At 36.4% G+C, this 72,089-nt stretch overlaps 1 long non-coding RNA gene and 1 pseudogene across 1 annotated transcript; both read left to right on the plus strand.

The window, feature by feature from the left end:
• Nucleotides 1–1,590: 1,590 nt before the first annotated feature.
• LOC144366405 (uncharacterized) lies at nucleotides 1,591–54,432 on the plus strand. The gene is made up of 2 exons (XR_013425511.1): nucleotides 1,591–1,687; nucleotides 54,169–54,432. It is a non-coding gene; the product is annotated as an uncharacterized LOC144366405 (long non-coding RNA).
• LOC101978097 (MORN repeat-containing protein 4 pseudogene) lies at nucleotides 14,147–14,589 on the plus strand (annotated as a pseudogene).
• Nucleotides 54,433–72,089: the final 17,657 nt, after the last annotated feature.

Here is a 72,089-nt window from a genome sequence, read left to right on the forward strand (position 1 = left end):
GAACTTGTTGCTCATCTGTATTTGCTTTTCATGTTCTACATTTTAGTCATTCTAATAAATGCATAGTAGTATCTCATTGTAGTTTTAATTTGCATTTCCTGATCACACACATAGAACTTCATTTTGTATGCTTACATGCCATCTGTTTATCTTCATTGATGAAGAATCTACTGAGGCCTTTGGCCCATTTTGTAAATTAGATTATTTGGCTTTCTATTGTTGACCAAAAAAAGTGTTCTTTGTGTATTTTGGATAATGGTTCTTTTCAGATAGGATCTCTTGAAAATATTTTCTCCCAGCTTATGTCTCATCTTTTCATTCTTTTGATTGCCTATTTTCTATTGGGATTTTTTATTGTGCTAAAAATCATATAGCATTAAAATTATCACCTGAACTATTTTTTTCCTTTTTAATTTTAATTTGTTATATATGATAGCAGAATTCATTATAATTCATATTACACATATAGAGCACAATTTTTCATATCTCTGGTTATACACAAAGTAAAATCACACCATCTGTGTCTTCATACAGGTGATGATGTCCATCTCATTTCACCATTTTTACTACTCCCATATCCCTCCTTTCCCCTTCCTCCTCTTTGCCCTATCTAGAGTAAACTTGAACTATTTTTAAGTGCCCACTTTAGTCTGTTAAGAATGTATACACTATTCTGTAATAGATTTCTAGAAATTTTTCATCTTGCAACATTAAAACTCTAATTCTGTGATCTGGCCTAACTTTTCTGATTACATATTTGAAAATACCAATATGAACTTCACCATTATGCATACCCACAAGGTGCTAATTTACATATATACATATACACACACAGATATAAATATGTAAATAGCAGAAAGATCAGCAGAGGGAAAAAGAGAAAGGAAGATGGAGAGAAGGAAAAGGGGAAGTACTGTGGACTAAATTAGAAAAATTATATTCTGTTTTTATAATTATGATGAACTGATCCTAATTGTATATATAAATAAAGATAACTAATAAAATTAATTAATTTAAAAACTCTAATTCTGCCTTTTCTTCCCTCTAGCCCTTGCTAAACATCTTTAGTCTTTCTGATCCTGTAATTTGACTAGTTTATTTTAGGTTAGTTTTGGTATCAGGGATAGAACCTAAGGGAACTTAATCACTGAGCCACATTCCCAGCCCTTTTTAAAATGTTTTAGATTTTAAGACAGGTTCTCACTAGGTTGCTTACAGCCTTTCTAAGTTGCTGACGCTGGCTTTAAACCTGAGATACCCCTGCCTCAGCCTCCTAAGATAATAGGATTACAGGTGTGTGCTACCATGCCTGGCTTGACTATTTTCCTATTATATTTACTTATTTAAATGGGGAAATAAAAATTGTATACATTTTTTATCTTCAAGATGATCTTTTGAAATATGTATACATTGTGAAATGACTAAATTGAACTAATTAACACATCTACTAATTCACGCTACTATTTTTTTGTGGGGAAAACACTTAAAATTCACTCAGTAATTCTCAAGAACAAAGGGTTGGGATTAACTATAGTCACTATGTATACAATAGATGTCTTGATCTTATTTCTCCAATTCAATTATAATTTCAGATCCTTTGACCAACATCTGTTCGACTCTCCACCCCACGTGGAAATCACCATTCTATTCTCTGCTTCAGTGAGTTCAACTTGCCTAGATTCCACATGTAAGTAAGATCATGTAGTATTGGTCCTTCTGTGCGTGGCTTATTTCACTTATCAAAATGTCCTCCAGGTTCATTCGCATTCCTGCCAATGACAAAATTCCTTTTACTGTAAGCTGAATAATTTTCCATTGTGTGGATATACCACAATTTCTTCATCCATTCCTCTGTTGATGGACACTGAAGTTGATTGCATATCTTGGCTAGAGTAAGCAATGCTGCAGTGAACATGGTAGTGTGAGTATCTTTTCGAGACACTGATTTCATTTAATTTGGGTAGGACTCAGTAGAGGGATTACGAGATCCTATGGTTAGATCTATTTTTAGTTTCTTAAGGAAGCTTCATACTCTTTTTTTCCCCCTAATGGCTGTTCTGAATGACCTTCCACCAACAGTGTTCAGGTGTTCTCCTTTCTCCTCCTTCACCAACACTTAGCACATGTCTTTTGATTAACAGTCATTCTCACAGGTGTAGAAAACATCTATCTCATTGTGGTTTTAATTAGTTTCCCTGATAAGTAGTAATGTTGAACCATTTTTTTTTCATGGTGATAATTTAAGTTCTTTTTGGAGAAATATCTCTTCAGCACTTTTCCCTGTTTTTTAATCAGGCTCTTTACTCTCATGCTATTGAGTTGAGCTTCACATATGTTTTAGATACTAACTGCTTATCAGATATATGGTTTGCAGATATTTTTTTGCATTCTGCAGATTATCTTGTCACTTTTTTGACTTTTCTCTTGTCCATGAAGAAGGTTTTCAGTTTGATGTAATCTCATATGTTTATTTTGGCTTTTGTTACCTGTTCCTCTAGAATCATATCTAAAAAATGATTGCCCAGCTCAATATTCTGGGGCTTTTTCTTAATATTGTTCTAGTACTTTTATAATTTCAAGTCATATAGTTTAGTCTTTAATCCATTTTTTAGTTGCTTTTTGTATATGGGTGAGAGAAGGGTCTAATTTCATTCTGAATGTGGCTGTACAGTTTCCCCAACATCATTTATGGAAGCAGTTATAAGTGTTCTTGACATCTTTGTCAAAAATTAACTGACAATAAAAAAATCAAGTAACAGTAAATGGGTGGACATATTTATAAGCTCTTTATTCTGTTCCATTGGTCTATGTATCTGTTTTTAGGCAAGTATCATGCTGTTTTTGTTGATATAGCTTTGTCATATATTTTGAAGTCATGTGGTAAGATGTCTCTAGGTTTGTTCTTTTTTCTCAAAATCACTTTGACTATTTCAGGTCTTTTGTGTTTTGATGTGAATCTTTGGATATTTTTTCTATATCTGAGAAAAAATATTATTAAAATTTTGATAGAAATTGCATTAAATCTATAATTTACTTTTGTTACTTTACATTGCAAAAACTATTATTTTTTCCAATCTATATACATAGAATATCTTTCAAATTATTTGTGTCTTCTAATTTTTTTTCATCAGCATTTTATAGCTTCCCTTGTACATATTTTTCAGTTCTTTGGTTAAATGTATATCTATGTGGTTTGTTATGGTTTAGATGTGGTGTCTCCCAAATGCTAACATGTTAACAATGCAAGGAGGTTTGTAGGAGACATAATCGGCTTATAGCCTTAACCTAATTGTGTAATCAATCCCTTAGGGGATTAACTGAGTGGTAACCGGTGGCAGGTGGGGTATGGCTAGAGGAAGTGGTTAACTGGGGACATGACTTTGGGGTATATATTTGTATCTGGCAAGTGGAGTCTTTCTCTGCTTCTTGATCAACATGTGAGCTGTTTCCCTCTGCCACACTCTTCTGCCATGGTGTTCATCCTCACCTTGAGCCCCAAGGAGTAAAGTCTGCTGTCTATGGATTGAGATCTCTGAAACTGTGAGCCCCCAAATAAATCTTTCCCCTGCTACAGTTGTTCCACCTGAGTCTTTCAATCACATCAGTGAAAAAGCTGACTAAAAACATTGTAGTTTTGAAGTTGTTATAACATGATTTTTTTTTGTTTGGGATACTTTGTTTCCAGGCTATAAAAACACTAGTAGTCTTTGTTAATTTTGCATCTTGCAATTATTGAATTTTTAAATTATTTCTAATTTGGTTTTGGTGAAATTTTTAGGGTTTTCCATATAGAAGATAAGGTTACCTGCAGATAGGAACAACTTACATTTTCCTTTCCAGTTTGGATGCTTATTTCTCTCATTTGATTTATTGTTTTAGATAAGGATTCCAGTAGTATAACTAATAAATGTAGCAAGAGTAGGGATCGCTGTCTGTTGTCATAATCTTAGAGGAAAAGCTTTGAACTCTACACAGTTGATTATGTTAGCTGTGTTTTTCATACATACCCTGTGTTGTGTTGAGGCACATTTTTTCATACTTAATACTTAATGGGTTGAGAGTTGTTATTACAAAAAGATACAGATGTCGTCAAATTCTCTTTCTGCATCTGTTGAGATAATCATATTGTTTTTGTTAATGTGGTGTATTACACTTACGGTTTATTCATATTGAAACATCTTTGCTTCTTGGGATATATCTTACTTTAACAAAATGAACAATTCCTTTGAATTTTTTTTAAAAATTTGAATCCAATCTGTTAATATTTTTTGAGGATTTTCACATCTATGTTCATCATGGATATTGGCAGATATTGTTGTTTCCTCATCTAGCTTTATTTTCAGAGTAACATTGATCTTATAAAATGAGTTTGGAATTATTTTCTCCCCTTCAATTTTTTTGGAATAGCTTGAGAAACTTTGTTATTTGTTTTTTAAGTGTTTGGTGGAAGACAGCAGTGAAGCCATCAGTTCTTGAGATTTTCTTTAATGAGAAGTTTTTTTTTTTCTTTTTTCATTGTTGAGTCAGTGTTTTTAATTGTAATTGGTTTTGTCAGATTTTTTTTCTCTTTATTATTGAGGCTTGGTAGACTATATATATCTAGGAATTTATACATTTTTCTTCAGTTATCCACCTTAGGGGGGAATTGCTCATCATAGTCTCTTATGATCCTTTCCTTTTTTGTAAATTTTGTAAAATTCTTCCTCTTTCTTTTCCAATTTTATTTTAGAGGTTTTTCTTTGTTTTTCTCAGTCTGATGAAAGGGTATTCAATTTCATTTATCATTTTAGAGAACCAAATCAGATTTGTTATTTCTTTTCTATTGTTTTTTATTTATTATTATTATTATTAGGCTCTAGTTTATTTATCTCTACTCTGATCTCTATTATTTCCTTCCTTTTACTGGTTTGGGGTTTTGTTTGTTCTCATTTTTTTAGTTGATTTGTAATATGAGTTTTTGAGATTTTTTTTTAAATTAGTTATTTATTACATGAACCTCCATCCTAGAATTGATTTGGCCATATCCCGCATGTTTTGGAACATTATGTGTCCATTTTTGTTTGTCTTGGTGTATTTTTTTAATTACTATTTTAATTTATTTTTGTTACCTTGGTTTTTCATAAGCATTGTTGCTTGACTTCCATGTGTATTCAGCCTTTCCTGAACTCTTCCTTTTAATTGATTTCTAGTTTCATGCTGTTATGGTTTAGTTATGAAGTATCACCAAAAATTCCTGTGTGAGAAAAATGTAAGAATAGTCATAGATGAAATGATTAGATTATGAGAGTTGTCAACTAATCGGTGGATTAATCCACTGATATGGATTAATTGGGTGGTAACCATAGGCAGGTGGGATGTGAATGGCAGAAGTTGGTCACTGGAGGTGTGCTTTTGGGGTGTATGTCTTCTCCATGGTGAGCAGAGTTCTCTTAGCTTCCTGGTTGCCACTCTCTGGGCTGCTTTCCTCTGACACATCCTTCTGCTGTGATGTTCTTCCCCACTGCATGTCCAGAGTTAGGGAGTCAGATGGCCATGGGTTGAGACCCCTGAAACAATGAGACAAAATGAACTTTCCTTCCTTTAAGTCGTCCTTGTTTGGTCTTTTGGTCACACTGATACAAAGCTGACTAAATTAAAAGTAATACCAAGAAGCAGGGTCATTGCTGTGACTAACTTGAACACGTGATTCAAAAGCAAAAGCCTTTGGAACTAGTTTGTAGAGTAAGAAATTTTGAAAAGTTCACAGATATAAGCTGGAAAATCTCTAGAAAGTTGCAAGCAGAATTTAACGGGAAATTCTAGTGTGAATTTAGAAGACCAGAATGCCAATAGGACTGTGTACCATAAAGACTGGATTTATGACAGGAGGACTCTATTGAAAATTGACCATTCATGTTACAGTCTGGTAAAGAATCTGTCTACATTTTTCCCAAGTTCTGAGAATTTCTGAGAGACTGAATTTAAAAGTGATGGACTAATTAAACTGGTGAAGGAAATTTCAAGGCAGAACAACATTCAGGCAGTGGTATGGAAACTTTTAAGAAAAGTTAACTGTAATAATCAGGGGTAGAAAGCAAAAGAAAAAAAAAGATCTGAGAAGGTTGTAGTTTGGCCAGAACAGTGTGAGTAAAACTGGGACTAAGTGTGTCAGTGTGTTATGCTTGTTAAACTGAGGATAGCCACTAAAGAACTGCTAATTACTTTAGCCAGAAACAATAAAAATTACAGTTTGAGGGCATCTCAAGAATTGGCAAGACCATACACATCTCAGGTTTAAGGGTGTAGAAGTAAAAAAATCATTTGAGAAGAAACCATGCATGTATCCTACATGCACAGAAAGGCCTAGGAAGTTTTTTTCATCATGTTTATCCAATTAGGCACTCAGAGGCTGCATAGTCATGATCCCAGGAGGCTTGGACTAATTGGGTGGTAACCATATTAGCTACTGCTTAATATGTCAGTAGACCTTGGTATCAACCATGTGGTACTGCTATGCAGGAGCATATGATGCTGGAGTTTGGAGGTCTTCGAGATTTTCACTGAGATTAATAAGGAAGGCCTGGGAGGCCAAGCAAAGTATAGCATCAGTGGGATCCCTGCAGGCAGATCCCTGGTGAAGGTGATGCATAAAATATGAGAAGAAAATCAAAGCTGTGGTGGAGACCCCTGAGATTAAGAGATGTCAGTAATATGGAGCATTTGTTAGGAAAGCTGAAGGAAGCAAGTGAAGACAAGCCAAACAAGAAACTACATGGCCTGCAAACTGCAAGGCTGTAGAGACAGAGGTCTGCCAACCCTTTGCAAAGAGCATTATGATGTCATATGCTCCAGATGCTGGACTTGGAGCTACAGGACTTATTTCCCTAGCTGGATTTTGCCCTATCCTTTTTCATGCCCCTATTTTTCCCTTGTGGAATGGAAATGTTTACTTTGTATCATTCTATATTTGGTATATTCTCTAAGTGTCAACATAAATGGTGACACTTGAAGAGGCTTGAGGTATGGCTATTGAAGCAGAAAATAAGGACAGAATTCTTTAATCTAAACCCAGCCCAGCTAGCCTCAACTCTCAGTTCTAATCCCAAATCCATCACTTTCAACTTCATCCTCCTCCATGTTTCTCCTGGGGGCACAGCCCTTTTTTGTTAGTGTGTGTGCCAAGTCAGTCTTTGGTTTCACTGATGTCTTTACATTTCCTCAAACTAGACCACATGGATGGTGCAATGCCCCCTAATACTTAGTCTTGAACCCTAGAAGAGTCCATCTTGTATTTTGGTCTTTCTGATGCTTCTCTTGAAAACTTGCTTTTGATATTTACAGGGGAAACCATACAATAGTTTGTCTTGAGTCTCAGATAATATTTTGGACTTGGACTTTGGGGCAATTCTGGAACTCTTAAAACTATGAGGACTGTAGGAAACTAAATTTATTTTGTACTATGACATGGACATGAGTTTTGGGGGAACCAGGAGTGGAATGCTATGATTTTGATATTAGGTATACTTCCAAAGCTCATGTGTGAGACAATGCAAGGATGTTCAGAGATGAATTGAATAGTTTCTGAGAGTTGTAACATAATTGATGTATTAATCCTTTTCATACAAATTAACCGGGTTGTAACTGTAGACAAATAGGGTGTATTTGGAAAAAGTAGGTCACTGGGAATATATATTCTCTTTCTGGTGAGTACAACTCTCTGCTTCCTGGTTGCCATGTCCTGTGCTATTTTCCCTCATTACACATTTCCACCGTGATGTTCTGCCTCATCTTGGGCCCAGAGCTAGGCAGTCAGCTGACCTTGTACTGACCTTTTGAAACCATGAGCCCGAATAATTTTTTTTTTCCCTCAAGTTATTCTTGTTGGGTGTTCTAGTCACAGTGAAGCTTAGCCAACTAAAACACCAACTATTGTGATCACAAAAGATGCTTTACATAATTTAAATCTTCTTATATTTGTTAAGACTTTGTTTTGTAACCTAACATATAATGTCTCCTGAAGAATCTCCGTGTTTGCTTTAGAAAAATTTGTATTTTGTTGCTGTTGGATGAGATGTTCTGTATATACGTTCTTTTCTACTTGATATACAGAACAGTTTATAGCTGATGTTTTCTTATTGGATTTTCCTTTGAACAATCTGCCCATTGCTAAAAATGGGGTACTGAAGTCTCTTGCTATTATTATATTATGGCCTATCTCTTTCTTCAGATCTTTTAATATTTGTTTCATATATTTAGATACTTTAAAGTTGGCTGTATATATTATTTACAATTGTTACATTCTCTTGATGAAGTTGCCCATTCATTTTATAAAGTCTAACTTCCATGAGATACCTATCCCTGTTTTTGTTTCCATTTACATAGAATATATTTTTTCAGAACCTTCACTTTAAATTTATGTGTGTCATTAAAGGTGAAGTGAGTCTCTTATAGGCAACCACCACTCTATATTCTTTGGTTGGAAACTAAGTATGTGGTGTTAGGGATACTGAAGACTAGGTCCCTGAGGTCTAAGGTTTAGGTGCTCCAGCAGACTCAGAAGTGGTATAGAGTTTGGGTCTGTGGGAGAAAGATAAGACCCTGGTTCTGCTTGAGCAGGCCTAGACCTGGGGTCTGCCTGAACTTGGTGCCTCCATGAATGGCTTTGGCTTGAGGCCATGAAGCACTGGAGTCTGTATCTGTGAATGCTGTCCTGGTGCTGGAGGACACAGGTGCCAACCAGGTTTGGGGGAAGGGCTAGAAACTGGTGCTATATGGGCTCACCTGTCTCTGGACTGGTCAGAAATCTGGGGAAGACCTGGAGCCTGAGACCTGAGATTAGCTTAGAGTCTGGCCTAGTGATAATCTGACTGGTGCTACAGGGTGATTTGGTTTTGGCCTTCCTGAAACCTGGGGCCATGAGTGCCAGTCCCATGCTGGGTGTCATCTGAAACTGGTTTATTTGTATTGCCACTCTTCAGAAGCCACTGCAGAACAGTAGACATTTGATGGTCCATCTAAAGACCAAGAATCTTGGCCCATTGATGATCTGTCTATAAGTGGATTTGCTCTTGTTTGAACTGAAGGGAGGGTGTGGTAACATGAGAGAACTCGAGAAAAACTATCAGCAACCATTTTTACTTCAGTATAGTTGGCAAAGTGATTTCCATTGCCCTAGGCAAAACTTGACTGATTGAGACCAATTAGTGTTCAGCTCAATGAACAATTATTTCTCTTGATCTTTGTCTCTTTGCTTATAAATAATGGGACGCTCAAGGGAGCTTAGCTTTGGTCTCATACTGGATTTCTTTCTGCTTCAATCTGAGAGACATTATTGTCAGATTCATGGTTTTAAATTAAAATGTCTAGTACACTGAACTATTTTGTAGCTATCTTTATTCATTTTTTATTTCTTATGCCTATGGATGTTGGGGTATTTGATCTAAGTTTTATGAGAATATATGGATACATATTATTTTTAGATTTGAACTGTGTGTGTGTGAGTGTGTGTGTGTGTGTGTGTGTGTGTGTGTGTGTGTGTGTAGTGGGAGGGGAGTTTCTTTTGTTTTAGACTTTTTTTTGGTCCTGGTCTGTAACGTATGATACTACTACAAGATTGTAAAGTGAATGAAGTCCTAAAACAGTACTCTGCAACCATGTCTGTATCTGAAAGAACTTAGATTAAAAATTGTGGGAGGAAAGTGAAGACATTTTACAATATGGCTTTTTGGATTTTGATCACCTTTAGTGATAAAGAGCACCTGGTTGACTTGATAAGAAGATAGGAAAACACAAAAATGACCATGTTAGAATCTAAGGTATAGAGTTTTTATAGATAGCATTTAATCTCCCTGATAAATTAAAGAATATTTCCAATGAACTTGTATTTATTCTATAAGAAGAAGGTTCTAAGGTGTCCATATGCAGCTTGTTTTTGGTTTTGGTCTGAGAGAAGTTTAGGATTTTCCTTTTGCGTCTGTTACAGACGTAGCTCTGTCCAAGAGGCTGTAAGTGGCTATTATAAGGAGTTGCCCAAGTGGACAGAGAGACCACGGGGCTCAGCAAAGGTGTTTTGCTCCACCAAAGCCTTCCATTGTCATGGACCTCAGCTCAGTCAGTACCTCACCCGTTCTTTCCTTCCCTTCCTCTCTTCTAATGGATGAAGAAATCTTTCTAACACACAAATGACAGAATTAATCATTCACCCCTCTAGGATTCTTTACAGCAACATGGTAATACTTCAATTGTGCTTATTAAATAAGGTGTATCTATTATAGATATTTGTGTATTTTATCTATCCAACACTGGCCTTTGGGTTCCTTCAGAAGGAAATCAATGTTATATTTAACTTTCTATCCATAATGCTTGACGTATGATTTTGAAATAAATGCATCTAATCCATATTATTTAATATAGTATCTCTCCCTAAAATTTTAGTTTGTTTGGAAATGCTAACTTCTTTGAATTGCTACAGTAGTTATTACCCATACCATATATTCTAGGTCTTCTTTGGCAGTATTTTATATTTATCTAAACTGGGTTATCTTTATAATCTTCAGAGGCAATGGATTCTGAAGATGCACAACCCAAGTTGTGCGTCTGCAGTATCGGCCTCTGAGCCATTCACGTTTCCTTGCTCTCTCAAACCATTTTGAACGTTCCTGTGAGGCCCACCTGGAGACCTCAATTATGTAACTGATGAACTCTCATATGCTCTTGTGCACATGTGATGCCATAAATCTTGACAATGGAACTATCTTTGAGTAGTGATCCATTCACCTTTGCAGTTGACTTTAATAGCTATTCTTGCATTTGAGTATTCTCTTAATATATTATCAGTTCACTGAACACCAGGTCCATCTTATTTTGGTGAGTAAGAATAGCTATCTTTGAGCTATTGAAGCTGCCATGTGCCTGCTTCTAGAAATAAGAGACAGAGAAACATTTTAAAGTATTAATGTGTCAATTTCTTCCCAGCTTCTCTCAGCCCACTGCAGTTCTTATACCCTGACACATTTTTCTGTTTCTCCCAGTCAACAGGTATAGGCAAGCACTCACTAGCAAGGAGAAGTCAAACCTGCAGATATGAAACCATGAAACAACCAAGACGTAAGCAAAACTCCTTAGATTAAGCAAGTACAGAGAGATTTAAATTCAAGATGGAGGAGAAGAAGAATCCTGTGGAAATAGAGGGTGAAATTTTGAAACTTTGCCTTTCTGGAGCAAGGACTGTTCCTACAAGAGACTCTTAGACAGATGTGTATTTGTACAAGGCTCTTTCTTATGGCCCTCCATTCAGGTCCAATTGTAACCACCAGTCATCTGAAGTCCTTTTGATACTTATTTTTGTCCCTAAACTGTCTTAGCCCTAACACATCTCCTTTGGACAATCTCCTTTTTTATAGCCAGAAGATTATTAAATGCTTTCTGCTTCCCAATTGGAGTCTCATATTCATTGAGGAGAAATAAATTAAAGGAGCAAAAGGTCTCATCCCTGACCAGCGTGGAAATGAACTGAGACATAGGTAGGCTTTTGTGAGAAATGATTTCTCATACTCAAAACTTGTACAATAGATAGTTTCAGTCCCAGATTTCAGATGAAGAAAAATCGCAACCAGGTATATCTTATTTCTAAGTGTAAGCACTTCTTTCATACCAGATTTTTCACTTTTTAATCTTTCTTTTGCCTTCTTTCTGCCTCTTCTATCTCACCTGTATCCTTTCATCTTTATTTCCTTCTCTTTTCCTTATTTCCTCCCATCTTTGCTTCTCCCCGTCTCGTTTTCAGCTTGTTTTATTACATGATCCTTGGTCATAGTGTGTCCTTTGCTAAGCACTAGAGGCACCAAGTCAGATAAGTCAGAGACACTACCCTAATGGGTGTGCAGCACTTAGAAAGGCTGACTGTGCTTTGGGGCAGGTAGAGTTGCCTTTATTATGTTCTGGAGGGTTTACAGGGATCCAGCAACTGACCCATTCCTCTTCACCATCTCTGAGCAGATGATAGAAAAGGAGGGGACAGATTTTTAAAGCCTTAACAGGGCTATAAAAGTAACAGGATATCATCTAACCCACCTGATACTCATAAGATGAATTTACCTCTATCTATCTATCTATCTACCTATCTATCTATCATCAATCATTTCAGTGTTGTGAATGAAACCCAGAGTCATACATATAAGGCAAGTGTGCACATGCTCTACTGCTGAGCAACCTCCCTAGCCCTGAATTCACTTTTAAAAACACCTAACCACAGCAGAGGTCAAGTAACCACTGGTTCCTTTCAAGTCCATTCTCCATTGGGAACTTTCCCAATGATCCAAGATTAGTGTTGGAAGGATACCTTTTAAATTTTTTTGACAGTATATTTTATCCATAGTGAGGGAAAAAAATCAATTGACTTCTAGATCCAATGGTGTTCAATCACGAATTTTCAGCAAAGAAACCTTACAAATTCAGAAACCAAACAAGTTCTCTGACCTTTTCTAGGAATGCCCTAGGTTCTATAAACTTTCTACCATTTCCACAAAGGGGTTATGACTGATTTGGATATCGATTAAACAGCCATGATACCCCAATGCCAGGAAAAACACAAATTTTTAAGAAATACGCTCCATTCAATTTTTCCTGTATATAAGTCTAGATAAGAAGTCATCACTTCATTAAAAATAGAAGTCGTGTTTTACCCCAGTTGCTGCTAACAGTATGCGGAAGCTATAAAATAATCTACTCACAAATCCTCTAAAACCAAACATTAATCCCTTTTGCTAACAACTAAATAAAACAGTGTCTTTAAAATATTAAAGCATTTTTTGAGCATGCACAATTAACTGATTAAGCTACCAAATGTGTAATTATCCTATTATGAGAAAGGGAGAAAAATTAAGATTAGATACAGCCTTTTCTAGAAAGAGTAATTAAACCATTACATCAAAGAAACCTGAATGACATTTAAATAAAAGAATCAGAGGAGATAGGGAATATTTTATTACAATGTAGGGAGAGAAATGCTTGACATGAACGAATTGTTGAAGGAAAATAAGGACAGGAAAAGGGAAGGGAGACAGATAGGAAAGAGGGTACGAAACATTTATTTGAATATACAGAGGAATATAATTGGAACCCTTGGTAAGGGGTGTTTATTTCCACAAATTTTTTTCCTGGAGAGTAGAATAATATATTATACAATCAAATGACCTCTTGGATGAAATCCTGGAGAGATAGATTGTGGAGAAATAGTTGTTTTAAGAAAAACTGAGAGATAGTAACTGACCTTTTTTTGTTTCCATTTAGGCTATAAGCAAAATTTAAAAAGCGTTCTCAAAGAACTATACTATCCCAGAGAAAGACTTTATGATGCCTTGAACCTCAGCTTGTTGAGAGATGATGAATAATATTGGTGGGATTGTCTTCCAAAAATATTCAGCCAATTCTTCCTCTTCTCTCTGTGTATTCATTCAAAACGTGGCATCAGACACCTGCTGTATGTCCAGCATCTCCTGGGCACTGGCCATAGCAAGAAGATAACCCTCTCCTCTGTCCTAACCTGGCCCCATTTTTTTCTTTATGTAAATTATTTCTTTCACTCCTCTCCTGATTTCTAGTGGGGTCTATGTTATGGTTTTTACAAATTGCTTGATTATTACAGAAAAGGCATTTTATGGTATACCTGCCTTCAGGATTTTATTCAAAACTCTTTTTTAAAAAAAAGGTTTACTTTCTGTTCACACAGTTCTGTCATTCCCTCCAGACGCAACCCCTCACGCTCTGACAGCTAGCTAACCCGGGTGCTGCGCGCTCTCCCGAGTGGTCTAAACTGCAGTGCTGGGCTTGGTACCCTCCCCAGGCAGCCGCCCTTGGGTCAGGACATCAGGATGAAGCCGCGCTCCCCAGCCCAGGTCATCTGCTTGGCTCCTCTGTCCCTACCTGGCTGACCATTCTCTCGCAGCCCCCCTCACCCGTGCTGCCAGCCGACCGGGACTCAGCCTTTCGGGACTACTGTCGCGCCCCAACGCAGGGCTTCGGCGGCAGAGAACTGTGTGAACAGAAGAAGGCTGCGGGGCTGGAGAGCAAACCCAGGGACCTTATACTAGTTTCCCTGGAACAAGATGGGATACCACTCTGGAAGTTTCATGTAGCCTTTCATCTTTTTCTTCTGTAAGCTGTCACCATGACCCTGACAAAAGGTTCTTTCACCTAGTCCAGTGGGGAGGAATATCGTGGCGAGTGGAAGGAGGGCCGCAGGCATGGTTTTGGTCAACTGCTGTTTGCAGATGGTGGCACCTAGCTGGGTCATTTTGAGAATGGGCTCTTTAATGGCTTTGGGGTACTGACCTTTTCAGATGGTTCAAGGTATGAGGGGGAGTTTGCCCAGGGCAAGTTTAATAGCGTTGGAGGAGTCTTCATTCGGCATGATAGCATGACCTTTGAGGGGGAATTTAAAAATAGCAGCATAGATGGTTTTGGCCTGCTGACTTTCCCTGGTGGTTCTCTTAGAATACCCTGCAAGGAAGGTCTATTTGAGAACAATAAGCTGCTGCAGCGGGAGAAGTGTTCCGCAGAGGTTCAGCAGCCCAGAGTGCCTCCAAGTCCACCAGAAATCTTACTGCTTGATGGGGCAGTGGGCACAGTTGGAATAGTGTCAGTAAAGCCCATGACCACCTGAGATGAACAGAATGAACCAGATCTCAGATGAGATGAGGATGATCACGGAGCTGAAGCCTGTGATATGCCCTATCACCTGCCAATCAGCAATTTGATCACAGAAAGTGCTAAGGATTTTGGCCCAAAGACCCCGCAGTGGTTAGCAGTTCTGTCTTCCTGATGCTCATTAGCTAAAGACAGGAGCTGTGTTTTCTTACTTTCCGACATTTCCTGTTCCTGAGACCTGGGGTTGCCCAGTACAGACTGGCTGTGGCCTTCACTCCATTTACTGCCAAGTGGTTCAGAGTCTCCTCATTCTGCCTATGTTTGGGGCACATGATCCTACTCCCCATTTAGGGCCAAGGCTGTGTGCTGCCCTGGCAAAATGAGAAACAAGATAGACAGTACAGTGACCCTGTGAAAGATGGGCCAGAGTTTCTCAGTACATGAGCCATTCATTCAGTGCAGTTTGAATCCTGGCTCCAGGTTCCCACTTTGTCTGATCAGACTAGTCTTTGTGTCTGCTTATTTTCCCTGTGAAGGATCTGGTAAGAGTGTTGTTTTCTTCTTCCTTGACTTTACAAGTCATGTTCCTTACTTGAGTTAGGGCATATAATCCAATCCCCATTTGTGTCTCTCCATCCTTAGTCTATCAGACAGAATCCCTTTGTGGCATAATCAAGAAAGAAACTGATATAATAGTAACCTTGTAAGTTGTATTCGTTACTCACTTCAGGTTAAGGGGCAGACATATCCAGCCTTGAGACCTTCCTAGGGAGTGGACTGAGTGTTGGGGAAGGCCTGCATCAATGCAGTTCTTTCCCTGTAGGTGGTAGATCAGACTCACCTACACCCCCGGGTGGAAGTAGACTCACACCCACCCAGGGACTGCGGTGAACTAAAAGCATTGGCTGTTCCTTGCATTTGGCTTGCTATGACTCTCCCACCAAGAGCCTTGATCTTCAGGCCTTGGTCAGATCTTGGCAGGTGGAATCCCTGTACAGTTCATCATGGGGCCTCCAGCTCCAGTTACTGCAGGACCCAGACACACTCCCAGCTCCCATCCTCACACTGAATCTCCCTCAACAGCAGACTGTGGTGGAAATTATAACTGTGTGCCTCTATTTATTCTGTGAACTATATTGTAGAATCAAGTGTTTGTAGAAATAGACAAATCACCAGATCTGCCTAAAAAAAAAAAAAAGGTTTACCTTGAGTTCTTGTTTTTTTTTTCTAATTATCACAAATCAATTATATGCATTTAATGAGATTCAGTGTGATATTTCCATACACTGAGACAAGCATCCCTTTATCATATTCAACTCTCCTTCTTGCCTCCTGTCCCCACAATCCCCAGCACCCTTTCCAATTCCTAGCAATCACTATTCTATTTTCAGGTCAACTTCTAAAACAATCACCTGTGATTTTAAAGTTCTGTGCCTTTCAGCAACTGGGACAAACTGCCTGATACCTAAAACTTACATTCATTTACAACCTTGGAAGGGTTAGCTCTGGGACTCTGAGTGCTTTGGTTTTTTTTATTTTGTATTTCCCTTCCAGCGAAGTCGCCCTCCTTTTTGACTCTTGGTACACCTGGGACTTACCATAGATTATCTAACAGAATATGTACTTTCAGAGACATTCCAAATGATGTTGGGCTCTGTTCCCAGAGAACTTACTGGAAACCTCAACTTCACAGAAATAGGCCAAGTGTTATGAGCCTCTTTGACTTGTGTGGGAGGGCCCAGGCAGCAGTAACCAAGCAGTCTTCTAGGGAGATGAAGGTCAGGAAAAAAAAAATCCTCACTGATTATTCCAAATATCAACTGAAAAAAAAAGTATCAATCTGTGTTAGAAACCAAGGAGGGGGATATATATCTCATTTCCATTTTGTATCAAAGAAAATTTTCTAATAAAAATCTCAGGGCAAAGAGGAGAAGACATTGGTAGGCTTAGATTATTAATGAAACTCTCCACTCCAGATTCAGGTGGGCCATTTTATGTAATATTGATAGATCTCCAGCATCAGGGTTCCTAGGCATCTCACTGGGCAAAAGGGGAAAAAAAATAGAATTACATTAAATGACAGGACACTTAATCTATCTAAAATCATTGCTCTCTCCCTTAGGTTTCCTGTTTAATACTAAGAACTAAATTAGATTATGGGGTAAGTGATCTGTTTAGGGATGAGCCTTTGATGGTAGTTGCTGGGCTTAGTGATGTAAGTGGAGCTTACTTTTATCGATCCTGGTCACAAACTTGTCCATATTATTTAAAGAGATCTTGAAAATACATTTTTTTCCAATCCTCCCTCCACAATATAAGTCTCTATTCAACTGGAGGATTGCATTTCTTTTCATATTCGATTTCTTTTCTACACTGACCCAAGTTATGGCTCGTCTGTGATGGTGTAGAAAAGCTATATCAATTTTATATGATTGTTATTGCTGCTATAATTTTATGGTACCAGACCTACACAGGCTTGTGAATTTTAAATATTATTTTACTTGAGACACAGTTTGTTTGCATGTCTTTCTAACTTACAATTCCTCAGCCAACACGTTGTTAGGGAGCTACCTAGATTTTTCTGAGACAGGCGGCCCTAGGGAAATTGGGTTGTCAGTGTCAGAACTAAAGTCTGAAGAGCTCCTTATAAAGTCATGTGGTTCGATCAGCTAGTTGGTGAGAATGAACATTTATAATAGGAGAAAGAGGTTTTATGGGAAGGAGGCTCATTATTTCAATTACTATTAGTAGAATCTTTGTAAATACTAAGAATTTAATATTATTAAAATCTATGTAGTGAGTGTTTCTTTTTATCGGGCATCACATTAATCCTCTATGCCGTCATGAGATCTTGTCAATAGATTATCTAACTCCTTCAAATATAATAACAATAATATTAGCCAAGAAGTTGCAATAATAGTATCAATAGTGCCAGACACCATAGGACATTGTTTATTAATAATTTGATCTTCACAATAGCCTAGGGAGATATTATGACAAAGTCTCAGAAAGAAACACTATATTCTCATTCTGTTGTCATATATAACAAATTAGAATAAAAATAAATTTTAAACAATTTAAAAATAAAAATAATTTAAAAAAGAAAAAGAAACAGTATATTCAAATTGGACAAATAACAAGAGTTTATAAGTCAGACCACTTACAAAGGTGTGGACAGCTTAAGAAAAATCAGCAGGTGGTAGTCAAGAAGATAGACCTATCACTGGCTCGTGGGGTCCAAAAATGGAGCAATCATTAGAATCAAGACAGAGTAGCTACAGCAAGGCCCGAGGGCTTCTCAAATAGAATTGTGTCCTTGGAAGAACACATTGGGTAGAAAGCTCTCTATGAGACAGAATGAAAAAAGGTGTATTTATGAACAAATACAGCTGCTATAATCTGGGCTGCTATGACTGAATGTGATGTCTAGGTTTGGTATCAAGACTTTCTATTTTACCCTTCTACCTGCACTTTGGCTGGACAAATTCTGTACCTGGTGGGGTGATCCAAAACCTTCATCCTTAATGTTCAAGTCCTAGTTGGACTTAAGACTCCAGGATCCTATTTACCTGTTGAAAACAGGAAAAAAAAATTTTTTTCTTGCAATACCTTCAGTCGTGCCTAGACAAAGAACATAGATAACATGTTGTTTTCAAAAGAGGCCAAATATTCCTCATTTTGAGATTTTGGTAAAACAAGTGTCCTCTGGGTTCTCCTGGGGTTGAGGTGGTTTGGTAGCTGGGTTAGATACACATATGAGATCCATCCTACCATTGCCATCTCCCTGAATCTTCTGACATTTTTCCCTGTAATTATGACAGAGAATTTCTGAAATTTCAACCTCATCGGCTTTAGAACATTACTGACTTCAATTTTAAGTAGCCAACCAAGTAGACTATTAAATTCCATTCCTAGTGAGGTAAGTGGACCCATACCAACACAATGGACTCCTTATGCAATCGTATTATTTGCCATCACTGATCTAACAGCCTTGGAGTCCTCTCCCATGCATGGTAGCCTCAGTCCCTCCTCCTGATGCCAATTGGAAATGTCCCATAGCTCTTTGGGCAGATACACTTTATCCATCCAGGACAAGTGTCACAGTTCTCTGCCTTGGCTATGCTAGGATTTACCATTCTGTAAAGGTCTTCTCAAATACAAAAACATAAAGTTTATAAAAGAGACAATTTAAAATAAATGTTAGTGAGGGTTTGGAGGAAAAGGTACACTCATACATTGCTGCAAATTGGTTCAACCACTCTGGAAAGAAGTAGGTAAATTCCTCAGAAAACTTGGTATGGAGCCACCATTTGACCCAGACATCCCACTCCTGGGCATATACCCAAAGGACTTAAAGTCAGCATACTATAGTGGTGCAACAGCAACAATATTTATAGCAGCTTAATTCACAATAGTTAAGGTGTCCTTCAACAGATGAATGGATAAAGAAACTGTGATATGTATACACAATGGGATACTACTCAGCCATAAAGATGAATGACATTATGGCATTTGCCAGTAAATGGATGGAACTGCTAAGTGAAATAAGCCAACCCCACCCCCCCCACACACACACCAAACAATCAAAGGCTAAATGTTCTATCTGATATGTGGATGCCAACACACAATAAAGGAGAGGGGAGTAGAATAGAAGTTCATTGGATTGGACAAAGGGGAATGAAGGGAAGGGATGGTAAATGGGATTAGTTAAGATAGTAGAGTGAATTGGACATAACTTTCCTATGTTCATACATGACCAGTGTAACTCCACTTCACGTACAACCACAAGGATGGGATCCTAATTAAAGTAAATTATACTCTCCTTATGTATAATATGTCAAAATACATTCTACTGTCATGTATATCTAAAAAGAATAAAAAATATAAAAAAGAGGCAATTTACAAGGACTGAAGTCTTCTTTTGGTATTCAGTCTGTCTGCCTCTGTCAGGGAGATTTAGGAATGCCAGGCTCTCAGCCTCATCTGGGTTCTGCCCAAAGGCAGCCATCTCATGTCCCAAGCACCCTCCCTGTATCATCAGTATTGCATAAATGACCTGGCAGGTCAAGCACTCGCTTATTATCCAAACTCAGCATTGCTTGCAATCAGGCCCTGGGTTCCTTCATGGACAAACAGCCTAGTGACTACAGGGGAAATGAGGCTACTGCAAAGTTATCTCCAAGGCTTTCTTATTTTTCAGAAGATATGAGCTGGGAAGTGAAAGGCTTCAACTCTCCCGTTTTCTGGGGATTAATCAGTTCTCCAAGGATTTCTGAGGCAGCTCACCAACTCCTAAATGTTTTGATAAATCCCGTCACCACAGAAACTCAGTGCCACAGCCACTTGATCTCTTCATTTCTTGCTTTCCATTCTGGGCTTCATCCCAGCCCTCATTCAGTGATAGCTCAAGTCATTTTCACACAAATTTCATGGAATATTGGTGCCCCATTGACCCACAAGGAAGATATCTACTATCTGTACATTTCAAATAATATTTCCACCCTATCCTCACAATTCCATCTGATGGTCTGCATTCCTCATGCTCTTCCTATTGTGGTAGTTGTGATCTTGGCAGGAAACAAATGAGACATTTACATGGAAGTAATTTAGGAGGTTTGAATAAAAGGACAATTTACAATACTGTGGTCATAGTTGAGAGAAGACAATAGATATGGTCTAGTCTGACCTGTTGTCACCTGTTTCCACCTCTAAGTGGAAAAAGCAAAGGACAGAAGTCGTTACAGAATCCAGAGAGAATGGATAGAGTTATAAGAGAAGAACATTTAACTAGAGTGTTGGGTTGGGTAGAAAGTTGCAGCTAAACCATTGGAAACTGATAGGAAGAGATCCAAAGGGATCAATATACTCACTCCACACTTTCTGCCCATCTCTGCTTCCCATGGGCCACATTCATCCTGTCAGATGGCAGACAACCTGCTGATTCACTTCACAGAGGCCATGTCCAGAACAGAGGGCAGGGTGGGCATGCATGGGGTGTAATGGTGGAGGACAAATAGAAATAGGCAGCCTGGAGACCACAGTGGCTCTTCCCATTGTAAGGTAAGGAAACTAAGATTCTAAGAGAGCAAGAGTCACTGGAGAGGAGCTCACCTGTTGGAATTTCAGCCAGAATGGACTAATTCCATCATTCTTAACCAGGATAGAATCTGCTTCAGAGGGCACATTTTATCATACAAAGCTCTTTCTTTGTAAATAGTCTTTGTTTCCCGTATCATTAAAATGTTCCTGAAATAGAAATTGTTACTATTCTATTTTCAAAAGGAGAAAGCTCGGGTCCGTAGTGTTTAAGCTGTTCCTAAGCCTTAAACTTTGCAGGTGTCTGAGCTACCACAAATTCAAGTCTTGAGCTCTGGACAGCACACCCAGGCCAGTGGATCATGGTGCAAGTTTGCTTCCTTCCTCCTTGCTTGCTTTCCATCCCTCTCTTTTCCCTGCCCCTCTTCTTTCTCTTGTTCCTTTCTTTTTTCAGGTAATCCCCTTTTGCTTTTAATGTGAAGTATTATTAAATCTAATAATAAACCTCTTTTTTATCCATTTTACAAAGCTTGACAAAACTGTAAGATTGCAAAGTTTCTCATTCCATACCTCCTTGCATACTCGTAGCTATCCAGTCGTTCATCTCATCCTGTAAGGTTTGCCATCTCTGAGTGTTTAAGGTAGATTTCCCCTGCTCACAGAACAGGAATAGGAAAGCAGAGAATTTGCTTTGGTGGTTGGGACTAATATTTCAGTGACACCTCTGGGGTATTAGATTTACTGGGCTATAAACAACACTGATTAAAAACACAACAAAATTATTTTTCAACAATTTAGCACTTAACAGAAAAAGAAAATAATTACCAAAATAAGAAAAAAAATGGGACAAATGTTGCTGGAGTACCCACCTAACCTATTTAAAGAATCGTTAAAATGATACCACTGTCTAACACTGTTACCATTTTATTTTTGGTTTACTTTTCCTGCATGGAATTATGCTATCAGAATGATTTTTTTCCTTGTTAGGATATTTTGGAAATCTTATGTAAAAGCAGTAAAAATGACTTAACTTTTTTTTCAGCTATACTGGAGGATTTCTCACCTGAAGGTCTCTTTCTTTTTGAGTCAAAGTCAATACTATTGCTTTCATTGCTATCATATTATGCCAAGAATAGGTTTTCAATTAGAGTGTCAGATGACAATCTGTACTTCAGCACCTGAGCAAATTCTGCACCTTGCTTTGCCTTTGTATTAATTTCTGTGCCCTGGATGTAATGTTCAAGGAGGGATAAAAATATAATTTTAAAAACTGTGTTATAATTAAAGGATCATAAGTGCCTTTATGCATTATCTTTTCCCACTGTAGGATTTAATGATGCATTTAACAGGATTTTTTTTTAGTACCTACTATGTGCTAGCATTATATCACATGCTAAGGATAGAAACTAGGGTGACGGAAGCAAGATGTGGAAAGAGAAAGGGATCAGAAAACATGTTCCAAGATGTAGATCATGGCAGATGATATGGGTATATCCCAGGGCAGTGATGTCTTCTTCTCTCAATAGTTACCTTTCTTGTAAAATTGATTTGGTTGAAAAGGAGAAAGCTGGGGGAAAATCTGGTACAGAGTTGTATACAAATCTGAAAGGGATAACATGCTCTTTCATAACTATCAAAACCTTGAAAACCATTTCTCTTTATTTTGGCCAGGCAAGGCCGGAGCCCATACTACACCCTAAAGCCTCCATCAGTGAGTCTCTAAAGGCATGGTGACCTTCCCCAGCTAGACTTTCAAAGCATCCATTTCCTCATTTACAAAATGGGAGCAATAGTTTCTTCTCATGACAATGCCAGAGTATTCTGTGAGGCAATTTATTTAAAATGCACATCTCAGAGCACTGCACATATTAAAAGCTTAATAAATATTTTCTATTAGAATGATTGTATAATGGTACTAAAGGTTTTTTTTAAGCTTGGCTCAGGGCTATTTGGAAAATGATATATGCAGTTATTTGACATACAGACATATGGGGTCATTTTCTGAGAAAAGATAATCAGCTGTAGTGATGATGGTAATTTAAAGAAAGAATTTCTCTTCTGAGTAATATGCTTGGTCTTATTCCAAGGTATTCTTCCAATGTGTCTTTTTCTTTGATTCCCCCAAATATTAAATTATACTCCATTAGCTAATGAAGTGAATAATGCTACTGATGGGCTTGACATTTTCTGACCACTTGAAAAAATTAACCCTGCTGACTATAAACATCCAGGAAACTGGTGACCTTTCAGCCATTAGCATCATTATGAAGCATAAAAAAGGTAAAGAGAAATGATTTATTCCTTGAATATGAATTGTGGAGTCATTCACGCCCATGAGCACAACACTGGATTTCTAGGAAGGCAGTTTTCTCAGCTGCTGTGTAAGTGCAGAAACCAAAATAAAGATTAACACCCTGCTATCTCGGAAATGCAGGTTTTAATGTGTTTATCAGTATGTTGCAGCTTGATGCTGTGGATGTTATGTGCTCGTAATGATATGATGTTATTGTTATCCCCATTCTGCAGGTGATGAACCTAAGGCTTAGACAAACCCATTGAAGTGGAGGGTTCCTGTTTCCTGCCTTTGAAGATCACAGTGTGAGATTGTGATGTGGACTGAAATCAAGATTGATGCATGCTTATTTCACAAAGTTGTAGAAAATGGCATTGCATGGTTTAAATAGTAGTGATAGGACAATCATGCACCTGTCTCATTGAGGATGTCTTTCTCTCACCTCCAGATACTTTACTGAAAGGTTAACAAATAAGAAAAAGATGACATCATGAACCAGTATACTTTCCCTCCATTGCTAACTATGCTCAAACACAGAGGTCTTCGTTTTGTGCCTTAATAAGATAAACTTGTTCCGACTTCAAGGATACTGCTCTTGCTATTTTTTTTTTTTTCGCTGTTTCCTTCAGTTTTTCACTATTGTCTCTTTCTTGAATGTTGTATTCAGGAATTACCTCCCTGAGGAAGTCTTTGCTACTGTCTCTCTGTCTCTCTCTCTTGAATGTCATTCATTCAGGAATTGCCTCCCTGGGGAAGTCTTTGCTACTGTGTCTCTCTCTCAAAGTCAGCAACTCTGTTCACTCCCACTTTGCATTTTCTGGATAGCATTTTTCACATTTATGTTTGTTTTTATGAATTACCTATATCCTCCACTGGAATGTATAATTAGTGAGGTGGGGAACCCACACTCCTCTTGTTCAATGTTGAATCCCTAGTGCACTGTACAGTAAACCTTACTTTAGTAAAACCTTATTGAATATCCAGATGGATATTGCAATGGGGAAAAAATATTACAAGAGAAGTTGCTTTTAGTGCCTCCATACAAAATAAGATTCTATTATATCCATGGTATCCATGCCTGAGAATCATAGCTTGGACATGCAAATTGTAAAAAGGCAAAACCAGAGGCAGAATTACTTTTTGGTAACAAGGATTGAACTCAAGAGCACTCAACCAGAGTGCCACCTCCCCAGCCCTATTGCGTATTTTATTTAGAGACAGGGTTTTGCCGAGTTGCTTAGCACCTCACCATTGCTGAGGCTGGCTTTGAACTCACAATCTTCCTGCCTCAGCCTCCTAAACCAGTGTGCACCACTGCACCCAGCCAAGAGCCGCATATGAAGCATAAGAAAGGTAAAGAGGCAGAGTTTACTTGATTATTTGAAACTGCCTGGTACTGTCACAGAAAATGAGTTCCACAGTATATAGGGGGAAAAGGCGGGGAGGGGGTTGGCAATAAGAAATTCCAACTTAGAAGCAAAGGGAACTTGACAACAGTAACACGTGTTTTCTGGTTTGAACCTCAAGTATTCCCCCCAAAGTTCATGTGTTGAAGACTTCCTTCCCAGTATAGCAGTGTTTAGAGTTAGGGCCTTTGATTGTGAAGGCTCTGACCTGATAACTGATAGCTAAATAGGCTACTAGAAGGTGGAGGGAAGTCTAGATGGTGAGTCCCAGTTGAAAGAGGTAGGTCATTGGGAGTATGCTCTTGAAGGATATATTTTCTCCTTTTGCCCCCAACACTGTCACTCTGCCTCCTAGTTACTGTGAGGTGAACAGCTTAATTTTTCCTTGTGCTCCTACTATGATGTTCTGTCTTGCCACAGGCCAATAACAATAGAGTCAGTTGACCATAGACTGGAAACTCTGAAACCTTGAACCCAAATAAATATTTCTCTTTAAGTTGAATTTTCTCAGGTATTTTGTCACAGTGACAGAAAGCTGACTAATACGATATGCTACTTTTGTTAGCATGATACCGTGTTATGGGATTACACAAGAGCACATCAAATCCCAAGGCACAACCATTTCTCTTCTTCTTTTAGGTAGTATTTCCATAGTATCATAAGAAGAAAGTGATTCTGATGCTATATTTTGCTCTGAAATATTAGAAATGATGACAACAAAGAAGGCGTGTAAGGCGAGTCTGCTGTTATCTACAAGCAGAAAGGGACACTCTCAGACTATAATGATCATCCATTCTTTTAATATATACAGACATGTGCATCCACATACACTTACTATTATACCTTAACTTTCAGATTTAGCTTATTTAGGAAACACTTTTCTTGACAGAAGGTGAGATATTTTTCTTCTGAGTACAATGGGGCTGTGGGAACAGAAGGGACTATAAGTTTAATTGCAGTTAACATTTAGTAGGATGTTAATTCAGTTTTTTCACATTATCTCATTAAATTTTCAAAAAAAATCTCCTTACATAGGTACTATGAAAATCTCCATGTTCAAGATGGGTAAAATAAAATTTAGAGAAATTAAGTACTGTGTTCAGTGTTGCTCAGATGATGAGTGGCAGGGCCTGCATTCATGTCAAGCTGAATAGTACTCCAGTGCTCCTAATATTGGGGTGTACCTCCATTGTCCTGTGTCCCAGGATGATCATAACTTGATGCTATGGTAATGGAATTTCAAAGGCATTTATTATGTATCTGGCACTGTTCAAGTTCCTCTACATGTTTTAATGTTTACAATAACCTATGAAATAAGGTTTTTATTATTTCCTTCTTGACAAATAGAGAACATCAAGTCTCAGATTATTCAATAGCTTCCTCAAGTTTTCCAAAATAAACACTCTAAAGGCTTTGAACCTAAGCAATTGGTCTCCAGAACTTATGTGGCTGAGCAGTATGCAATACAGTCTAATGATTTAGACGGTTGTTTTTCTTTCTCTTGATCATAAAGTTCTATGAATGTTGATTTAGAAGGAAAACTTTCCCTGATATGAACTCCACTGGGGCTTCACCACATTGTCATCCATTACTAAGTCAAAGGATTTGGTGGTGAAACATTTAAGGGCTTTGTCATGGTTGGATGCTGAACTAACCAGATGCTAATAATTTCAGAACATAGTTCTTTGACTTATACAATTTCTAAGTATTTTTTTTCATACTGGGGATTGAACCCAGGGGCACTGAACCACTTAGTCACATCTCCAGCCCTTTTTTGTATTTTATTTAGAGGGTCTCGCTGAGTTGCTTAGGACCTCCCTAAGTTGCTAAGGCTGGCTTTGAGCTGGTGATCTTCCTACTTAAGCCTCCCAAGATGCTAGGATTACAGGACTGCACCACCACACCAGACTAGACAACCTATAGGAAGGCTGAAATCTTGGGCCTCCTGTACCCTGGGAGCACTGGAGTGGGAGCATCTATTTGCTGTATCAGTGGCTTAGGTATCCACCTGCCTATTTCCTGTCGCCCTCTCTAGCATGTAAGTTTCATCAAAGAACTTTTTTCAGCATGTTAGTTTTGCTTGTATAGTTCTTAACACAGTGCCTGGAAATAGTAGGCACTTAATAGATATTTGTCCAGCCACAACAACAAAATGCCTTTGTCTACAAAGAATGTCTAGGAAGCATTGATAAGTGAAATGACATAAAGGTGCTGAGTGAGAGCCAACCAAATTTATATTCTTGTCCTTCCATTTTATAGTAACAGAATTGAAGTCGGGCACAGCAAATTCTGCATTTGGTAGTAACATAACCTTGGGCAAGTTGCATAACCTTTTAAAGCATCACTTTCTTCATGTGGGAAATAGGGAATAAACACTCCTACCTCAAGGTGTTATGATTGAAAATGAGTCAATGGAGGTAAAGTACTTAGTAAAAGGTCCTATTAGTAATAAATATTAGATCTCTTCTTGTTCTTTCCTTATCCCTCATTCTCAATTGCTTTTTGTGGCAATTATAATATTAACACACCCCAAAGGTATCAAAGGAGTCTTGATTTCTTGCTTTCTTCACTTGTGAATGCTTAGCTTTTCTACAAATAGACTTGCATCTATGTGGTAAATAAACTGCTTTAGAATATGTGATGGTGGCGAGGATATTTATCCTATTTTAGTAAGTGCAAAGGAATATAGCAGAAGATGCACAGTGTGAGTTCATGTTTGTAAAACAAAAAAGTACATACTACCATGGGGAAAATTCTAGAAATATATGCACAGAACATTAAAAGCAGCACGAGTAATAGGATTGTGAATAACTTTCTTTCATTTTTTAGAACACTATCCTTACCTTTAATGTTTTCTACAATAAACATGGAATTATTTTCTATATAAAAATATTATGCCTCATTTTGTATGGCTTGACTAGAATAAAGAAGGTGAGCGGGGAAGTCTCCCTGGGTAGAATCAAGACTTCTGTTTTCAATTTCATTCAGAAACAAAATGAGGAAGATCTCAGTGGAGCAAAGACACAAATACTTTTATTTCTACCTCTCCAAATCTTTTTCTAAAAGGACTAGAGATCCTTGTCTAGAAAGTAAGTTCAAATGTGACATGTGATTTCCTCTCACAGTAAAGGAAGGCAGAGAACTCATTTTTCTTTATTTTGACTATGGTAAACACCAAAGCATTAGAGCCTGGTAAATAAGGACCATTGCTAAGGTAGAGTGCAGGCATGAATAATCTTCAGTTCAGATAAATGAACCTCCTGTAACAGATTTATATGTAACAGAAATATTTGTAGGACTCACATTTCTGTGAATTGAATTGTTAAGGAATCTTGCCAGATGAAGCAATTCTGTTGAGAATCTGTGTAAGATATTAGCTATTCTGTGTAATTAGTTCTTCCTCCTCTTTCCACATTTTCTCAGTTCACTTTTCTTATTTTTTAGTTTTTCAAAGTCAGAGGCATAAGTTTATTGAAGACAGAGGAAAATGGAAAGAGATACTCTCAAGGAAGGGAGAGAGTGGTTCTTCTCAGAGAGCAGAGACCTTGTGCCTCTCCTGCACTCCAGTTTTATTGGGGATTCCAGAAAAGTATCCACAAATTCCCACCTACGTCCACCTCTTAAGGATTTGTTTTGAAGTTGTTTCAGGGTACCAGGGATTGAACTCAGGGTCACTGAACCACAAAGCCACATCAACTGAACCCATGGGTGCTTACCCACTGAGCCACATCAACTGAATTCATGGGTGCTTACCCACTGAGCCACATGCCCAGCCTGGTTTTTTTTGGTTGTTTTTGTTGTTGTTTGTTTGTTTTGAGGCAGGGTCTCACTAAGTTGCTCAGAGCCTCACTAAGTTTCTAAGGCTGGCTTTGAACTTGTGATTATCCTGCCTCAGGCTAATCTCACTTTACTTTTTGAGGAATATTTTTTCAGCTCGTTCAACAACATAGAATGAACACATTTGTGTTTTTTATTTGTTCTAATTAGTCATACATGATAGCAGAATGCATCTTGACTCATTGTACACAAATGGAGCACAACTTCTCATTTCTCTGTCTGTATATGATGTAGAGTCACACCATTCATGCAATCATAATCATACATATATATAGGGCAATAATGTCTGTCTCATTCCACCATCTTTCCCACTCACATACTCCCTTCTCTCCCCTCACTCCTCTCTGCTGAAACCAAAGTTTCTCCATTCTTCCCTTGCCATCCACTTATTAGAGAAAACATTTGGCCTTTGGTTTATTGGGATTGGCTTACTTCTTTTAGCAGGATATTCTCCAACTCCGTCCACTTACTTGCAAATGCCATAATTTCCTTTTTCTTTAAAGCTAAGTCCATCGTGTATATATACACTGCAGTTTCTTTATCCATTCAAATGTTGAAGAGCACCTAGGTTGGTTCTACAGTTTAGTTATTATGAATTGAACTGTTATAAACGTTGATGTGACTGTGTCACTATAGTTTGCTGTTTTAAGCTGGGTTTAATGGTGGTTCCATAGTTTTCTGAGGAATCTCCATACTGGCTTCCATAGTTGTTGCCACAATTTGCAGTCCCACCAGCAGTGAATGAGTATACATTTTCCCCCACAACCTCACCAATCCTTATTGTTGCTTGTATTCTATTTATTTATTTGTTTATTTATTATTATTATTAGTTATACATGACAACAAAATGTATTTTGTTTCATTGTACACAAAGGGAGGAAAACTTTCCATTTCTTTGGTTGTAAATGATAGAGTCACACCATTTGTGCAGTCATACATATGCCTAAGGTAATGGTATCCTTCACATTACACCATCTTTCCTGCCTCTATACCCCTTCCCTTCCCCTTTCTCCCCTTTACCCAATCCAAAGTTCTTCCATTCTTCCAAAACCCCTTCCCCCATCATAGATCAATATCTACTTACCAGAGAAAACATTCAGTCTTTGTTTCTTTGGGTTTGGCTTACTTCATTTAGCATGATATTCTACAACTCCATCAATTTATCTGCATATGGCAAAATTTTATTCTCTTTTAATGATGAGTAATATTCTGTTGTGTATATTACCACAGTTTCTTTATCCATTCATCTATTGAAGGGCATCTAGGTTGGTTGCACAGTTTAACTATTGTAAATTGAGCTGCTATAAACATTGACATGGCTGCGTTACTATAGTATTCTCATTTTAAGTCCTTTGGTTATAGACTAAGAATGGAATAGCTGGGTCAAATGGCGGTTCCATTCCAAGTTTTCTGAAGAATCTTCATATTGCTTTCCCTAGTGGTTGCACCAATTTGCAGTGCCACCAGCAATGTATGAGGGTACTTTTTTTCCAAATTCCTAGCCAACACTTATGTTGCTTGTATTCTTAATAATTGCCATTCTGACTGGAGCAAGATGAAATCTTAGTGTAATTTTGAGTTGCATTTCTCTAATTACTAGAGATGTTGAACATTTTTTCTTATATTTGATAGTCAATTGTATATCTTCTGAGAAGTGTCTGTTCAGTTCCGTGAACCATTTCTTGATAGGGTTATTTGTTTTTTTGGTGTTAAGTTTTTTGTGTTCTTTATATAGCATAGAAATTAGTGCTCTATCTAATGTGCATGTGGAAAGATTTTCTCCTATTCTGTATGCTCTCTCTTCACGTTATTTCTTTGCTAAGAAGGAGCTTTTTAGTTTGAATCCATCCCATTTATTGATTCTTGAACTTATTTCTTGTACTTTAGGAGTCTTGTCAAGAAAGTCAGGACCTATGCTGACATGATGAAGATTTGGGCTTACTTTTTCTTCTATTAGGTATAGGGTTTCTGGTCTAATTCCTAGGTCCTTGATTCATTTTGAATTGAGTTTTGTGCAGGGGGAGAGATAAGGGTTTAATTTCATTTTGCTGCATATGGAGTTCCATTTTTCCCAACACCATTTGTTGAAAAGGCTATCTTTTCTCCAATGTATCTTTTTGGTGCCTTTGTCTAGTATGAGATAGTCATATTTATGTGGATTATTTCTGTGTCCTTTATTTTATAGCATTGGCTTCTGTGTCTGATTTGGTGCCAATAGTATACCTTTTTTTGTTACTATTGCTCTGTAGTATAGTTTAAGATCTGGTATGGTGATGCTTGCTGCTTTACACTCTTGCTAAAGATTGCTTTAGCTATTCTGGGTCTCTTATTATTCTAGGTGAATTTCATGATTGCTTTTTCCATTTCTATGAGAAATGTAATGGGATTTTAATTGGAATTGCATTAAAATTGTATAACATTTTTGGTAGTATGACCATTTTGACAATATTAATTCTGCCTATCCAAGAACAAGGGAGATCATTCCATCTTCTGATTTCTTCTTTAATTTATATTTTTAGTGTTCTATAGTTTTCATAGTAGAGGTTTTTCATTGTTTTGTTAGGTTGATTCCCAAGTATTTCATTTTATTTATTTATTTATTTATTTTGAGGCTGTTATAAATGATGTAGTTTTCATAATTTCTCTTTCAGATTATTCATCACCAATGTACAGGAATGCATTTGATTTATAGGTGTTGATTTTATATTCTGCTACTTTGCTGAATTCATTTATTAGTTCTAGAAGTTTTCTGTGAAATTTTTTGGATCCTGTAAGTAAATAATCATATCATCAGCAAATAATGATAGTTTGAGTTCTTCTTTTCCTATTTGTATTCCTTTAATTTTTTTTCATCTGTCTGATTGCTCTGGCTAGGGGTTCAAGGACTATGTTGAATAAAAGTGGTGAAAGAGGGCATCCCTGTCTTGTTCCAGTTTTTAGAGAGAATGCTTTCAATTTTTCTCCATTTAGAATGATGTTGCCTTGGGTTTAACATAGATAGCTTTTATTATATTGAGGTATGTTCCTCAGTTTTTCTAGTGTTTTGAACATGAAAGTGTGCTATATATTGTTAAATGCTTCTTCTGCATCTATTGAGATGATCATATGTTTCTTATCTTTTAAGTCTATTAATGTGACGAATTACGTTCGTTGATTTCCATATGTTGAACCAACTTTGCATCCCTGGGATGAACCACGCTTGATCATGGTGCACTATGTTTTCAATATGTTTTGTTTGTGATTTATCAGAATTTTATTGAGAATTTTTGCATCTATGTTCTCATGTGCTTTGACTGATTTTGGTATGCGGGTGATACTAGCCTCATAGAATGAATTTGGAAGTGTTCCCTCCTTTTCTATTTTATGGAGTTATTTGAGGAGTATTGCTATTAGTTCTTCTTTGAAGGCCTTGTAGAACTCAGCTGAGAATCCATCTGGTCCAGGGCTTTCCTTTGTTGGTGGGCTTTTGATGGTGTCTTCCATTTCAATGCTTGAAATTGATCTGTTTAAATTGTGTATGTCCTCCTGATTCAGTTTGAGTAGATCATGTTTCTAGAATTTCATGGATTTCTTTGAGATTTTCTATTTGTTTTTTTTTTTTTTGAGGGGGAGTATAAATTTCAAAATATTTTCTAATTATCCTCTGTATTTCAACAGTGCCCATTGTGATATCTTCTTTTTCATCCACAAATTTTAGTAATTTGAATTTTCTCTCTCTTCTTCTAAGGGTTTATCAATTTTATTTACTTTTTCAAAGAACCAATTTTTTTGTTTTGTCAATTTTTTTAATTGTTTTTTTTGTTTCAATTTCATTGATTTCAGTTCTGATTTTAACTATTTTTTGTCTTCTACTACTTTGGTGTTGATTTGTTCCCCTTTTTTAGGGCTTTGAGATGTAATGTAGGTCATTTATTTGTTGATTTTATTCTTTTTTTTTAATTTTTTTTAATATTTATTTTTTAGTTCTTGGCGGACACAACATCTTTGTTGGTATGTGGTGCTGGGGATCGAACCCGGGCTGCACGCATGCCAGACGAGCATGCTACCACCTGAGCCACATCCCCAGCCCTGATTTTATTCTTTTAATGAATGAGCTCAATGCAATGAACTTTCCTCTTAGCACTGCCTTAATCCTGTCCTGGAGATTTTGATATATTGTATCAATGTTCTCATTTACCTCTGAGAACTTTTTTTTTAATCTCCTCCCTGATGTCTTTTGCTATCCATTGTTCATTCAATAGCATTTTATTTAGACTCCAGATTTTGAAGTAGCTTCTATTTTTTTATCTTATCATTGATTTCTAATTTCATCCATTATGATCTGATAGAAGGCAGGGTAGTATCTCTATTTTTTGTATTTACTGAGAGTTGTTTTGAGGCATAACATACAGTCTAAGAAAATCATTCATGCGCTGCTGAGAAGAAAGTGTGTTCAATTTTGATGAATGGAATATTCTATATATATCTGTTAAGTCTAAATTATTGATTATATTATTGAGTTCTATAGTTTCTTGTTTAGGTTTGTTTGCAAGATCTATGCAGTGGTGAGAGAGGTTTGTTAAAACTACCCAGTATTATTATGCTTTGATCTATTTGATTCCTTGAAATCAAGAAGGTTTTTTTTTTAATATGTTTGTAGACTCTACATTGTTTGGGGCATAAATACTTATGAGTATTATGTCTTGTTGAGGTATTATTCCCTTAAGCAGTATGAATGTCCTTCTTTATCCCTTCTAACAAACTTTGGGTTGAAGTTCACTTTATCTGATATGAAGATGGAAACCCCTGCTTGTTCACACAGTCCAAGTGAGTGTTGTAATTTTTCCTTCACCTTTCACCTTAAGTCTTTGGATGTCCTTTCTTATGAGATGAGTCTCTTGAAGGCAGCATACTGTTAGCTTTTTTAAAAAATCCGATCTGCCAGTCTTTTGATTGATGAGTTTAGGCCATTAACATTCAGGTTATTATTGACACATGATTTGTCTTCCTGGTAATTTTGGTTTATTTTTGGTTTTCATCTTGACTTGGTTTCTCCTTTGATTTTCTTTTCCTTTAGTGTAGTTCCATCCTTTGCTGAATTTCATTGCCTCCTCATGTAATATTTTTGCTAAGGATGTTCTGCAGTGTACTCTTTCTAATTGTAAATTCTTTTAACTTTTGTTTATCATGGAAGATTTTTAGTTCATCATCAAATCTGAAGCTTAATTTTGCTGCATATAAGATTCTTGGTTGGTATCCATTGTCTTTTACAGCTTTGTATATATTGTTCCAGGATCTCCTAGCCTTGAGGGTCTGGGTTGAGAAATCTGCTGAAATCCGAATTGTTTTTCCCCTATATGTAATCTGATACTTTTCCCTTGTGGCCTTTAAAATTATATCCTCATTCTGTATGCTAGGCATTTTCATTATAATGTACCTTAGCATAGATGACTTATAATTTTGTATATTTGAAGTCCTGTACTGAATTTTCAATTTCATTTTTCAGGTTTGGGAATTGTTAATATTATTTCATTAAAAAGATTATTCATTCCTTTGGTTTTTATCTCTCTGTCTTCCTCTATCCCAATAATTCTTAAATCTGATTTTTTCATGTTATCCCATAATTCTTAGAAGTTCTGTTCATGATTTCTTACTTCTTCACTGTGTGGTCAACTTTATTTTCAAGATTATATATTTTTGTCTTCATTACCTGAAGTTCTGTCTTCCAAGTGATCGAGTCTGTTAGTAATGTTTTTCTATTGAGTTTTTAATTTGGTTTATTGTTTCCTTCATTTCAAGGATTTCCATTTTGTTTTGTTTGCTTGATTATTTGTTGTTTTTTAGAATATCTATTTCTTTATTGAAGTGGTATTTTGCTTCCTGCATTTACTCTTATCTCTTTATTGAAGTGATTTTTTGCTGCCTGTTTTTGAACTTATATTATCCTTTACTTTACAGATCATTTCAATTATGTATATTCTGAACTCCTTCTCTGATATTTCTTCTACAGTGCTTTCAATAAATTCCATTATTGTGGTATCTTGGTATGTTTGGGACACTTTCTTCCCTTGTTTTTTTTTTCATATTGTTCATGTATCTTCTCCTCCAGCAGTGTGGGTCTTATTTATAACAGTTTCTACCCTGTAGACTTAGATTGTACATGCAGGTTGTTTCCAATATCTCACCTTTAAAGGGAAGATGAATATTAATAGCACCCAATGCAAACAATATGTAGCCTTAAACCAAATAGCTCCTATTAACAGTTTTGTCACAGTAAACAGAAATGATGTGTTTGATTATTATCTTCAATATAAATAGTAGGTTTGAGAAAGGATATAAAGTTTCTAATTATGGACAAAGAGAACTGGGAGGGAGTAGGGTGAAATGTTAATGAGGTAGGAGGTGAGAATATAGGGGTATTAGACCATAGAAGAGTGAAGGAGGAATCAAAAGTTGGCTATTAGCAGGAGAAAAGAGAGAGAGAATTTGGGGAGACAGATAAGTAGGAAGAAAATATATAAAGAGAGTAAAATAAAAAATTAAAAATAAAAAACATAAAAAATATACAAGAAAATTGTAATATACTATACAGACATTCTAGAACTCAGTAGCCTTCACAAATGTTGGGGATGTGAGGGTGGGAAAAGAAAAAAAAATCTCGAAGGAAAATTGAACAATTGATTTTGTTGGAGTTGTATCTTCCCTGTTTCCCTTTTCATCCATTAGGTGGGGTTGACAGGAGTTGGCTGATATCTCCACCCTCAGGATGGTGAAGGTTACTAGGCTGGGTAGATTAGTCTTGGAGGTGGAACTCCTGGAGGCAGGGTATGGAAGTTGCCAGTCCCCATTGGAAGATTGCACCCCAGGAATCTCCTTTGGGATCCATTTGTGTGATGTGGGAGCCTGGTCTTAGCCATTTACATCGCCTGAGGGCCCCACAATTCCTGATCTCTACTTTAGTTTCTAAAATGTATCTCTCTCGCCCCCACCCTTTTGATTTACCAGTCAGGAACCTCTCTCTCTGGAGGTCCTGAGGGCTGAGCCTTAGGACCTGTGCACCTGTCGTGGAGAGCTGCTCTATATGGAGCAGATCAGACCAGGCATCAAGAGGAGCAGGCCAGCCATATAGCTGCAAGTGCTGGGTTGGTTTGGTGGCTGGGGGGATTGGGAAACTGGGGATTGGTGAGTTGGGGGCCCTGTGATGGCCAAATCAGAGGACTAGGTGATCTTTAGATGCTGGTTTGGGGAGGGAATTAGGGACTGGGCTGGTATGGAGTGCCAGCAAATGTGGCCCAAATTAGCCCTCGGAACCCAGTTGGTGCCTGGCTAGTTGGCTGGGAAAGCTGCAATCCAGATGCCCTCACACCCTCTTACAACATACCAACCCTGTGCAAACTTCTCTCCTGCCTTTGCAACAAGTTGGTGGCTGCTGGTACACCTAGATAGGAGGCTTAGATGTAACCAAGCCTGCAGAGACATTGGTGATGGTCTACCAGGCCCTGGCTGTTGTCCCTAGATGGAAGTAGCTGCATCCCGAATTGATGGTGGTTGCAGCAGCTAACTTGTAAGGTACCTTGATGTTGGGCTTCCAGTCCCTGGTCAGTGTCCCAAGATGGAAGTTTCCCCACTAAACATGGTGATGTCAGCTGCAGAGGTAACCCAAAATGGCATCAGAGGCTTCCCGAGATGGAGGCGACCACTTTCAGATATGGAGCAGCAATACCAGGCCATGTGGTGGCATTGAGTGGCCTGTTTGGAGATTCTGCATTGTGGTGGGCAGTGCTCTTGCCCGTGGCTGCTTTCGGCTCTGTTCTGTCTCAAAGTAGAGGCTACCAGGACTAGGGGGCTATGATGGTGATTGCAATGTCCCAAGATGGAAGTGTCCAGGTGAATCCTTGTTGGTGGATGGGGAGCTGGAAGCAGAGGTCCTGCATAGTGGTGGCTGGGCCAGGGGTCTTGTGTGGCAGCCTGTTTTATTCAGTTTCTCTGAAGGCTGTCAGAAAACCTCACTTCTCAAGGCTAGGCATCTGGACTTCTTAAAGCCACATGACTGAGAGGACCAGAAAAGTTCACATTTGTGTATTATTTACTGTTGTACATCAGCATTTCAGTGGCTGCTCTGAATTCCATTTGTGAATGCCTCAAACTTCTTTATTTTAATATTCTCATTTTTAATAAGTAATGTAAGTGCTTCAAAGAAAGACTTCCTCAGGCATAGAAGTCATAGAAATTGCCTAATGAGGCAACATTAGCCAACTAGCTACTAGAGTACTCATGTGATTCAATTTATTTAGGTTGTCCGGTCCTCAGCTTTCACAGGTTCAGAGATTTAATTCTTTTTTTCCTGAACAATATTTTTTTCTTATTTAAAAATCATTATAATTATTTAACCAATCCCCAAGAGCTAAATGTTGTATTGTTTGGATGTTTGTTATTCACACCATTATGCATTGTTGTAGTTATAGACTTTAATACGGCCATAGGCTATTTCTAAAAAAATATGCTCCTGAGATTCTAATTACATCATGCCAAATTGCTTTGAAAAACTGTTAAATGACTTCCCTTAGCAGCATAAAAGAGCTTGTGTTTCCTACCAACCAATTTTGGCTGTAATTATTATTAAAACATTACCATGATTTGGTAGTTAAAAGTGGTCGCTTATATTAGAAGAATTTTCATTTGTTTGTTTACTAAGATAATTGAAAATTATCCTTCACAGGTGTATGTACCTTTGATGGGCTTTCAGTTCTTCTAATAGATCAACAGCTACATGGTTGGGAGCAAAATTGTTTGCGTTTGAACTTATGACATTCCTCTTATTACTTGAGTAACCTTTTGCTAATTACTAAATCTCTTCGTACTTCATGAAATAGCAATAATAATAGCAACTGCTTCAGAAGATTGATGATATATAACATTTTTGGAATAGTCAACCAATGTTCACTTTTTAATTCCTCTGTGAGTTTCTCACTTGGTGTTCTTCTCTGGGCACTATTCCTTGAGAAAGTCATGGACAAGCTGCCCATAAGAGAGGAAAGTAGCTAGAAGAACTTAAGGTCTAGAAATGTCCCATGAAGACTATAAAAGTTAATGCTGACTCTGAAGCTTTGGTATGACCTAGGAACTATGAGAGATGTTTTCAGGTATGTGAAGGGATTTGTGCAATGGAGAGAGAAGATCTCCAGGTGACTCTGAAGGCCAAGTTACAACAAATGCATGTGAGCATGGAGCAGATTTTTAGAAGAATTTTCTAATGTAATGTGATGGGCCTTTTGTGTGTGTGTGGCCTAGGCTGGTGTCAAACTTGAGATCCTCCTGCCTCATTTTACCTCATTGCTGGGATAGCAAGCATGTGCACAATACCCAGAATGGTGGATGTCTTTTTTGCCTACTCAATCTACTCAATACCTATTTCCCCTCTTGGATGGACATTACTCTGATTTGTCTTTGAGACCAGTTCTCTCTGACTCTAAGTACAGATGGTGTAGATGAGGAAAATTTCCTACCCTCTTCACCTGCCTCCAAACTGGATACTTCATTAAGGCCTGAATAATTCATTATTTCCTCCCCAATCTACCGTTAGTAAGTCAAGAATGAAAACTTAATATATGTTATCTATGATCTTACTTCCTCTGTTAATATTCTGTGAAATATTTTTTTTTATTATTTTAGATATTTGTCCTCAGTTAAATGCAGGTTTCTTAATGGCTTGCCCTGATTTGTGGCCTGGAAAATCCTAGTACTATTGCTAGCCAATGTGTGTGCTGAAGGTCTCCACTGGCCTTTCTAAAGACATCCTCTGCCCTTGCCCACCAAACTATGTGCTTGGAAGGGCTGACCAGTGTAGATCATATCAATGGGATCTCTTTCCCCCTGACATATGTCAGGGAAGAGTGTGGTTCTGGTACTGGTCTCCCTGGGTTCATCCCTGCCACATCACTAGACCTGACTGCTTCCCTTACCCAAAGCTTATGCTGCATTCACGTGACCATTTCTACCCAGCTCTGTCTCTAGTTTCTGGCTAGAAAACTAGCCAGAAACTAGAGACAGTTACCTCTAGTTTCTGGCTTACCTCTCCCTTTTATGCCCAGAGATGTTAATGATGAAATACCTCAAAATTTTTTTTTTCTTACCCTGCCTAAATGTATTGCTCTTCTTAAGTTACTCAATTTGTGTTTGCCATCTGTTTCTTTCTAAGATCCTAAATGGTACAGAGGTAGGCAGTTTCATACTCTGGATTATCATCTAAACTTGCGGTGTTCAAAGACTGCTCATAGATCCTAGCCCAAGAAATCTGGCCACATATAAAATGATATCCTACAACTGACAGCTCTGAAGAAACCCATTTAAAATTCAACTTGAAGTTGTTGGTAATTCAATCAAATATATCATAGTAAAAATAATTACCAAACTGGTAAATAATCATGCTAAAATTATTATTGGAAACTTGCTGAATGTGTATATTTTGTGTGTTCACGTATGCTGAGTCTTAAATAATAACTGTCACTCTCGATGTCTTTGTAGAAGTATTGTTGAAAAGGCTCCCAGAAATCATTAATAAAAGATTACAAAAGACACTAGTCTCTGGTTAACATTTTATAACATGTGGAGTGATTACACACATTGATTGAAAACATGGTTTTTGTATGTCAAAGAAACCTGGATTTCGTTCTTGAATTAACTACTATGAAGCTACATACCCTTGAGATATTAAATAACTTTTAAAAATTCTACTTCCTCATTTATGAAATGAAATTTACAATAGTATTTATTATACATTGTATATAGAGCACTTAGAACAGACTTAAGTGCTCAATTAGCTGTAAGTATCACAGTGACTACTACAATACTTTCCCATGAATAGGCATCATATTTCATCATCTGTATCTAGGTCTCATGAATTCAAAAGCAGAAGGTAGTGTGTATGAGTGAAGATGAGTAGGCACAATGACCTGATTTCCCACTTAATCTTTCCTTGATAGGCTGCATGTGAATCTCCATAGTCCTGGCAGTGACAAGCTTTGGCAGTGACCTTTGGCAATGAAGCTAAGAAAGGGAAACAGAAGGATCCTGAACTTCAATCTTGCTTGTCTCTTGGCTCTTGTTAAAACACACTATGGGATAGGGAATGAGAAAGGGTCTTGGTCTGCCCTGCTTTCTGTGCTGCTCTTCTGTGTGCCTGTGGGCTTCATTAAATGTGCAGGTGGCCAGCTAGCCTTGGGAGGATTATAGCTAGGAAGCCAGAGTGGTCTCGAAAACAGGCACCTGCATCCTCATAACTATTTCTTCTGAAAGATGTTCTGGGGCCAGGAAGGGCAAGGTGAGAATGTGATGCCTTTAATGCCTTTCAACTTCCCAAAGAGGATGGCGGCTGACCCAGCAAGTAGACTACAGTGGAACTACTGGTGGGGCAATGCAATGCTGTCAGGTTCTTCTTGGGAAGAACTGAATTTTCCTCCATGCTCTCACAGATTTCACAGGTCCTGTGACTCAGGAGCTCACACACTCCTTATTCTGCACTCTCATCTTCCCCTAAATCCATTCATTCATGACTCTATCACTTGCTCAGTTGTTATTAAGTGACTATTATGTCCTTGACATAATTGGATGCAGGTGACAGAAACCAAAGATTAGGTTCATGGAGGGGTCATCAAAATCAAGGAGAAGTAGGACTTTATCAACATTCTTCCCATCTCTCTCTCCCTTGTCGGATGATCTCCACACTTCTACTATGGATAGGTCTTTTCCATGCACCATGGCCCATGACCACATGCTTTCATTAGTTTAGGAAGTTTCTCCAGGTATAGCTTGATTCTGGAAAATCCTGAGCAAGGAGTCTGAATGGTGCTGTTTCAGTTACCTGCTCACACATTGGACCAGGAATGGTGGTGAGGGAAGGAGGGATGTATCATTATGCTGTCAGCTTGGGTCCTCTATAACAAGCCTTTGGGATATATTAACAGAAAAAAGTGGTGATGGGGAATGGAGTGTAGCAGGTTTGGAAATTTTATACAACAATCAGACACCTCAATTTATGTGCACTTCATGGAAAGCAGTCAATATTCCTTCCTTACCTGTCATCTTTAATAGTATATGATGATATTTATTCTAAACATATTTGGACACTATGAATCTTTGAAAATTTTCCTCTAAGTTTTTTTCTAGTAGTATCACATTAAATTTACATATTTCCTAGTCCAATTTCTCAAATATCTTGCTAGTCCCTTGAAGTGTATCCAGAAAATCCTACCAATGACAAGGAGAATTGTAAGTATCACTAGCATTAATATATATATATATATATATATATATATATTAATGTTAGTGATAAGAATAAGATTGTGAGAACACAAAGGAAAATATCATGTTATTTATCTTCATGATATATGCAGTGTCCATCAGGTTGGATGAGGGTAGAACACATAGCCCACTGTGGCATGTGGTAAGACCTTAGTGGATGGATACCCTCTTTTCCCTATATGTTCTGTGATAAAATTTATGGTACTTGTGATCCAGTTTGCATGTAAAACTGTATTTACCAGAGCAAGTGTTTCACTCTGGGTTTATACCAGACAATTTTCATAATTATTACAGGAGGGAAATGAGAAATTCTAGACTGAAAACTCCAATATGTTTCATCTTTGTAGAGATTTTTCTTACTTGTGTACCACTCCTCTTCTCATAACTTCCCACAACTTGAACTTTCCCTTTCCTACTTGGGAAAGGGAAAAGAAAACCCCCAATTTATTCAAAACATATTTTCTGAAGGTAAGATATACATAAAAATTTACGTCAGCTAGACTCTTATTATCCACTCGTTTAGGGCATGAGTACCTGATGTACACTATATTATGATGAAAATTAAACTGTTCGTTGATGATTTTTTCATATATTTGAATAGTGCATAAAACATTTGGATGATGAGAAGGCTGTCTATCTTGAATCCAATTATGATTTTATTTCACAACCAGCTTTTACTATCATCTCTTAACTCTGGGGATGAAGCATTTAAATTTCAATTAAAAATCAAGAAGCTTCTGTCTCCAATGAAATGCTTCATTCAGAGAGAATTCATTAAGTAACTACTGTCAGTGGAGCTCAGCACCAATAGAATTAGATTGAATGCAAAATAACTCGATTATTACTGTAAGATCATTACTATTGTGAATCCATTGGAAGATTTAGACTATTACAGCAGACATCTCCCCAAAAAATTCAGTGGGTTGCAATTTTTTCTCAAAATAGTTTTGGATTCTATCAATTCTTTGACTATACTGAGAAATACAGAGAGAGGAAATGGTTTCTCTGAAATAACATAGGATTCATATAGAGTTTTAAAACTCAAACTTGTCTATTCCCAGTTTTTTCAATAACCTATAATCACACTCCAGTGAGAGAACACCACTGAACTTTAGGGACAACTTAAAATAACCTTTCTATCATCTTTTCTTTTTTTTTCCTTGTTGATTGAAAGCAGAACCATTCAAGAATTTATTTTTGAGCTTGGAATTCAGCAAGGAGATATAGTCTCCTTTTGTTGTTTTCAACAGAACACTTGGGAGTGTATTACACATTGTGAAAATACTCATAATGTTTTTGGGAAAAATTTCCAAACATAAAATGAACTACCTTATTCATTTTTTAATTTTGGTTCAATATTAAAGTCATATTTGAGGCTGGAACAAGTTCTGATCTTTATTTCTGTGCATGTGGATGGTTTATTTATACTTTAATTTGAAAGTAAATATGGTATGTATTTATGGGGTACCATGTGATGTTTCGATATAGCCCTACAGTGTGTAACATTCAAGTCCAGGTAAAAGTAGGTATCTCCTCAAATATTTATCACTTATTTGTCGTGAAAACTTTCAAAATCCTTTCTTCTAGCTGTATTGAAGTACAGAGAACATTCCTGTTATCTGTTGTCACCCTACCATGTAATAAAATACGAGAACTTACTCACCCTGTGCAACTACGACTTAGTACCTGTGGAACAACATATCGCCATGCCTTCCTCCCTGCTGCTCTCCTCAGCCTCCTGAGGTCAATATTTGACTCTCAACTTCTATGAAATAAAATTGTTTGGACTCCATGAATGAGTGAGACAATGTGGTACACTGTCCTTTTGTGCCTGGCTTATTTCACTTAATGTAAGAGTATTTCATATTAGCATTAACTGAATTAATATACACATGTGTGTATACATATTAATCCATTTGTTAGTTCAGAGACACAGATTGTTTGGGGTTTTTGGCTCTTGAAAGAATAATAGTGCTGTAATAAACATGAGAGTGACAATATCTTTTCAATATGTTGATTTAATTTTCTTTGAGTATATACCTAATAGAGGGATTGCTGCGTCATATAGCACTTTTATTTATTTATTTTTTTATAGTATTGGGGATTAAACACAGAGGTACTCTTCCAAGGAGCTGTAATACCAGTCTTTTTTTAAAATTGTGAGGCAAGGTATTCTAAGTTGCCCAGGCTGGCCTCAAAATTGGGATGTTCCTGAGCCTCCAGGGTAGCTGGAATTACATGCATGTGACACTGTGTGTAGCTCTATTTTTAATTTTGAAGGACCTTCATGCTGCTTTCAATAATGACTACACAGATTTTTTTTTCCCCAACATTGTGCAAAGATCCTCTTTTCTCTACATCCTTACCAGCATTTGTTACCTTTTATCTTTTCGATAATCCTGATTCTTACTGGGGTGAGGTGATATCTCAGTGTGGTTTTGATTTTCACTTCCCTGGAGATTAGTGACTATGGACATCTTTTCATATGCCTGTTGGCCATTTGTATGTCTGCTTTTCTTCCTTTCTTTTTTTGGTCATATTAGAGATTGAACCCAGAGCCTACGTCTTAAAAGAAATGTCTCTTTCTTTTCTTTCCCTCCCCTCCTTTCTCTCTTTTTTTTTTAAAAGATGGGGTCTTGCTATGATGCCTAGATTTGTTCTCATGAAGTATGCTGAATTTTACCAGATACTTTTTCTGATTCTATTGAGGTGATCGTATGGTTTTTGTTCTTCATTCTGTTGAGATGAGATGTCAACATTTATTGATTTGCATAAATTTGCATTTATTGATTTGAATCATCCCTGCCCCCTGGCATGAACCTCACTTGATCCTGGCAAATACTCTTTTGAATGCTATTGGATTCAGTTCGCCACCATCCTATTGAAGATTTATTGCCTCTGTTCAAGGATATTGTCCTGCAGTTGTATTGTTTTGTCGTTGTTGTGTCCTTATCTGGTTTTGGCATCAGGGTAATTTTGTGGCATTGTAGAATGAGTTTGGAAGAATTCCTTTCTTTTTAGTATTTTGAAACAATTTACAAAGAATTGTTATTAATTCTTCTTTAAGTATTTTATAGAAATCATCAGTGAAGACATCTGGTCCTGGACTTTTTAAAAACATTATTATTAATTTACTCATTATTGGTCTATTCAGCATTTCTATTTCTTTACCAAGGTGTTTGTGTCTAGGATCTTCTTCAGTTCTTTGAAGTCATCGTTTTAGTGATGTGTAGTTATTCATTATAATCTCTAATAATCCTTCATATATCTCATCTGGTCTGTCAGTGCATCTTTTTCATCCCCCATATAATTTATTGAAATTCTTGCCCTCTTTTTAGTCTAGTTAGGGCTTGTCAATTTTATTTATCTTCTTGAAAAACAAATACAACTATTCATTTTGTTAATTTTTATTTTTTATAATTTGTTTCATTGATTTATGTCTAATATTTATTAATTTTTCCCTGTATTAAGTTTGGTTTGTTCAAGTCTTTCTTATTCTTTTAGGAATGATGATAGGTTGTTGGGTTTTTTTCCCTTTTTGATTTTTTTTTTAATTTAAGCTCTTTCTGTTTCCTGGATGCAGGTGCTAATTGCTATAAACTTCCCTCAAACTGCTGCTCTTGCTGTATCCTATGCATTTTGTTATGTTGTGTTTTCATTTTCATTTGTTCCAAGAAAATTTAAAATTTCCTTCTTAATTTCTTCATTGGTTATTCAGAAGTATGTTGTTAAATTTCCACATGTTTGCATAGTTTCCAAAGTTCATCTTGTTATTCGTTTCTGGAGGTATTCTTTTCCCAAACTAATTTGAATATCTTGTGGTGTTTATTGTAGAATTGTTTTGTTTGATGATGTGTATGCTAATATCTCCTAAAATGATATTTATATAGAATACAATTTGAGAAGCAATGACTTAGAGAATTAGAAAGAGTTCAATTTACCCATTTGACAAATTCATCCTCCTTTGAAAAGTGACAACAGGATTAAGTTACCTATTTGTTATGTGAAATAGCATATTTCATGGAAAGTGCTATTGGCATTATGATGATTATGAAGGTGATAATAATTATAGCTAAAGTGTATTGAATGGTTGCCAGTTACAAAGCACATGGTATTATCTCATTTAACTCTAATGTATCCTATTCAAACTGAGATACCACTTATCAGAAATTTAATTTACTCATGAGTAGATATAGGGATAAGTTAGACCATAGGTCACTCTACTATGTGATCTTCTTAGAAGTAGAATTTTACAGGAGTGTAAACCATAGTAGAATTAGTGCTGGGAGAAGCCTTTGTTATTTTTTTTTTCACTCACATATTGTAGATATTTTAAAACAGAGAATAGAGGTAAATAAAATGATCATTCATATATTCACATACTATATTGAACAATTCTTAATACTTTGCTATTTGTGTGTACATTTGCCGTATATTCCCGTGTATATGTGTGTATCAATATTTCTAACCAATTAGTTTTCTTCTTAATGCTCAGGATCCAAGTTGAGTTACTTTCTTCCATTTACCTCCTCTGTCCTTTTAAAACAATTTAATTAGTCTCTCAAAGCTTACTAGTTTTCAGAAAAAAGACCCAGGTACATCTGTTACCCTCCCTTCTTTAGGACCATAATCAACTCTTTCTCACAAGAGCTCAATTTCTATAAATACAAATGATGTTTAGAGACAAAAATCCAGGATTGAGATGATATTGCCTTCAGAATCTTAAAATACCAAGCTGAGACATGCATGTGCGTATATGTGTAAAAATCATAAAATCATATTGACTTTAAGTTTATATTCAACATCTTTGATTTTATACTTTCTTAGTTTGAAAATACATAAGTTCTAATAATATTAGCATATTGTTTATTTATATTTTTCTACCATATCTATAAAATGTTCTTAGATTACATTTAAAAATATTGAACAAGCTATTTTTCCTATAGTTATGTGTCTTCTGTATATATCTCATCATATATGTGTGTATATATATATATATATACTATATATATAGTCAAAAATCTATACTTTAAAAGCACACAAATAATTATTTTTCTGTTATTATATATCTACTGATTTTTAAAAAATTTATAGAATGCCTACTTGGTTCAAGAATAAAGTTTATATGAGATGGCACTCTTAGGTAGCTCTTATGTTTTTCCTGTTTCCTTTACCCTAACTCTTCCATTACCTTTTTATTATCTTTTGATTCACTTTTGCCAGTAATTTTTAAGCAGAAGTATATATACATATAATTTTCTCTCTCTCTTTCTACACAAAATGCAGCCTAATGAACTGTTTGGCTGAGCCTTTCTTTTGTATCTTGCATTTTTCACCTAACTATATATATGGAGTTTACATCATATCTGTACATAGAGGCCTTCATGGTATTTTTACAACCAGATATCACTGTGATGTGTGCTTCTTCCATCATTTATTCAACCAATTTTCTATTGATGAATATTTGTGTTCTTCCTAATCATTTGCTATTATAATGTCACAAAAATAACCTGCTACATAATCCATTTCATACTTTTACAGATACACCTTTAATTTAAGATAGACTTTAAGTAGAATTGTTGGTCAAAGGGTAAAGTCATATGTAGTTTTGATAGATATTGTCAGGTTTCCCTTCATAGGGAAACTATATACTCCTTCAAAGTATGACCAAGATTACCTATTTTCTTGTAATTGTCTAGTGCTGTATAAAGTGCCATTTCTTGTAATTGTCTAGTGCTGTATAAAGTGCCATTTCAAAATTTATTTGCTTAAAACAATATTTTTTTTCTGTTGTTTTCAGTTGAGCATTGCAATGGATCTGTGGTTAACAGCAGGTCAAGCTTTGTGGCTAGCTGACCATTCCTTTGGGTTGAAGCAGGGTGACCAAGCTAGGTGTTTCTCATTATCCAGAACAAAAACCCAAGCATATTCATATCAGGAGTAGGTAGAATTCAAAGAGAACAAGTGGAAGTGTGCAGGTGTCCTTCCACAGACCTGGCCTGATAATGCATCTGCTGTATTCTATTTTCCAGAGAGTCACAATGGCAGCCTATATTGGGGGAATGGATTCTACATCTTTTTGGGAGAAGTTGCAAAGTCACATTTGCAAGGAGGGTATCTAGAGGAAGGGGAATAATCAGGGCAATTTTTACAAATAATGTAACTAATTTCCTATAGTCTTGACAAAATAGAATGTTGTTGCAACTATGGATTTCTGAATCTTTTGGTATAAAGGCATTGAGTGGGTTTTAATTTGCATTTCTCTTATTATGAATGAGGTAGAACATTTTTGCCTATGATCTGTTCATAACTCTTACCCATTTTTCTGTTAGATTGTCAGTATTTGTTTCTTGATTTTAGCTTGGAGCTTTTTGTATATTAGAGAGATTAGTTCTTTATGCATAGTATAAATTGTGGTTTTCTTGTTCTCCCATTTGTCATTTTTTCCCAAAAATTACTTGTGGTGTTTTATTTTCTATGCAAAAGTTTAAATGCATTTATATTTTTTTCTTTTATGGCTTATAGATTTTTGATTTATAGTTAAAAGGTTGACCCTCCTCATAGAATTTATAGAATGAATGAGCTTTCCTTCTACTTCTATTCATTTTAGAACTAGCTAATCTTTCAAAGTTGATAGTTGTGCTAATCAGGGCCTCTTCTAACTCCATAAATTCAGAACACATTTCAAGCTCATTTTTTTGAAAGGCAGTTCCTTAAAGGAGGTAATGTGTTGTACTCTTTCCTGCAGGCTGCTGAGAGAAAGAGGCAAATAACAGAGGAACCGCAATCCAACAAACAGGTTTCTTTCCAGAAACTAACTTGTATGTTGTTTGAGATTCAAAAAATCAGTTTCCATAGAAACAATATTATAAATGATGGTTAGCTTCTCTTACATCTCACCAACCCTGTTTTATTTCATCATAGAACAAATCACATTGCATTTAGAGTTCTATATTTTCCACTCCCATATCTAGGCCTGGAGAGGTGGGAAAGGAAAAAACATTCTCAGTGTTCTATGAATAGTACAATATATAAAGGTCAGGTCACCCAAAGGAGCCACGGTCACAAAGAAGCACAGCCTCTTTCATAGCCCAGTACAGAAGCACAGAGAACACAGGAAGACTTCTCTCAAGCTCATCCTCTGAGTATTTCATTTTCTCTCATTGGCCTGTGGAATCCAGAGGAGACAAGATCTCAGATGATGTCATGCATAGAGTTCCGCCCCTGGGCAGGAGAAGTGTAGGGAGGGATGTCAGTAATCAAAGAGCACAATCAACACCATGCACAATGAGAGACTGTAAAGAATCGGGAGCATATGGATTCATATCATTAAAAAATGTAAAACCATTTCTAGTCCTTGTCTTCAGTGGGTGCCCAGAATGACTTTCGCTCTATACTGGAGACATCTTAAAGTTCTCTGTGCATCCTTATCACTTAACTCAGCATTTAAACCTGAGAGGAGCACAACACATTTCAAAGAGTCAGTGGCCACAAATAAACGTATTTTCCCAGCCAATGCTTCCCTTTTCCACTTCTTTTGAAAATTTGATAAATCACTCAGACTCTGGAGTTAAAAGTTGTGTTCAACTGCTCTCTCCTACTTACTAGCTAAGAGAGCTTGAGTAAATTTCTTAAACTCTCTAAATCACAATTTCTTTGTGTTTAAAATGGAAATAATAAAACCTAACTCAAAGCATTCTTGTAAGGATTAAATGAGATTATTTATGTGAAGTTCTAGCTACATAACAAATGCTCAAAAATATTAGCTGCAAAATGAACCAGTGACCTAAATGTAAGAGCTAAAGCCATAGGACTATTGAAAGAAAAACTGGTCAAATCTTGATGCCTTTGGATTTGACAATGTATTCTTAGGTACATCACCAAAACCTTGAGCAACAAAAGATAAGAGGAATGCATTTGATTATATCAAAATTAAAGTGCTTTTTTTTTATTAAAGGACATTGTCCAAAAAAATGAATTCAACCTAGATGATGAAATTGTTTGCATATTATATATTTTATCAAGTTCTCCTATAATTCAATTACAAAAGAATAAACAACTCATTTAGAGATGAGTAAAAGACTTTCATAGTCCTTTCTTCAAATAAGATATACAAATGACAGATAAGCATATGAAAAGATGTTCAATATCATTAGATGCTCACTAGACAAAGAAAAATCAAACCCACAGTGGGGTCCCACATCACAGCCACCAGAATGTCAACAATAAAACAATGAAGTGTTGGTGAGGATGTGGAGAAATTGGAACCCTCATACATTGCTAATGGGTATATAAGATGGTTTAGCCACTGTGAAAACAGTTTGATAGTTCCTCAAAAAGCTAAACACAAGCTGAGCATTGTGGTACATGTCTATAATCCCAGGTACTCGGGAGGCTAATAGAGGAAAATCACAAGTTCAAGAGTAGCCTGGGCAAATTAGCGAGATCCTGTCTCAAAAAACAAAAAGGACTGGGGATATTCTACCTCAGTGATAAAGCACCCCTGGGTTCAATCCCCAGACTGTTAAAAAAGAAAAAAAAAATAAGAAAACAAAAAGGTAATCACAGAATCACAACTTAACCCAGCAAAATCACTCAAAAGAATTATGCCAAACATAGAATTACCATATACCCAAAATAATTGAAAAGAGGTACTCAAAAAAGTACATTCAAATACATATTCACAGTGGCATTATTCATAATATCCAAAAAGTGGAAATTGCACAGTTCTCCAATGATGAATGGATAAACAATTTATATTGTATTCATGCAACAAAATAATACAGTCACAAAAGTAAATGAGGAATTCATATATGCTACAATGTGAATGACCTTGAAAACATTATGCTAAGTAAAAGAAGTCAGACAAATGTTACAAATGACAATATTCAATGTTTATGAAATATCAGAATAAATAAATTCATAGAGACAGAATACTGGTTGGTGGTTGCCAACAGCTGGGAGGAGAGCAGAATGGAGAGGACCTCTTTAAAAGGTGTGGTGTTTCTTCAAGGGTGATGAAAGTGTTTTAGAACTAGAGGTGGTAGTTGGAAAATATTGTGAATGTCCCAAATGCTACTGAAATTTTCACAGTGAGATAGTTGATTTTTACACTATGTCAACTTCATCTGAACTTAAAAAAATATTAAAAAATTAAAGGAAGTGATATAGATGAAACAATATTGGATATTTTTGATAATTGTTGAAACTGGCTGATGGGTACAGGAGGTCCACTATACTAGTTTGTCTATTTTGTATGTGTTTGAAAATTTCCTTTAAAATTAAATAAAATCAAGAACAATAAGAAATGTTTATAACAAATTGATTTGACAATATGAATTTTTATATCTTTATAAAAATTGGCCTTTTAAAAATGTTTTATGGGTGCATTGAAATTCTACATATAGTAGGATTCACTGTATATTCATACATGCATATAACATCATCTGTTCCATTTAATTCTCTAACTCCTCCTCTTTACCTCTTCTCCTTCTTCACCCTGATCCCGATCCTCACTTTTATTTATTTATTGGTGCATCATTATTAGACATAAAAGTGAGATTCACTTTGCTATAACCATACTTGTATATAGCATCATTTCATTCCCCTGAATCTTCCTTTTTCCTTCCTTCTTCCCTATCTGCCTGCCCCCATTCTCTACTCTACTGGTCTCCCTTCTACCTTCATATGATACCTTTTTTAAAAATTCCTTTTATCTCTCTGGCTTCTACACATGACTATAAACATTCCACCCTTGATTTTCTGAGTCTGGCTTATTTCACTGACATGATATTCTCTGGCTGCATCAATTTACCAGAAAAGGACACTGCTTTCATATTTAGGGTGGAGTAACCTCTATAGTGTATGTATATATATCACATTTTTTTAATCTATTGCCTGTTGATGGATTCCTAGGTTGGTTCTTTAACTTGGCTATTGTGATTGTACTATATACTGTATACTGATCTACAAAGTCCGTGCAATTCCCATCAAAATACCAATGGTGTTCTTCACAGAACTAGAAGGAAACAAGCATAAAATTCATATGGAAGAATACAAAACTCAGAATAGCCAAAGTAATTCTGAGTAATAATAGAGCACGGGGCATCATAATACCTGATCTCAAATTTTAGTACAGAGCTATAGTAACAAAAACAACATGGTATTGGCATAAAAACAGACACGAAAACCAGTGGAACTGAATATAAGAAATGGAGAAAATTCTACACAGATGTAGTCATCTAATCCTTGACAAAGTTAACAAAAATATGCCTTGAAGAAAATGCAATCTTTTAAACAGATGTACTGGGAAAACAGGATAGCCATATGTAGAAGAGTAAAAGTCTACTCTTCTCTACCATTCTGTGCAAAAGTCAACTAAAAGTGGATCAAAACCATAAGATTTAGACCAGAAAATTTTCAACACCTAGAAATAATACAGTCCACAGTAACATATAGGCTTAGGCACCACCTTCTTTAGTAAGACTTCTAAAACTTAAAAAAATAAAACCAAGAACTAATAAATTTGATGACATCAAGTTTAAAACTTTTCTGCAGCTAAGGAAATTAAGTACACGAAAAGTGAGCCTATAGAACAGGAGAAAATCTTTGCCAGGTACTCTTCTTCAGATAATTCTTCAGAGAATTCATATCCAGAACTTGCCAAAAACTCAAGAAACTTTTTGGATACAAACACAAACACACACATGTACACAAGAAGTAATAAGCAATTAATAAATGCACAAATGTACTAAACAGACATTTATCAAAAGAAGTACAAATGACCAACAAATACATATATATATTTTTTAAATGTTCAACATCCTTAGCAATCAGGAAAATTCAAAACATGACACTGAGTTTTCCTCTTACCCCAGTGAGAATGGCGAGTGTCAAGAGTATAAATAACAATAGATGCTGGCAAGCATGTGGGGAGAAAGGAACATTTATATATTGTTTGTGACTACAAATTAGTATATTCACTATGGAAATCAGTATGGAGATTCCTCAAAAGGCTAGGAATGGAACTATCATATGACCCAGAGATTCCACTCCTTGATATTTACCCCAAAAGAACTAAAATCAGCACACTATTGGAACTTTCCTGTCTTAATTGACTGATTGGAGAACTGATTGGCAGTGTCAATTTTCTTCTCTCTGTTATGATTTGGATATGAGGAGCCCCCCCAAATGCTCCTGTATTAATGCAGAAATACTCAGAAGTACAATGATTAGATTATCAGAGCTGTGACCTAATCAGTCTATCCAGAGTGACTGGGTGGTAAGTTTTTGCAAGTGGAGTGTGGCTGGAGGAGGTAGATCACTAGGAGGCATGCCCTAGAATGGTTCACTGTCCCTGCAACCCCTTACCCTTTCTTTTTTTCTCTCGCTCTCTCTGTTTCTCCACTGCCATTAAGTAAGCAGTGTTCCTCCCCACACGTTGCCAGCACTATGTTCTGCCTCATCTTGGACCCAGAACAGCACATTTAGCTGACCACCGACTAAACCTCTGAAACCTGGAGCCAAAATAAACTTCTCTTCCTCTAAGTTGTTCTCATTATGTCTTTTAGTCATAGTGACACAAAGCTAGCACACTATTTCCTATATTCAACTCAAGTATACAGCTAGCTGTATGTTAATATTTTATTGAAATTTTTGGCATCTATGTTCATGAGTCCATAGCTTTCTTTACTTGAACTGCTCTTATCCAGTTTGGAAGCATTTCATCTCTTTTAATTTTATGGACCAATTTGAGGAATACTGATATTAGTTTCTATGTAAACATCTGGTAATCTGTGAATCCATCTGGTCCTGAGTTTTCTTAGTTGCAAGGCTTTTTATTACTATTTCAATCTCATTGCTTGTTATTGGTCTGTTTAGGTTTTCTATATCCTCTTTTTTTCAGTTTTGATAGTATGTGTCTAGAAACAGCCATTTATTCTAAATTTTCTAATTTACTGAAATATAAAAATTTAAAAATAATCTCTAGTAATACTCTGAATTTTAGTCATGTCTGTTGTAATATCTCCATTTTCATCTTTAATTTTATGAGTCATCTCTCTCTTTTGGTCACAGCAACATAAAGTCGACTAACTCACCCATGTTTATTACAGCACAATTCACAGTTGCCAAGTTATGGAATCAACCTAGGTATCTGTCAATTAATGAATGGATAATGAAAATCTGGTGTACAGATATACACAATGGAATATTATTTAGTCATAAAGAAGAATAAAATAATATCATTTACATAAAATGGATGGAACTAGAAACCATAATTTTGAGCAAATTAAGGCAGACTCATGTTTTCCCTCTTATGTGGAAACTAATGGGAAGTTTAAAAACAGAACAAAAAAATGTGACATCATGAAAGTAGAAGGATCACTATATGCTAAAGAAAAGAGGGTCAGAGGATGGAGGGGGGAAGGTGAAAGGGTACTCGGGAGTGACACTGATTTTTGTGTGCATAAATATGTCATAAGGAAACCTGCCATTCTAATAATTGAGATGTACTGAAAAATGTTAAATTAAAAAAATAATCACCTGTAGATCAAGTACTAAGATCCACTTGCAAATGGCAAAAAATTCACTTTTACATGGGGTAAGCAGCAAAATGAGGAACATACTGAATTGGCTCATACATATGTCAAATTGAGGGTTGGTCTAATGAAGGGCTCAAACAATGTCATTAAGAGTGACTTGTAACCTGTGCATGGTGGCGAATACCTGTAATCCCAGTGGCTAGAAGTCTGAGGCAGGAGGATGGCAAGTTCAAAGCCAGCCTTAGGCAATTTAATGTCTGTCTCAAAATAAAATAAAATAAAAGGACTGGTGATGTGGCTCAGTGGTTAAGTGCCCTGGGCTCTATCCCTGGTACAAAAAAAAATTAAAAAGACAGCCAACTGACTCTGACTCTCGCTCTATTCTCCGTCTCATCCTGTTCTGCATCGTCTTTTCAAACTTCTCTGTTTGGATACTAAAGCAGTCACATATACCCTCTTGACACAGGGAATGAAATAATGGCCACCTCACAGCACAAGGCTTTGAGTGGGGTACGGGTGGCTCCAGGAAGAACCCCTATGACCAAAGTAAAGGAAAACTGAGGCTGGATAGACAAATATGACAGATGTGTGCTGGAAATGCTAACAATGAATCTTCATATGGACAGCAATATAAAGTGACATCCTTGTTTCCCCAGAGGTAAAACAGATGAAGGTCTTTGTGCTTCTTGACATCTGATTAGGATGACTTGGAATTAGGGGCCATGAGCCTTCTGAGTGGACACCGAGTGAAGGTCAGACAAGAGATGGGGGGTCTGCCAGTAGCATTAACATTGGTGAGGGTACCAAGAAGGGCAGATTGTTTCTTGAACAGCAGGGGATGAGTCCAATGGAAAGGACCAGAACAACTCAGAGGAGTGAAAAGAGGAAAGAAGGGAGATCTATATTTATAAACAGGTGGGGAGGCTGTCACAGGAATATTCTTTTGGTGGGCATGATCATCACAATAAAAGTAATGATAATGATGAACCCTTCATGTGTATGGGCACTGCCCTTGTGCATTGTCTCCACTCTAGACTACACTGGGGTGGGATTGTTATCCCCATTTGATTTGTAAAGAAGCTCTTCACACTTGCATTGCTTGCCCAGGGCATGATGTCTGGTTACTAAGCCCCTTCTTCTTTCATTGCAGAATGAATCCTTGGGACCAGTGTCCACAGACTCACAGCCTGTGACTGAAGACCCTGAGCCATACCTGTACAAAACATGAGCTGTTATAAAACAAATTAGAACTGAAAATTTTCCATGTGTTGAACACCATGCTAACAGCTTCATGAGTATAACACAGTCCTCACAAGAAACAACCCTATCTCTGTGACTTCCTAAAATCACGCAGAAAGTCTGACCCAAGAACTTGTACTCATCACTGCTGATCAGAGGATCATTGAAAACAAAATATCTGAGTAATTCCTATCCCATCCCTACTATTTCTATAGTAGAAATACTATAAATTGTTTCTTAACTTGGAAAAAAAAAGTGAGAGCTATTCGGGATTTCATTTTGCCCTGAGCTTTTCACTGGTTTTTCTTTATTAGATTTCTCCCCTGATGCCAAAAGTTTGATGTTTTCCTCCTTGTTTATTTTCTCTTCCTGGAGATGACTTTGATACTGATATGTGATTTGATTCCATTATCAGGAGTTTCCCTGGCTCCTTGATTGGTGCTGAGTCTAAAACCCTGGGGATATGCATCAAAGAAAATGCCTTGATTTTCACATGTCAGAAAAAAAAGAAAATAGCTCTCCATCCCCCAGGGACAGAACTTCTGGTGCCAAAAGTTCCATGCTTCAAGCATCTTGTTTTTATTTATTTATTTATTTATGTCACTGATGTCCTTAAGAAATTTAGAAAGTATAGTATACCATTGTGTGTGTGACAACTATGTGACAAAATTATCTACAATAAAAATCGAGCACAATAATAATGGTATATATTAATTCAAGAAGAATTTATTGAGCATATCCTATGTCCCAGACTCTCAGAATGCATCTATAAACTCAATCTTCAGAGAGCTTTTATTCTAGCAGGGGGAGAAAAACAATAAATGATAAACAGTAAACATAAAAGTAAATAATAGAATAGTGTATTGCTTAGTAATAAGGCTATTTAGAAGGAAAAGGAAGGAAGTGGGAAATGTAGGGTAGGGGATGCTGCAATATTAATGGGGTGGTCAGTGTAAGCATCATGAAGAAAGTGAGACACCAGATAAAGATCAGGGGTGGAAGGGATGAAATTGCAAGTGTACAACTAAAGGAAGAATGTTCCAGGCAGAGGGTCAGTTGGTGCAAAGACCCTGAAGCAGACACGTGCTCAGCAAGTTTGAAGTTAGCAAAATGACAGAAGCCAACAAAGGAGATTGAGACTGGAAGGAGATAAGGCTAGAGAGAAAGCAGTGAGCTAGATCCCATAGGGTTTGTAGGACATTATAAGAACCTTAATTTTTATTTTGATCAAAGTAAATTTTTGAGCAGAGACGACCTTGGTATATCCTCTATTCTGAAAGAATCCTTCTGAGATTAGACTGTCAGGTGACAAAGGTAGAAGGAAAAATATCTATTAGTCAATTATTACAGAAATCTACAGTAATTAGTTCTGGTAGTATCAATGGAGATGGTGAAAAGAGGCCACGTTCTGGTTGGATCCCCAAGATTTCCTGACAGATTAAAAGTGAAATATGCTTAACAGGATGGTTATCTACTGAGACAGGGAAAGCTGTGGGTGGAATTGTTTGGAGAAGAACATCTGGAGTTCCCTAAATTCATGCATTTATTCTTTCATTCATTTTCAGTTATTCAGTAACTATTAAGTGCCTATAATGAGCCAGCTTCATTAATTAGTTCTTACCCCCCCCACGACCCCGCCCTCCCCCCCCACGACCCCGCCCTCCCCCCCCACACACACACACTGCAAATGAGGAAACAGACACAGAATTCAAGCCATTTGTCAAAGTTCATCCTGGTAGTAATCAGTAACATCATCATTTCAGTCTGAATCTTCTATGTTTTTCCCTGGATCCTCTGTAACTTGCCACAAGTGGTTTTAATATAATAACAGAATCAGAAAAATGAAAAAATTTGATGCTGTTTTACTTATATGTTCTTAAATAATCAGATAATACGTTACTTAATTTGTAAGTTAAACTATTTTTTTCTTTTTTGCCATGTCTAACCTACTCTTTCTGTGAATACAAGGAGCACTCTTGTATTTATCCTCTTTATTTTTCAAGACCCTTAAAATATCTCATTGATATCTCTAGGCAATGAAGGGGTATTCTACTGTTTAGATGTATCAAAGCACCCCTGGAGGCTTCCAAAATATTAAGCTTTCAGTGTGGGACAAACATTATCTCTAGGTATCTTGGCAACAATTTGTATCTTACCACATTTTTACCAGATGTAATATCAGTCATTTCTCCTAAGGATGAAAAACAGAATCCTTGAGAACTCAAGGTAGCAGTTTTGGTAACTGTTTTCCATGAATACTTTTGGCTAAATAAAGAAATAAAACAAAACAGCAAACAAAAATACAAAAAAAAAGTTTCAATAACAGGAAGTGCCTCTTTGGATATGAACCCTAAATTCATAAGAGGATGGCTTTTCTTCTCAGGCAACTTTTAACTGCTCTGTGGGACATTCCTCCAGCCCTTGGGCCTTCGCCCTCCTACCTGTCTCCCAGAAGGGCATGCGGTTCCCCTGATGTTTCTCCTGTGCCAACTCTGAGCCTGATTTGGGGCTATGTTAATGTTCCTGATAGTCTTGATTGTTTCCTTTTTGGTGCTGGAAAAGATTCTTTTAGCCTTGTTGTAGGGAAAAACAAATAAATAAACAACAACAACAACAAAAAGTTCCCTCCTTTTTTATAGTTACCTCTTTCAATTTAAAATTTTAGATACCTATTTAATAACTTATTTTTCTTGGGCATAGCCTGCAGCTATGATATTGAGATTGTTCTGAGTTTTTTAATATTTCCATAAAGATGTTAGTGGTGTGCGTAGCTGGTGGACTTTATTTTCTATTACTATGAAGTAAGCAGCCCTCCCTTCATCATCCAAGATGCAGCCTTTGTTCCCTTAGGTGCAGTTTTGAATTTAATAAAAAGGATACGGCTCACAGCTATGAGCAAACACAGCTGTGCTTACAGCATGATCTCACTCTCCCCTCACCTCCAATGCCATCTGAAGGGGAAAATAGGAGGTGTGGAATGGGAGGTGAGGGAGGATGGCAAATCCATCACTAATATAAAGCAAATGAAACCCGGGAACCCTCAGGGACACATAGGAAATTAGTAGCAGCATTCATTATGTGTTGACACAAACCCAGGATCATAAATAAGATGTAGAGATTATCATGAGAATGGCAGATTTTGTCTAAATTGTAACTGTATGCTGTTCTTACTCTGGGGGCTGGATGTAAAATCCAAGACTGGGTCCCACCCAACACAGAGGAGCACTAATAGCCATGTTCATCTTTCAAGTGATTCTCAAATGACATTTGGCCATTTTTCAGATACTGTGACAGAATGATACTATAAGTTTTAAGTGCCCCCAAGAGGGCTTATTTGCAGTAGAAGAAAACCCCATTAGTGTTTACATAACCGCTTTTAAATTAGAGATAAATGGACAGAAATACATCTGAAACTTACTTTTAAAATAATCTTTTAAGAAAGGAGAAACAGTCTAAACTGACTAGAAATTTTAAGGACTTTAACCTTTTAACCTTTCCTGTTTTTAGCTAAACGGCTAACACTGTAATCTTCAACCTCTTTTTCTAGTTATCTATTGGTATTTATGTAGTAGATCTATTAGTATTTTATGTCTGCTATGACAAATTACCCAAAAGTTGGTGTCTTCAAACAACACACATTTATTATCTTGGGTTCTGAAAGTCAGAGTTCTGATGTGGGTATTGTTAGTTGAATAACCAGGACTGCATTCCTGTCTGGTGGCTGTACGACAGGACCCATGCTCATGCCTCTCCAAGCTTCTGGAAGTCACCACATTCCCTGGCTCCTAGCATCTGCATCTTCAAAGCCAGCAAAGGCCAGTCAACTCTTTGTCACATCCTCTCACTCTCACACTGGCTTTTCTGCTTTTTTCTTCCACACTGTAGGCCTCTTAGGGAGCACATGGATAATCCAGAATAATCTCCGCAGTGGAAAATCAGGTGATTAGCACACTTTTATTCCATATCCTGTCCTATTTTCCCCTTGCCATAAATATTGTTTGAATATGTAACATTGCATATTTTCAGGTTTGGGGCATTAAGACATAATATCTTTGGAGGCCATCATTCTGTCTACCATAATGGGTCTTTGCAGGGAGCTTTATTAGATTAACACTAGAATTAGCCCAGATCTTAGAAACTGTGCTGAGTTCTAGTGCCTGCTGTTTTGTTTATACCAAACACTGCTAATTGTTTACAGCATTTTTTCTGAGTGAGGTCACGTGTAGTCTCAGAATCCTTAGAAATTTGCAAGCATACCTCTAGAAACTAATCATGATGGTCATGTGAGATGAACTATTTTCCTGTTTTACTTTTTCTTCTCCATGAGATGTAACTTCTTAAAATATTTATAAACTGAATCTTTTCAAAGCTATTTAGACTGGTATTTTCCTAATTAGCCCTGGTCAAAACAATTTGACTTACGTCAAGTCATGGAATTATATTTACTTGTGTTTTCTGTAAGCAGATCCCTATAATGGGTAAAAACATTTTTAAAAACACAGTGTCAAATGCTGGTGAGGCAGCAGAGCCTAATGAACCATGATTTATTGTGGATCAGAATGCACAATGGTGTAGCCACTTTGGTAGATGCTTTGGTTCTTATAAAAGCAAACAGATTCACTATATAACCCAGCTAACACCCTTCTCAGTGTTCACCGACTTGAACAGAAAATACTCATACAGAAACCTATGTGTGAATGTTTATAAATGCTTTATTCATAATAGCCTCACTCTCAAGGAAATTATGAATAAAAGTATCTTCAATAGGTGACTGGTTATACAATGGAATTTTAGTGATCAGTGAAAGGAATAAACTCTTGCTATATAACATGGATTAATCTTAAATGCTAAGTCAAAGAACCCAAATCCATCTCTTATGATTCCATTCACATGACATTTTGAAAAAAAGGAAAAACTGAAATAGCAAAAGAAAGATCAGAAGTTTCCAGGAGTTGTGGGAGGAGAGAGTGGTTGATTACAAAAAGGACATAATGTGGGGGGAAGAGGGGGATTTAGGTGATAAATCCACTCTCTGTGGTGCTGGGATGGTGAAGATTTGTTAAACTTTACATAGCAGAGAAAAAACTTCAGTATATAAAAATTAACTTGAGAAATCAACCAGCAGATTTATTGGGGGAAATCCCAAGAAGAAATGTAGACTGTGCCAGAAGAATCTATCTGAATTACAAGGTATGGCATAACCCCACTATAGGAAGTAAGAAGAATGGACTTGACCTAAGTAGCTTCAGAAGACAGGTTGGTTTGTTTGCTTGTTTGTTTTAAATAGAAAATGTAAGGCTAAAGAGAAAAAATGAACTGAACATAAAGTTTGTACTCTAATTGGTAAAGTTTATCATGGGAGGACAGGTTAGCAATTTTGAAAATGCCTTATTTGAATACTGGGGTCAAATAAATAAATAGATATGAATTATGGTAGGACACAGGCTACTCCCTGTTGAAAAGAAACTTTATAGATAAGAAGAGGGGAAAGGCTAGAATAAACTATATGTTCCTAGATTAGAGTTGAGGCATTTGCACTGACATATGTTTAGTTTAGCATAAATACAGATGGAGACACCCAAAAATAATTATAGATATATGTGTGTACTTTAGTTGGTATACATATTTAAATTTCTTAGTTCTGCCCAACATGAGAGCTGAGAAGCAGTGATATCCCAGTACTACTGAGCATGCTCAGCACCCAAATTTTAGTTTCTAGATATCATCCTCCAATAAAAGGCATATGGACTTTTGGGGAAATCATTGCTTCTAGGGCCAAGCGTTTTAGGTTCATGCACTACAACATGAACCTAAAAAGGTTCTTCTAGTGCTTAAAAGAAAGTGCTCAAAAATCAAAAGGATGTGGCTTACCAAAATGATAGAGAAGCCAGACTGAAAGGAGAGCCCCATGGTTCAAACTGAAACAATTGAGGCAAAAAAGTTAATAGTGCAATATTGGATCCTAGCACAAAATAAAGATAGGTGATTGAATAAAGTCATAAATATTTGAGAACTGCTGAATTCCAAATAACTTATGTAGAAATGCCCTCTTCCAGGTAGTAAAAAGAATCTTTCCACACCCTGGACTGTGGTCTACACTTAGTGACTCATGTCCAGAAACTGACAGCATGCAGCAGAGAAACCTAGCAAGACCTTGGCTGGTGATTGTTGCCACGATCATATCAACAACTGGTATTCCAGATATTCAAGGAAAAGGGCAACTTATTTCTGTGGTATTCTTCCTAGATGCCCATAACCTCAGCTGAACTTCCCCACACACACACACACACACACGCAAAAAAAAAAAAAAAAAAAAAAAAAGACAAATTCTAATGGTAAGACTTTCTATGAAATAACTGACCAGTACTTAAAACTATCATAAATTAAAAAAATGAAGATAAAGGATCATAAACCAGAGGAGAGTAAGAAGACAGCATGGCTAAACCCAGTCAGACATCCTGGACTAAGTACTGAAACAATAGTAAAATTATCAAAAGGAGTATTAAAAACTAGTGGAAGCCAAGTAATGACTATAGTTCAGTTAAAAATGCACCAGTATTGTTTTATTTTTGTAAATTTTGACAAATGTAGCATCATTGTGAAAGATGCCAAAACAAGAAGTAACTGAGTGAAGAATATGCATGAATTCTTTGTGTTGTCCACAACCTTTCTCTAAACCTAAGAGTATCCCCCACCCACTTCCAATAGAACAAAAAGAAATTGAGTTTACACTGTTAAAAACTATATTGACAATATAGTGACACTCTATTTATAAACTTTATAGGTCTATCTGTGTCTTTAGGCTAGTTCAACTGGTTTTTATTTTGTAATTTTATGTTAAATCATTAAATCAAATAATGTAAGTTGTCCATCTTTCTTTCTTTTTTCAAAATTATTTTAGCTCTTCAAGATCATTTACATTTCCATATGCATTTTAAGATCATTTTGTTAATTTCTTCATTAAGGCCTGTTGTAATTTAGAAGGGAACTGTGTTGAATCTAATCAGTTTAAGAGGACTAGACATACCAAAAACATTGAGTCTTTCATTTCATGAATATTGTATTTTTATTCACTTAATTTAGAACTTATTTAAATTGCTTGTAGGAATGTTTAATAATTTTTAGAAGTTTTATGCATTTGTTACAATTTTCTCTGATATATTACGTTTTAGGCCTTATTGTAAATAGTATTTTTCATTTGATTTTGTAATTATTTCTTGCTAATATAAAGAAACTTATTTTTGTATATGAGTCATGTATCTTTCATCTTTTCCAAAGTCATATATTGGTTACAGTTTTCTTACATTCAGTCTTTTATCTAAACAATCATGTCATTTGCAACCAATTTAAAAAAAATGTTTTTAACTCCTTTCTTTCTAATCTGTAGGTTTATTGTTCTGGGTAAGAACCACCAGAACAATGTTGTCTAGTCATTTTAATAGACTTTCTTGCCTTATTCCTTCTTACTATTAAATATGATGACAACCCTCAGAACTTTTTAGATGATGCTAATGAGGTGGGCAGGTTTCTTTTGATTCTTATTTGGCAGAGACTTTAGATTGATTTGTGTGTGTGTGTGTGTGTGTGTGTGTGTGTGTGTGTGTGTACGCATGCACAGGGGATTGAACTCAAGGGCACTCCACCATTGAGCCACATCCCCAGCTCTATTATGTATATTTTAAAATTTATTTACAGACAGTCTCACTGAGTTGCTTAATGTCTTGCTTTTCCTAGCTTTGAACTTGCAAATTTTCAAATTATTTTCCTTCATGCATTAAGGTCATTATATAATTTTCCTCTCTTATTCTTTACTGGGACAAATTACATTGATTGATTTTCAAAGATTGAAGCAAACTTGCCTTTATGAGATAAACATCATTTTGTTATTATCCATTTGATTTGCTGCCATTTTTAAAAAAATTATCTTCCTTCCTTTTTCTACTGCTGTGTTTATCGTTTGTTCACTCTTTGGTGTCTAAAGTCTGTTCATGAGTATGTTTAGATGTGGGGTTCTTTGTGTTCATTCTGGTTTCATTTCAATGAACTTGCATAGATGAGTAGACGTCTTTTGCCAATTTAAAAAAATCACTGTAATTTTCTTTCTTTCTTTCTTTTTTTCTTATTTATATATAACAGAATGCATTACAATTCTTATTTTCTACACAATATTTTCATGTCCCTTCTATTGTCTTCTGAGACTCTAAATACATATTCATTAGATCAGTTCATATTGTCCCATAAACATCTCAATGCCTTCCTCCAGTTTTGGTGGGCATTTCCATTTTTTTGTTGTTGTTGTTGTTATTGTTTTAATTTTATAATTTTTAATGATGCTTTTTAGTATTACAAAATGATAGGATTTGTTGTTATGTATTAATATAATACAATATAACAATATAATTTGGCCAGTATCACTCCCCAGTATTTCACCTCTTTCTCTCTTGCTCCCACCCCTGGTCCCATTCCTATCCTGATCTCCCTTTGATTATTTTGTGATCATAACTCTGTATAACATTTTTTTGTAGAGATAAGGAATCTCTCTATGCATATATAATTTGTCCAAAATTAATACTTTTTATTTCATCAATAAGAATTTAAGTGCCCTAAGAATTATTATTTAATCTATATAATTGGAAAAGTGTTAATGTATTAATTAATGTGACATAATATGTATAATTAATTTAGCTTGCAATTCCTTTTTTTATTTGTTCTTTTTGTACGTGGTAGTAAAATGTATTTTGGCAGATTATACATCCAGAGAGTATAACTTATTCTATTTAGGAGTTCACTCCTGTGGTTATACATGATGTGGAGTTACCCTAGTAGTATACTCAAATATAAGACTAGGAAAGTTACGACTGATTCATTATGCTATCTTTCCTGTTTCCCTCCCAGCTCCTTCCCTTCATTTCTCTTTGTCTAATACAATAGATTTCTATTACTCCCCTCCCCAACTTCCCTTGTTTTGGATCAGCATCCACAAATCAGAAGAGAACACTTGGCCTTTGGTTTTTTGAGATTGGCTTATTTCACTTAGCATGATATTCTCCAGTTCCATCCATTTACTGGCAAGGGGAAATATATTCCATTTGGAAACTTTCTATTGACCAACCTTCCCTTCTTTTCTAGTCTGCCCTTAAGCAAACCAAGTGAATTCCTCATCTAATATAAGCTTTAATAGTTTTCACCTGCCTGTTCTCTTCAATGAAGGACTTCATAAGAATTTCATTTAGATTTCAAATAGATTTCTGATACGTTTTTAAAAACTATTATTTCATTGGGTTTGTTTATATTATTAAAGTGAATGAGAATCTATTGTGATTTTCCACTTTCTAGTAGTAATGGAAATTTGTGTATAATTTTCAAGGTAGGATTGGTGTTAATATTACTCTTTCTCTCTGAGGAATCTAATAGGATATAGAATTGTTTTAAGCATCTATAAACAAAAGGATTTGGGGTACTTTTCTCAAGAGTTGCATGTAGAATTATTACTGTAATAAGTATAATAAAGAATAGATACATAGTGTTATTTGCCTTCTAGAAATCTAAAGAAGAACTATTTCTATGAGTTAAATAATTCCTATAAGAAATACAGGATATACAGTATGTGAAATGTTTCAAAAATATTTAAGTTTTTTTAATGATTGCAGTTAATTAAAATAAATGTCATCCTCTTTTGCCTCCTCACCCCACCATTTGTTGTCTTTTGTTCTTAGTAATTTTTCTTTAATCATCTATCAAAGAAAAAGGAAGCAATCCCATATTTATAGTAAATGAAAAAGAAAATAGAATAATTCCTTAAGTGAGATATTTTAGTCATTAATCCATAGTCATCATACTGGTTGGTATAGTTGAATTGTAAGGGAGAAGCATAATATTCAATAATTGCATTAAGTTGTCTTTTAGTGGACCTATGATACAGCAATGTGGCTTTCACAAGTGTGAAGTGCTCTTCTCTCCCTGCCTCCTTCCTTTTCTAGCTGCACAATCTTCAATCCATTTCCTTGAAGCCCTGTTGACTATTAACTTCTAGTCTGTAGCATACTAGATTGAGGTGGAATTCAGAATTGCTTATGAATGAATTCTTCACACTAAAGTCCAGGCCTTTATTGTAGAGAAGAATCTGAAAAGTGTTTCAGGATGAATTTCTCTCCTCTGCCAGGGAAGCAAGATTTTCTCAGATGTATTCCAGGAAAAGCTGGTAGGGTTCCTGAAAATAAAATTCACAAAAGATGGAGAAGTTCCCTATGGTTATTGCTCTTGGGAGTTTCATGTTCTTGTGCTAGGTGACGTTCAGCCTCCAAAAACCGATCAAATTTACTAGTAAAATACGTAGTCAAGTAAATGCTAATAGAAATAGTAAATGCTAATAAAATACAGGGCCAAAAAAAGTCACATACTTTGTCAGAATTTTGCTTATTTTGAGGCTAGGAATGACAACTTTCAAAGTCTTTATTTTTCAGAGCTGAAATCTAAAGCCCCCAGTTATTCTTCATTTCTATAGATCTTGATGTAGACTCTAGGACAGCCAGAGCCCTGAAACTGCACAGAAAGTATAAAAATAGCTCCCACCACCACCACTAAAAAAAGAACCAAACCAAACCAATTTCTCTAACACCAGAAGATCAAGGAAAGGGTGTCTGTTTTGGATGGAATTTTTTTAACAATCCCAGACTAATCCCAGGCAAAGCCTATGATGAAGTTTCATCTCTGTAGGTGGCAGCAGTTGTTGGCATAGAGATTGGCAACAGTGAGAACACCAGCCCCTTTTCTTTCTGCTATGCCCAGAGGCAATCATAATTTTAGGAACTACACTACAGCATATTAAATCTAAGAGATAAGCTCTTTAGCCAGGGCACTAAGAAAGTGATTCTGAGAGCCAGGACAATTGCAGGAAACCATGAAGAAGATGGAGTTAGAGAAAAGGATCCTGTAAATTTGTGTCTAAAGTTGATGTGCTGTTCATCCACATAACCGACTAGGCTCAACATAACAAAGGTTATTCTGAAAGAAACTTTATAAGATCTAAATGAATGGAAAGATAGTCCATGATCATAAATTGGAAAAATTAATCAGCAGATTTAAGGCAAGTTCCATCAAAATTCCAACTATCTTTCTGAGAGCAATGGAAGTGTTTTGATTCAAACTTTCAAATGGAATTGCAAAAGGGTGAAAAATAGCCCTCTCCCAAAGAAAATCTAAAAAAGAAAAGAAAAACAAAGTTGGAAGACTAAAAATTGCTGGTTTTAAAACTTACCACAAAGCTATAGTGAAAAAGCAAAACAGCGTGGTACTGTTATAAGCATAGTGAGGCAAACTGCTGGTATATATTTGAGAGTCCAGAAATGGCCAGTTGATTTTTGACAAGAGAATCAGGACCATTCAATGAAGAAAGCATAATCTTTCAACAAATGCTAGGATACCTATGTAAAAGAATGAAACTGAACCCCTACCATACACAAAAATTAGCTCAAAATGGTTGTTACCTAACATATGAGCTAAAACATGAAAATCCTAGAAAAAAAAGCATAAATTTGAATATTCATGACCTTGGATTTGGCAGTAGAATTTTAGTTATGACACTAAGAGCAACAAAAGAAAAAATAGACTCAATTTGACTACATTAAAATAAGAGCTTTTGTGCATCAAAGGATTATCAAAAACATAAAAAGACAACCTATAGAATACATAAAACTGTTTGCGAATTGTATATTTAATCATATATCTGGCCTATGATCCAAAATATACAAAGAACTTCATGACTCAACAACAAAAGGAAAAACAATATTCGAAGGACTTCAATAGGTAATTCCTACAGAGAAGATATACAAATGGTTAACAAATACATGAAGAAATGCTTGACGTCATTAGTCACTAGGAAAGTGTAAAACAGACAACAGAATAGCACTTTACATCTATTAGGAGGGCTACCCATAGAAGATAACATGCATTGGCAAGGAGGTGGAGATATTGGCACCTTGTGAGTTATTGGTGGTAATACAAATGATTCAGCCAATGTGTAAAACAGTGTGGCAGTTCCTCAAAGAAATAAGCATAAGCATACGATATGACTCTGTGGTTCTACTCCCAGCTATATACTCCAAATAATTAAAAGTCAGTATTCCAATAAGTACATATGAAGGCATGATAAAAGTATCAATATTCACTGAAATTAAAAGATGGAAACAATCCAAATGCTAACAATGGAGGAATCGATAAACAAGATGTGATATATAAAAGCAATGGAATTATTCAACCATGAAAAGAAATGAAGTACTGATGCATGCTCTAATGTGGATAAATCTCCAATACATTATGCTAAGTGAAAGAATATAGACTTAAGAGGTGGCATATGATTCAAATCCATTTATATGAAATATTCAGAACAGATATATCCATATAGACCAAATACAGATTGATGTTTTATAGACATTAAGGGAGAAGGAAATGGAAAAAATTCCTTAATAAAAAAGTTGTTTTCTATGGAGTGATGGAAATGCTGTAGAACTGGATGAATGTGGTTTTGTCTGGACGTTGTGAATATATTCAATCCCACTGAATTATAAACTTTAAAATGGTTAACTTTGATATTAATAAATTACTAAAATAAAATTTAAAATGGATTACATACTTAAATATAAAATAAAAACTACAAAAGGCTTATTTTATAGTTTTCATGACCTGGGCTTAAGTAAAGAGTTCTTATGTATAACATAAAAATTATGAGTCACAAAATATTTTTTTAAAAAAAGAAAAACTTAATTAAATCAAAATTAAATCATTTTAGCTATAAAGACCCTGATTAAAAATAGAAAGACACGCCATAGGTTGTGAGAAAATATTTGCAAATCATATGTTAACCAAAGACACACTACATTAAAACCCCTCAAAATTTAGCAAAAGAAAAAAAAATAGCCAACAAATTTAAAAAGGGGGTGAAATGCAAAAATTTCACCATAGAAAATTACCTGGCAAATAAGCACATGGAAACTATTCAATGTCATTAGTCACTAAGGAAGTTTAAGGTAATTCCAAGAGTTAACACTGCCTAAAATATACAATGGGAGCAGTAATAACTATGAAAGATGACACTATCCTGTTTTGAGCAGAAAGTAGAACTAGAAGCCTTGCACATTGCTACTGAAGAAGCAAAATATTCTAATAGTTTTGACAGTTTCTTATAAAGTTACAGATACATTTACCATATGATTTAGTAATCCTACTTCTAGAAAAATAAAAGCACATGCTTATAAAAAAATAAGTTCATGGTATCATTATTCATAATTACTAAAAACTGATAACATCTCATACATTCTTTACTCAAATAGTACTCAGAGATAAAATGAAATTAGACATTGATACAAACAACAATAGATGACAGTTTTATGTATTTTGTTGAAGGAAAAGAACAATAAAGCAGCCTCAAAGAGCTACATACTCTATGGTTCCATTTATATGATAGACCAGATAAGGTAAAACTCTGGGTATGGAAAAAAGATCAGTGATTGCCTGGGATTAAACAGGAAAGGAGAGTTTGCAAAAAAAAAAAAAAAAGGGGCCTGCCTGAGGGAATATTTTACAGTGAATTAGTTGTTCTGAATGTTGTGATCATGGTTATCTGAATCGAAGTTTGTGTCATAAAACTGTACTCCATCTAAAAGGGAATTTCATTGTATGTAAATTAAAAATAATTTTAAAATGGAATGTAAAAGGTAAACAAGAAGATTTTTGTAATACTGACTGGTAAACCATAGAACCTTACTTCTGGCATTTTAGTAATAGCTTAGTAATCCTGAGAAAGTATGTGTTTCATTTGTTTGTTTTCCTATGAGACTCCTAATGGAAAGTATTTACCACTCAATCTTCTCTCTTTTTCTGGTCACAGTGCTCTGATTTTACTTTAATTGCTGATTCCATCTCCAATTGGCTTGCACTCCTCTAGGGCAACATCACAGATGGAACCTGAATAACCTAAGCCAATCGGCACATGCTTCCACCTGGGAAGGATATGAGGTCATTTGAAGACCAAGGACACCCCCAAAACCATGTTTGTCATGGTTTCTGAACAGTAGTTCTAATAATCCAGCTTCTGCTTTTTTGTTTTTCCTCTCTTGATCATTGATGATCATTGCCTTTTCTGTCGGTTGATGGTGCCTATGTGGATGTGAGGCCCAATATGTGGACGTATGTCTCAATCTTCCGTGAGAATAGCCAGTCGGTACAGAAAATGAAAAGTGGAGGAGAGAGAAGCCAAGTCATTTGTAGAGAAATGGGACAGGAACCCATTCAAACTGATCCTTAATCTTACCTTTCGTTTGGATTATCTAGGTATGTGGGTCAGTGAATTCTCTTTATTACTAATGCCAGTATGAATTGAGTTTTTCTGCTCCTTTTAAAGATACCACCCCAATCTGTACAGAGAACATCCTTTTCATGTAGTTCTACTTTTTGTTTATATATAAGGCCTACCAAACATTGAAAATCAAAACAAAATATATGGTACCTATGTAGATAGTGCTTCAATGAAAAATAAAATATATGATTCCCTGATGTGGGCTGAATCATCAGGGGTTTTATAGATGATGGGACCTAGTGTTTGATCTCCCTGATTTCAACAAAATTCTCTTGACTCATCTAAGAAGAGATAGAGTGAGCTTGATGGACTAGAAGGCTTAACACTAACCATGCTTTTAATATGATATGTGGCCTTGAAAATTACTTTACCTTTTATGCTTGTGAAACAGGATAACAATTAATTTATAACCCAGAATGTAATATATAATTAAAGTAATGAAAAGGTAGAGCAAATCAGTTGCTAGAGCCAATAACAATACAAACACATAATAACTTTGAGAAAGCAGTGTGAATCAAATACAATTACTTAGCTTTTAATGTTTGCCAAATGTTCTTACCCCAAAAGGTAGCACGATCTGAATGTTTCTCCCACAATTCATGTGTTGAAAATTTAACCCCCAAATCAATAGTGTCAAGAGGCAGTGACTAGTAGGAGGTGGAATGAAGCCTTCATGAACGATGTAGTGCCCTCAGAGAAAAAGTTGGCAGGGGCCGGTTTGCTCTCATCTGCTCTTTTATCATGTGAGGGTGCAGCACAATGGCTTTCACCAGATGCCAGTTCCTAGGTCTTAGTTTTCCCAGTCTCTAGAATTATGAGAAATAGGTGTCTACTCTTTTATAAATTATAGTCCACGGTATTAGATTATAACAGCACAAAATGGACTAAGGTAGGTGCTATTATAATAATAATTATTCCTATTTGTACAAATATGAAAACTAAAACTTGGAACAATTAAATTTTTTGCAATAGTAAAAACTTTTTGTATATTTTTCCTTCCTAGCCTCAACTTACCCTTTTTTTTTTCCTTGGGGTCATAACAACATCTTGATTTTTCCACAAAGTGGCAAAAAACCTGTGGTGCAGGTGACTTTGAGAAACTAATGTGACTCCATTTTTAAAAATAAATAAATAATATCAGCTTCTACCTCAAGGCTTTCCTAAGGAAGGGGGCGTGACCCTTGTCCTTGGAAAAATCCACAGAGCACTCCTAAGCACATACCCACCCTGCTGAGTTGTTTGTTGATAACAGTAGAGGTCTGAGGCACGCCAGGTGTCTCTGACTGAGTTAGGCTAGGTGAGGACCTATAGCAACCCCCCCAAGCAACCTCCAATCAGCATGAGACAGGGAAAATACCTGGGATGCCAGATGACCCCCAAGTAGTTTATAGTGGTTGATAACATGTTGGGAAACCATGTAGTTTCGCATGTACACCCCTCGTGGCCTAAACCAATCAGTTCAAATGAACCCCCTTCTTGTACTAACCAATCACTCTTACCCAATTTGTTCCCGCCAGTGAATGTGCTGATCAATGTTAAGAGTTGTTGTTTGATTTTCCCGCAGTATAGAATGATTTGCTGTGTGATGTTGTGACGCATAGAGTATTCCCCCTAAACCTATAAAATCTCACTGAACAAAGGACCTGGACTCCCTGGGACTGCTGCTTCCGGGAACAGTTGTGAGTCCAGGCTCAAGCTCCAAATAATGACTCTTGTGTGATTGCATCATCGGATTCGGTTCCTGGAGGTCTATTGGGGTCCCATGAATCTGGCATAACAACTTTACCTTTGTCTTTAAGTGTTAGGCATGTGACCCAGGCCTGGCTGGTCAATGGCACAACACAGTTCACTGTGACTAGTGCAGAGCTGGGGATATGACTCAATTCTGGCGACACTTTCATGCTGCTAAGATAGAAAGATCTGTTTTCTTGCTGAGACTGGTAGTAGTAATGACGTTGTACACAGAAGAAAGCAGAGCCAAGGGAGAGAGAAGCCTGCTGTCAGTAATATTCCTGGAGCCCTTGCAATCCAGTCAAGCCCAAAGTCTTTTTTCCTTCCACCTTTCCCTTTTAAGTGTACCATGGCTTATGCTGTTTGAATTGAACTTTTGTTCTTCCTTGCATAAAAACTTGCCCTGCTAATAGATTCATTCAATGTAAAAAGTCAGTTAGTGGGAGTTGAGATTTGAAGTTAGGTACTGATTTCACATGATTGTACATCTGAAATTGTGCATGACACCACGTTCTTGTCAAAGCTTCTTGGTTGAAATTTTAGTCAGCATTTCATGAGTCAGAAAATTATCTTGCCAGACTGTATGGGTCAAGAAGAATGCTAAATGTTAAAAGATTTATTTGTTTAGTTCTCTATTCCCTTGGGTTGATTCTGGATTATGATTAATTGTAGCTTTGGGCTAATTTGTTGCCTAATATTCTTGTGTGTAACTGTAAATGCCATGTTAGATTTAACTGGGAGAAGCAGGGAGCTGTCTTCCAGTAAGCACAGAGTTATGTGCACTATGCAAATGAGCATTCGAATAAGAATGCCCTGTTTGTCTTCCGCATTGCTGCTTTCCCTGCAGGGTAACTCCAGCTAATCTAGTAATTAGTGGTAGGAAGCTTGAAAATCTGCAAGCTAATTTACACAAAAGAAAACTATGTTTAAAATGACATTAACTCAATAGGTTTCTGTGTGAGGCCAGGCACACAGCTGTTCCATCCCCCTGGCTATATCCGCTGTAGTGCTTTGAAATGGGAAAGGGCATTAGGGTCTGGCTGGGAACTAGAGGCACACAAATAAGGACAAAGTCAAGACAGAAATGTTTCTCTTTGGTACAGCTGAAATCCTAATAGGCCACCCCACTGAGGGAAGAAGATATTAACAGTCAAATACTAAATAGCAATGGTAATAATTCCTCTCAATTATTGAATGCTTAGTATGTTTAGGAGGCTTCCATATGTTTTATGTATAATATCACTTTTCTGCCCTTAAAAAGCCCATTATCATGCCCATTTAATGGATGAAAAAAACAATGACTCGTAAAGTTTAACTAATGTGTCTAGGTTTACTTTGGATGGGGTCAAGATTCCGATTTAGCCTAACTTTTTAATTATGAAGTGTGCTTACTGGACTTTTGAGAAATTTTATCCAGGATTTCAATGACATTCAAAGCATAGCAACCCATTGCAATGAAGCTTATTTTGATCATTATCAGAAATTCCATAGGCAAATAAACATTTTAATATCAATTTTAAAGTAAAAAATTAAACCTTCAAGTACTATGCCATAATTTTTCTGTTCCCTTTCCTAGCAAAAATCTTTATAAGATCAGACTAGATTTTCCCTACAGAGAAAACAGGCAATGAAGAAGATAAACACAGCAATCTTATGTGGATGCTCATTTGCACAGTGCTGGCTCCCTCTCTTTCCCCTCTCTTCTCCTTCTAATCCAGTAAGACTTTTGTTCAGAAAGTTAAATAGTT

This window comes from Ictidomys tridecemlineatus, chromosome 1, assembly GCF_052094955.1.
Source record: "Ictidomys tridecemlineatus isolate mIctTri1 chromosome 1, mIctTri1.hap1, whole genome shotgun sequence".
Taxonomy (NCBI): domain Eukaryota; kingdom Metazoa; phylum Chordata; class Mammalia; order Rodentia; family Sciuridae; genus Ictidomys; species Ictidomys tridecemlineatus.